This window comes from Ziziphus jujuba, chromosome 12, assembly GCF_031755915.1.
Source record: "Ziziphus jujuba cultivar Dongzao chromosome 12, ASM3175591v1".
NCBI classification, from domain to species: domain Eukaryota; kingdom Viridiplantae; phylum Streptophyta; class Magnoliopsida; order Rosales; family Rhamnaceae; genus Ziziphus; species Ziziphus jujuba.
The window spans coordinates 20,022,502-20,094,413 of NC_083390.1; the positions used below are offsets into that span (position 1 = coordinate 20,022,502).

Here is a 71,912-nt window from a genome sequence, read left to right on the forward strand (position 1 = left end):
AATATTACTCTTTTTTTTTTTTTTTTTTTGGGGGGGGGGAAGAATTTCATCACCAATTTAATTTCAAAAACTAAATTCCTCAAAAAAGGAAAAAAAAAAAAAAAAAAAAAAGAGTCGGTCACTCGGCCAGTAATCATGTCCCTTTTTAAGATTTCCATTTGAGAATTTTTTGTTTTCTTTTATCTTTTTCATGCTTCCCCCTTTTTTTTTTTTTTTTTGTAATAATAATAATAATCAGTGCGTTTCATTTGTGTTCTCTCATGCAGTCAACAAGTGTTCCTTTCATCGGTATTTATTTTTGTTTTTGATTCTTTCGTTTTTGCAAGCACGAGGCATATGGAGATAATTCAATCTAAAGAATGTTATTATTTCAACTTAAAAATTTCAAAGTTTCAAATAGCATGTGTTAGATTTATCCAAAAAAAATAGCATGTGTTAGGTGTAATATATAGTAAATGATGAGAAAAGTAGTATATATAAATAGAAGTTGAAAGAGAAATAAAGATTGGTATAATAACAGATAAAAAAAGAAATCAAATTGGCGGGTGATTTATATATAAAATGTAATCTCTAGTGTCATGTGAGAATCTTCCTACTAGCTATATTCTTATTATTGCTAACATCTTATACTTTTATTCATTTGATAAACCAAAAAAGTAAAAAAAAAAAAAAAATGGAAATATAATTAAGCAAGAAAAGTCTATAAAAAACTATTATATTGAACATCATAGAAATAATCTCATCTCAAATTTAAATAAAATATGATATGCATGCACTATCCTAAAGCCATGATCATTATTGAGAATCATGGGATAAATAATTTAATGAATAAGCATAATCTCATAATTAGTGCACTTGTTGGCATAATAGCTACAACATCCATCGTCATGCATGATGCATGCCATACAGAGACTATGTATATATATATATATATATTTGTATATATATAACACAGATTCACATACAAATCTCATGTGGATCTTTGCACTACTACTATTGTTTACAGTTTCTATAAGAAGATAATAAAATAATTCAAAAGCATTATGAATTATTTTAGTACCAAAAACACAAAATGAAAACCAATGATCATAACTAGATTAATCAATTAGCATAAGAAGATGAAGAAGAAGAAGATAAAGATAATTAAGGAGGTGGTGTGAACTTAGCAGTATATATAATTGGTAAGGTAATGAATTAAATAATTAATTAGCTAGTTAGTTTATTAGTAATAGAAGGAAAGTTGCGTGTAATATTGTAACAAGAAAAGTTCTGGAGGTTATTATGATGCCAAGTGCCAAGATCTTTGTAATTTGTTGTATATAGAAGTTGAATTCATGCACCGTCATGTTATTGATCACAAAAAAGTGTACATTTTTTGTTCCTATGTTTACTATATGCAATACAAGCTGTCGGTTACTCTAAGTTTAATATAATTATTTTCCTTCAAAACAATAAAGCATGTCCCCATTCTTTACTTTTTATGATTTGATCAGGAGGGGGGGATCCATCTAGTGGGCCAATTTAAGTGACTTTTTTAGTTTTTTCTTACTTTCTATTTGTACATAAAATAAACTAAACTTGATTACATTACTATTTAATTTCTAAAACTATATATTTGTATTTTTTTTTTTATATACAGAATAATAATATCATGAATTGGGTTTTCTTGTACCTATACTTAATGATTAGAGATTTATTGTTAAAAATCCAAAACAAGGGACAATAATTGTTTTTTGTTTTTTGTTTTTTCCTTTTTGGATAGATAACAACCCTTTTTTTGTTTTTTGTTTTTTGTTTTTTTTTTTTTTTTGGTATAAGATAGATAACTACTTGACTAGAAGAAGAAAAATATATATGTAATTTTGGATGAATTTTATCGTGATATACAAAAGAAATGTATGCATGACGCAAACAATACGTGTGCTTATATCCCTAAAATTTAAATTATGTATAAATGATTTAAACTATTGACATGGGATAATTGTTTGGCCTTGGTGGTTTTTTTTTTTTTTTTTTTAATTTTTTAATACCATGATTAGTCAAATGGGAATAGCTTCTTGGATTTATTGGATGCAAGTCGCTAATCACTTTATGAGGTCAAAACCCATTTCACTTTTGGAAAACCATTATATTTCGTGCTTTCCTTTCTTGCAATATAATATAGAAAATTCATATGTATTATTTTTTTCTTTTCTTTTTAGAAACCAAAAGGCCAGGAGATGTTTTATTGGATGTTTTGATTCACGAGAGAGATGGTGAATCCGAAACCATAAATACTTATATTTATAATTTCTTTTTTTCATTTTCATTTTAAATTAATTAATTTCTTAATTTCACCAACATCTTATTAATATATTAATGTAACTTTTGACCGGCGTTGTTTCTTTGAACATTTATTGATTTTGATCCCTGCCACAATCTGCAAAAGACTTCATATATTCATGAGTAAAGCATTTGGTTCAACAAAGGCTCATATATTTATAATTTTCTTTTGTTCTTAATTCTTTTCTTCTCTAAAAAATAAAGCTAGCCTGAGCTCAACTTGGCTTCCCTTATTAAAAATTGATATCAAACAATTACAAATAATTAATACTACCTCGTTATTATTATTATTATTATTATTATTGTGTTATTGTATTGATCTTTAATTACCAATGATAATGACTTACTAAAAGACCAATAAATTTTAAAATATAACATAGATATATACATATATCTATATATATATTATCCTTAAAATATAAATGTAACTCCTTTACTCCTACATTTTTGTAAAATTAATTATCCATTTAACAGAGAGAGGGGAAAAAAAAAAAAAAAGATCATTGAATTATGTAATGGATCTGCATTTGAGGAAGATTTCTTGACAAGTTCTCCATATTGTTAGTGATTGAATAAAACTAAAGCGTGTAATTGGGGAAAGAGGGAGAAGAGGTTGCCCTAAATTCCAAATCCAACCCCATTGGCTAATAAATGGAGATCAATGTGAACGATTTACTTTTACTTTTGGAGGGTTCATAACCTGTGGTCCAAAAACCTCTCTAGAAACTACATATTTTTGTCAGGCTAATTTTGCAAAAAAACAGCCATCGATTTTCTCCATGCTAGCTAAACAAGGCCAAGTCTTTTTCATCAAAAGCGCATGTAAGATCCTCCATACCATAAAGTTTTCATATATTTCTTTTTGATTTTCAAAAGTGTTTTTCAAATTTCATGATTCATTTAAACCAAAAGGAATAGCAGACAATTAGCACTACCCCATGCTACAACATAAATGCCTCTGGTCCAAAAAACCCATATCTCTCAAATTATGTCCTTTTTTTTTTTTTTTTCACACTCTTATGCCATTAATGCAAGGCGTTACAAGTCTCTCCCATTTGTACCTGCAAGAAAAGCAGGTTAAAAAGAGAGAGCATTAAATTCCTTATTATCCATCCTCTAACTACACGTATTTTGCATTAAATTTCCATGTCAAAAAGACATTCTTTCTCTTGTGGTTCCAAACCTCCACCAAGTAATCTTTTCAATCCCATCTCTTTCATCTCTCTCTCTATTAATACAAAATCGAACTTGACCTAAACCGTCCTTATGATAAATCGAAGATAAAAAATATAAAAAAAAAAAAGTACATGTACTATTTATGCCAGCATGGTGAAAATGATCTCGATAAGTACTGTTTATCATTACTTGCTATGTATTGTCAAAGGACAATCTGGTAATAATATTCACCGTTTATTTATTGTGAGATGTGGATGTGTAGTTTGGTTATAATTTAGGGATAATTATTGATCCCTCTTGTAACACTAACATCCTCTATCATTTAATATTGACAATAGATGTTTTGAAATGACTAAAACACCTGTGAAAGAGTACAATAATATCAAATACAGCATAAAAGAGTAAAAAAAAAAATTATATCAAATACAATAATATTGCTTAGATTTTTATCAAGTACAATAATATTGCTTAGATATTTATATTTTATTACACCTATATTTAAAAAGGCCCTTAGTTTGAGACACCAAACGAGGCAAAATGATTGTAAATAATCCCAAAAAAAAAAATGTATAATTTACAAAAGCTATTACATAAATTTCATGCATCATAGACTATATATTATCAAGTATTTTTGCATTGAATGATGGTCTTGATTGATAGTAAATTAATATGGCCAATCCCTTTCATCAACTTGCCCAAAATAAAAACAATAAAAGATGAAGAATGTCAAAAAAAAAAAATCCAATAAATAGCAATTCATGAGTAATGAGAAAAGGAGACTTAAAATGTGAAAGGTTAGAATCGAGATAAAAGAGTTTATTTTACTTAACCTACTCCATCGTTGATCAACGGAAGGAGGTCTTTATGAAATGTAATTTAAAAATTAGAGGTGGTACATATTAAGTGAAAAAAGAAATTAATAAAAAAAGTTGAAAATAAGAGGATGTGAATGCAATTCTATTAAAACGTATAAGTAATTAGAGACATGATTAAACACCCAAAAGGAAAAAAAAACGCAGAACGCAAAACAAAACAAATATGGAGTAGTTCTACGTGATGTGCACAAATAAATTAACAAATAATCCTTAATCAATACGTTAAAAAGAAGAAAAAAGAAAGACCAAATTAATAAATAAAAATAAGAAAGCGTAAGAGAGAGAGAGAGAGAGAGAGAGAGAGAGCGCTATGGTGGCTTAGGCCCCAATCATTTCAGTAGCTGACCTTTGAACCGACAACCAGACTGAGACCCTCTCTCTTTACAAACGCTTAAACAGGAAAACCTGCCGGTTATTTCCCTACACTGGGATCTTCATCAGTCAGACACGTGTCAATCATCAGATGGGTCAGATCGTTTGACTTAATGACCACAGTCAAACTGCCCCTGCCCCAACTCCAAATCCAAACACCAAAAAATTAATTTAAGTCCCAATTTAATATTTTATTATTATTAGTCCAATACTATCAAGACCAAGAAGCCAAATATTCTTCAATGCAAACATCATTAATTCCAATATTTTCTTTTCTTTCTTCTTTTTTTTTTTTTTTTTAATTTTTTTCCCACTATTTATTTGACCTTTACAATGCTAACTTTTTTTCTCCGTTTCTCCATAGAGGCTGTTTTTCCATCCTCTCTCTCTCTCTCTCTCTCCTTTTGTGTTTTTACTTTACCATTTTTTTTTTTTCCTTTCTCTTTCTCTTTCTCTTTGAAAATTCTTGCTTTCTTCTTGTTTGGGTTTCTTGGTCTGCAATTAAGTTTTAGTGAATATGGCGGTTTCACGAACTAGCTCTTCAAGCTTGGAGTTGACCATTTCTGTTCCAGGCTTCTCTCCATCCCCTTCTCTTCCTTCCTCCGGTAACCTATTTCTTCCTATTGATTTGCTCTCCTTTGTTCTTTTCTTCATCATCATCATCATCATCATCATCATCTTCTTTTTCTTGTTCTCCTTCGCGATGTAACCGAAAGTTTCAACCTTTTTTTTTTTTTTTTTTAAACAATGAATTTTATTCGTTAACATATATATAAATCTGCCATCCATTTTTTTTATTTGGAATATGAAATTTTCCATTTCAAATGTGTTTTTTTTTTTTAAATACGTAAAATTATGGTAGCAAAATTAATTTGACTATATATTAGAGGTTCCATGAATATATATAGTAGTAATAATAATAACAAACAGAAATATATGGTTTTTAATATATGATTAAATAATTTTTGTTGGGTTGGCAGGGAGGAATTTGGACATAAACCAAGTACCAACAACAGGTGGTGAAGCAGATCATGAAGAATGGATGAGAGCGGGAAGCATGGAATTAGAAGATGAAGAAATCTGCATTATTAATGGCTCCTCTGCTGCCTCTGGTGGACCTCCCCGCAAGAAACTCCGTCTGACCAAAGAACAATCTCGTCTCCTCGAAGAGAGCTTTAGACAACAACACACCTTAAACCCTGTAACTTAATTGACTCTCTCTCTCTCTCTTTTTAATCGTTTAATTAATTAATTAATGTTAATATTAATTTTATATTTTTTTTTTTTAACTTTTTCTTTTTTTGGGTTAATTTTGTTTGCAGAAACAGAAAGAGGCTTTGGCGTTGCAGTTAAAGTTGAAGCCACGCCAAGTTGAAGTTTGGTTTCAGAACCGTAGAGCCAGGTACTGTTTATGTGTACCCTATGTGTGTATATATATATAGGAAGGGAATTATTAAGTTAGTATTAAGTCATTTACCAAATTAATTGAAATTTCTAGCGACTCTTCCATTATTTTGTTGGTGGTTGGAATTTAAACCCAAAGTTCCAGATATTTAACGTTGACAGAATATATACACCAATCTTTTTCACTTTATATGAATATTATATCATCATCATCTGAATCTGATTCTACCCCCGTATTATATCGTACTACATCCTAAAAGTTGAAAACAACTATCTTCTAGGTTCTAGATTTTCTCTGATTACCTTGTCTTATTAATTATTTTTATATATACTCAACATACATACATACATACATACATATATGTATTATTAAATTATATCCCGTATGTTATAGTCGATCATCTATACATATATATATATATATATTCACGGGGTTGCTTTATAAGTTTTTCTATTAACTTTTGAGTACTGGGTTATGGCAATTTTTTCTCTTTTTTCCTTTTTATTTTTCTCAGCATGATAGAAGATAAATACACTTTGTTCGTGTACTGGGAAAACTAAATTGAAAAAGACAGCTCAACTTTGTTTTTCACTTGTATAGGAAAGATATTTTTGTGGGTTTTCACAGAATATATGTATTTTTCATACTCTTAATGGAATTGGAAAATGAAAAAAAAAAAGAAAAAAAGTTGATTAATGCAGAAAAATATTCTGCGAATTTCGCTGCAGGATGCATTGACCATATAGTCCATATAATTAAAGTTTCTAGAGATGAGAGTTTTAGAGATTTAATTAATTACTAACAAAGACAAAAACAAAAAAAAAAAAAATGAAAGAATTATTGTAGGCAGTTACTGTAGGTGAGTGAAGGCATGCAAATAGAAGAAGAAACTGAATGATGAGGGGTTAAGTTTAATGAGTTATGAGTTATGAGGATGATGAGCTTTATGAATGCAGTGTGTAATGATAGTTGTCCAAAGTATGAACACAATGATAGTTATGGCATTGATAAGAGGATCACCAGGACCATTACTACTACTACTCAATCTCTATTTGTTCTTCGTCCTCGTGTGCTTGTCAGTTTCATCACCCTCTTTTTGACCCATAATTCATTTCTCTCTTTGGACTAATTATTATTAATTCTTATCAATTTGCTTTCTTCTTCTTATTATTATTATTATTATTGCATGTAATTATAAAATTATATTATGTTTTATATATGGGTCATCATATCTGAGCAAGAGGAAAAATATTTATTTATTTATGAGAAAGTTAATTAAATGTATTTATGTGTCTGCATGTATATAATATGTGTATTTAATAATTGGAGTATACAAATACGTATGCATTTATGTAGATATGGTAATTAACTTTAAAGAAAGCTACATTTAATGCACATTTAGCATTAAAGATCACAAGTATTCATAATTCATTTATTACATTTTTCCCGAATTTTTTTTTTTTTTTTTCAATCCTAGCTAATGTTATTTTCTTAGAGCATTGATTGTTTTCAGTCGGAAGGCATTTAGGGATGTCGTAAAATCACAGAAAACAAACAGTTTCAGTTGAATTCAGAATATTAACCCATCGTTCTCTTGCATGCAACTAATATTAAATCCTTAGCCAAACTTTAATTTCTAAGTCATCATTTCGTAAAATCAGCCTAGCATCCAGATCAGACAGAGACCGGAAACATATACGTACATAATATGTTATGTAAGATATGATCTATTATGATCACATTAAAGTATTCTGTTTTTAATAAAGTGTGGATGCCTATAATATGCATCTGAACTCTATCAATACAATGTTTATTATAAATATATATATATATATATATATGAATGATTATAATGCATCTGAATTTTATTAAAATCAGGATATCTTAAATTGATAATTATATATGTTTGGTGTATAAAATTAAAGTGGCATGTAATTAATAAATATGTGTATATGTATGCAGGAGCAAGCTGAAACAGACAGAGATGGAATGCGAGTACTTAAAGAGATGGTTTGGATCGCTAAGTGAACAAAACAGGAGGCTGCAAAGGGAGGTGGAGGAGCTGAGGGCAATGAAAGTGGGGCCGCCGACGGTGATATCGCCGCACAGCTGCGAGCCACTACCAGCGTCGACCCTCACGATGTGCCCGCGTTGTGAACGTGTCACCACCACCGCCACCACCACCACCATTGACAAGGGTCCTACCAAAAACACTGCCGCAACCTTGTCCTCTAAAGTGCCAACTCCTGCCCTTTAATCCCGCCATATCTTAATTAATTCATCTCTCTCTCTCTCTCTCTCTCTCTCTATATATATATATATATATATAAGTGTAATGCTTTTAAGGAAAAATGGACCCAAAAAAAAAAATGGAAAAAACAAAAAAAAGTTGGAATCAGAAATGTTTATATTAGCAGTAAATTAATATATTCAACGTGTTTGGGTGATTCTCAAAGTAATACGTTGTACCAAATCTTCATGGATATTTGATCAAAGTGTTGGTTGATCTTTCGAAAACCCCATGCGGAAAAAGCAAATGGATTTTGACAAAATTAATTACAATTACCTAAAAGAAGCGAAAAGATTCCAATCATTAAGCCTAGAAAGGGGTTTAAATGCATGGAAGATAAAGGAGGTTAAAGTTTAAAAAAAAAAAAAAAACAAAGGATGAACTCAAAAATGGTGATTAATATTTTGTTTCTTTTCAAAAAGTTACCTTGAATTTTGGTCTTCCTTGTAGTTAATTAGACTGTACGTCCATAAATATGTTACTACTTTTAAACAACATAAGTTTCCATGGGATAATTTTATGTATAAAATATATATATATATATATATCTATACATTTTGTACTCTAATAACTTCTTTAATCAATAATTAAATTGAGAGTTTAATTAATGTGAAATTCATCACATATATTACTGCCTAATATTTATGGTACGAAAGACATTAAAGTGCTTTAAATATGATAATTTTTTTTTTTTTTATATTTTTAGATGTGGCAACGATAAGTGGCTCCTTATGCATGCATAAAGAATTTCTATATATTTATGTTGATTTTTATTATTTTTATCGGATTCAGAAGCAAATGAGAATTTCTCATTGACCATGGGGTGCATAGATCATGGATTTTCTAGTCAAATATAAAATACATTATGGGTTACGTTCTCATTAGAAAAAGGAACGAGGCAATAAGAATCAGTGGCTTCGTATCAAGAATCAGCCCAGCCCACGTTGGCCTTCTGCTGTCTACTTAGGGCCTAAAAATGCCCACCTATGAGTCCAAAAATGTAAGCCCAACTTAATAATTAACCCAATATGTATTAGAATAACCCAATTGGATGTTGTGTATGTCTACGAATTTAGGTATTTTGTTTATTTTCCACAATTGTTTTTCAAAACAAAAAAATATGCAGAATGATAGATTCAATTAATTGACATTAGCAGGGACATATTTAATTTTAACTCAGTTTTATTATTGACTATAAGAACCCAAAATCTAATAAGGAAAGCAAAAGCAAACAGAAAGTTTGTCTCACATTTTCTTTTGTAGTGGAACTTAAAATTTTCTGGGTCCTTGTTTAATCTTGCAGTTAAAATTATTCTCCAATTGAATTAGTTATTCCTGAAGTTTAGAAATTGGAGAGCTCAGATTTTGAAAATCTGGGCATGCTTTCAATTGGATAAAAGGGTGAGACAAAGTTGAGCACAATCATAAAGGCCCAGTATTGTATACACTGTTAAAAGAGCTCTAGGTTTGGGCTTTCAGTTGAGTTTTCAACAAATGTGTATTTATAAAATAATAAAAACAATAATAAAGAATTGAGACAAAAATTGCTAACACAAAATAAGGTAACATATTAAACTAGACAAAAATAAATATTTTCATTCCTATCACTAGCTAGATCAAATAAGAGATAGAAATTTATATAATATAATATCATATATATAGGGCTAGACCATAATCTTAAGTTTCTTAATAAGTTAATTAATGAAGCAAATAACTTACAAGTTCAAATGCATGCTCTTTATTTATTCTTTTTTTTTTTTTTGCGAAAGAAGAAACAGTTGTCAATTGAAAATTATATAAAATCATATTTCAATTGAATTTTCCCAGTTGAATTTCTCTTTGCTTCTGCTATATACATACACAAGGCAAAATGGTTTTAATTTATGTTTTAAAAATTAATAGTTGAATATATATGCTGGACTTCATTTTGTTGATTGAGCACCCAAAAAATGCTTGCGATTGTCCAGACTCGAGAATATGGTTTAATTTCAATTTTTCATAAAACAGCTCTAAAATCTACCATTTCTTTATAGATCATGATGGTCATAATTAATTACCCCAAAAAAAAAAAAGGGAAAAAAATCAAAATTAAGGTAATCCCAAGCATCTTTGTAGATTATGGTTTGTATATATACATATATATTGAAAGAGAAAAAAGAAAGTTAAAGAAAGAGCCAGGATCAATAACACAAAAACAAAAGTTTCTTTTCTTTTGCATTTTCTTTTTTTTTTTTTTTTCCTTAAGAAATAAAAAATTAAAATGGACCTCACAAATCTTGATGGAATTCGTCTTTGGCTAAACTACAGCTAAGAAAAGTGGAAACTCTCTTCTTCCAGAGAACCCAGAGAGAAAAAAATCTCTGATCCTGTCTCAGACAAAACACTATAACAACAACTAATTTTACTTGTGTAGGACATGCTCAAGAATATTGGCATTTTAATTTCTCATAACATATAACCCTTTATAGCATATAGTAATTAAAATGTTTTGCCTTAAATGTATAATACATACTGCAAAAACAAAAAGCAAAGACAAAAAATTATCTCCAATATTCAATATGTATATAGGAGTATATTCTGCCCAACTACTCCCCACGGGTGTTAAAGTCCAAATGATGCAGAGAGAATGCTTAATTTCCATTATTATTTTTAGAGATAAGCTAGTTGGGAAAATGGGTATTCTATGACTCTCTTCATTCTCTCCACTCCATAAAGGCAATCCTCCTTTATTGAATGTGAAGGCCATGATTTAAAACTGACATTGGTCATGATTATGGAATCTGTTTGCTCCTGACATAGTCTGATCATCTCAATTACAATTGCCACACATGTGCCCCCCATATGATCATGGAGATTTCAATGTTTTTTTTCTTTTTATTATGTTAAATTGGGAAGGAATAGAAATTAAGATAGTTATTATTATCTGAATTGAAAATTAACATTTAGGTAAAATTTAATCTTCATTGTCATTTAGCCTAAAATTGAAGTGTATAGTGTAAATTGTACTCGACCTTCTCCAAATTGATAAGAAAAGTCAGCATTTATTTCTTATCTTAGTATTTCCAAAAGATGAGTTTACAAGGAAATTAATACGAACTCCCTCCCAACCGAACACAAAGAATAAGTTGATTAAAAGCTCTTAAAAGCCACATCACATGGACCTCACACTGTTCTTGACCTTTAATCTAAATGGATATATATTTGAACATGGTCATATAAATTGATAGACAAATTGTCAGAAACTTGTCACAAAGTTATTTCTTTCCAACCTAAAATCTGTCAAAACATACACTCAACATGTCTCCAACCCCCCATTAAATATGTTCCCTTTTTATTTTTCCTCTTCATACAAAGTAGTAATACCAAAGAGATGAGATTGTTACTTAGCTGTACTTTGGAAATTGCTCCTTCTTTTTTAGAAATTTAGTGTTGGAATTTGAAAAAGAGAAAAAAATATATATATATATATATAAACAATAATATAAAAATTATTACAAAAGAAAAAAGCCAGATTTATGTTGTGGGTAATGGGTGAGGAATGAATCAAAATGAGAGTGAGAATTATATAAATATACTATTTCAAAAAGAATGTTTCCTTCACATGGTTGGCCTTGGGAAGTGAATAAACTAGGTAGCTTCATTTAGACAACCCCACGAGCACGAAATCTACATCTCGAAAAAAAAATAAAAATAAAAATTATTTTTCGATTTAAGGTTTTAAATATTTATTATTATTATTATTATTTATTTTTTGAAACGATATATTATTTTCAGTTTGTTAAGATAATCTTATTTTTAATTTGGTCACGGTCCAATTAAGATTGAGTGAACCCCTCAATATCACGTGTTGAATGGATACTGGTAGTTTAACCTTCCACATTACGATGCATGTGAACCTTGAAACTCCACCTTGATTTAATTTTTAATCAAACTTAATTACAATCTTCCACTTAAATCAGGGCCCGCCCTACCACTATTTATATAAATTCTATTTAATTTATATTTATGTTTTTGGTTAGTACTCTTTTTTTTTTTTTTTTTTAATGAATGTTTTTGGTTAGTACTCTTTTTGTTGGTAGGGATGAGCCAATTGTATACTATAATTACGGATGTTGATTTGTTTTGAAATCCTAAATATAATATATTGGGCCAATCAATGTTGACCTTGTTAGACAAAAATAAATCAATCAGGCCCAATGAAATGCAAGGCATTCCTTAACGTGAAGGTTGATTCATGCACGATTTGGGAGGAACAGACCTCAAGTGCCACGAACTACCCGTGTTGACAGGGTGTTGTTAATTAATTAATGTAACACCATCCAGAACAAATAAATTTTAAAAAAAATTAAAAATTAAAAAAATGAGGAATTGAATTTGAAATTTCATGCTACTTTCATGTTAAATCACCATACTACTTCGATGCTAAATCACCACATATCTATTTCAATAAATTTAGTTGACGAAAGAAACTGAACCATGTTAAACAACCCAAATAACAAATTCAACATAAAAACAAATTCAAATGGGGATAGCAAATATTGAATTCAAAAGCTCTTAGTCATCAAAGTTCTAAATTTTATATACCAATATTAACTCATAACTTAACATGTATTTGTTTCAAAGTTCGAACATATGAAAGATGGACCAATTAGGTTATATAATTTAACACAAAGCAAGTAAAGGTGAGCAAGGGATTTAGCAGATAACCTTACCATGCCCCATTTTCCATATACCAATTATTATCTGTATAAATCAAACGTAAATGCTGTTTGAGGATTTGGGTTTGGGTATCACAAACTTAACCACATCGTCTGGTTAAACCTCAAAAAACCACCCTCATCCGATGACCCAGCAAAAGCTATGGTCTTGCATGCATATGGTTTAAGGCGCTGAAACTCCCTTTTTTAGTACTAAAACATTGAGTGAGGTTTGAAATCGGCACTTATCCTTTTTAAAAAAAAAAGAACAGAAAAAAGAAGGAAAAAAAATCAAAAGTTGTGTTAAAAAGTTTATATATATATATATATTTCGTAGTTTTACGGTGCGGACCATCCACATGCAATACTGTGTAAGCTGTGTAGATATAGTAAAATTGATATGTTTTTTCTAAAAAGCATCGATTTTTTATACAATTTTCAAAATAGAATATTCCTATATATATATATATAATTATTATTATTTTTCCCCAGAGAGGAGAAAGTGATGCCAAGTGTGACAAATGACAATAATTACCCAGTTTAACCTATGCTTTATTAGTCTCAATTTTGCTTCTAAGTGAGTAGCTTCAGATAAATTTTGGAAGTTAAAATTACAAATTCATGGGCAAGTTAAGAGCAGCATTGTGTCCTTGGAAAGGGCAAATAGCTGGGGGGGGGGGGGGGGGGGGGGGTGGCTCTAGGGCATGGGGTGCTGTGGCAATGGTGGTGATGGTGGTGGTGGTGGTTGTGGGGAGGAGAGGCTCAAAGGGACTGACAAGCTTACCTCTTTTGACTCACACATGCCCAAAAACACTTATTACCATCTACTAACTTGCACAAAAAGAGAAGTCCCTTTGAACCACTCAAACTTGGACCATACTATGGATATTGGACCTTTCCCTTTAACTCTTATCTTTTTTTCTTTTCTTTTTTTTTTAAATTAAAACTAATAATAGTACTATGCTACTACATCAATTATTATTTTTTTCAACTTTTTGAGTTTAATGGAAGTACGAGAAGAAAAACAAAAAAAAAAAAAAAGAAACTTAAATTCACTCGACATGTGCAACATGGCTGGCCCTTACAACAACATATCAATGATTTACATATATATGTATATATATATGCTTGAGCATATACTAGTTTTTATTTCCTTCCAATTTCTTCTCTGGCTTGTAAACAGAAAAAAAAAAAAAATATATATATATATATATATATATATTCTGGATATATATCTAGAAGAGTAGTAGCTAGCTAGGCCGGCCTATGATAATAGATGCCTTGGATATGGGTCCTATGTGACAAAATAAAGTACCATGTCAGAGCTTAGATGTAAAAGGTGGAATGGGGAATGAATTGGGTTTTGGGGAATATAGTTTCTTGTAAAGAAAAAAGATGGAGAAAAGAAACTAAGTGAACTTGATGGAATAATTGGTATTGGTATTCCCATGGGTAGGATAAAGTTAATTTAGTAAGAAGTTTACGTGGCAAAATATGACATATATATTTTATAGGATTTTGCTATTAAAAAAAATGTTTGTCTATGGTCTATGGATGCTAAAAAAATTTAATTGCATATCTTCAAAAAGATATATATATATATATATATATATATACACTCAAGTGCACACATTATGGAATGGAACAAAAGCTTTTTATAGCATTACTGGTGCTTTATAAATGAAAATTTGTCTAGATAAAAAATAAAAATAAAAAACCTCATTTTCTACAATGGTAATTGCCTAATTAAGCCTATGTTAGTTTAAGATTTACCAAATATTAGAAAATTGGTTTTAAAGGTAGTTGAAAATTAAAAAGAGAATTCCGAACACTTGACATTAATTTTATAGAATGTACTAATGGAAGCAATTAAAAGATAAGTAATGGATAAAACTTGAAAGGGTCGGAGAAACTGAAAAAGGGAATTGGATATTATATGCTGGTTCCAAATGAGCAAAGAAAGGGAGTGAAGAAAGAATTTTTATGAGAAACAACAAAAGGGATAGGGGTTGCTCCTGTAATTCTAAAAAAGGTTGAAGAAATGCACGTGTGCATGTGACCCCACAAATGCTTACATGGACATTCGAATTGCCACATGTCGTTTAATTTGGGGTCCTCATGCATTTGCATTTGTGATGAGGTGCAATTGGACCCTCTCTTTGAGCCATAATTTAATACCACTTAAGTTAGTTTGAGGGATTGATGGGTTCTATGAAGTTGATGAACAAAATTTAAGGCATTTTGGCTGGGCAACCAAACAAGGTCTTGAATCAAGTATAAGGTCGCTCGAATGGATAGAATCCTAAGCTTTTGCCTTTAGTTGGCCTTTTTTTTTTTTTTTGTTTTTTCCCTCTCTTTAAGAAAAAAAAAAAAATACTACTTTAATTTTTTTTTCAAGTTATTGAGGAATTCCATGGTGGGTAAGCTTCACTGCCAAAAGGCATTACTTTTGTGTGATATGATATTGTGTTTTCAATCATGCAGGGGGCCAAAGAGACTGATTTTTTAGGTACGTGAAAGTGACTGATGGTTATTACTCAAGAGCTTCCACCTTCCATTATTCCCTTTGAATTGGATCATCCAAATCATTAGCTCCATGGTTACTCTCCCTTTGCTTTTTTCCTTCCTTTTTCTGGATTAATTTAATTTAATTTAATTTATCTTATCCCATTATTTATAATATTTCCAACTTGATTTCGTTCACATGCATGTTTTAGTCAAAATTAATTAGTCTTAATTTGCTGAAAATTAAATATAAGAAGGAAAGAATCATATCAAACGAGGATTTAGCAACATCATGAATCAAAACCCACAACTTTTTTTTATTTTTTATCCAATTTTTTGGATATAAATATGATCTTTCTCATGGAGCATCAAATTATGCTCAAAATTATAACAAATAAACTGTGAGAGTTTATTGAATTCATTATCGCTGTAAGATGTCGTTAAAAGCACAATCAAGAGCAGTCGCTGTTAAGGCAAATCACAGAGATTAATTATTACAATCAATTTTCTTCATCACAATCTTATCATTTAGCTATATTTAGTAAATGACATGATAGAAAATCGATAACTCTCTTTTAATTTGGGGAAAAAAAAAAGTTTAATTCGAAACCACAAGTAAGATAAGATTTTTGCTTCTACGCAATGTTTGAGAAATTATTTCTGTTACTGTCAATGTTGCGAAGAAGATTGGAATTGTTATTCCCCAAGGCCTAATGTGTAGAGTACTAAGTGAACAATAGTCTTTTTCAATAATCAAAAAGAGAATTCTTTAAGACTAAAAACATATGATGCATGAACATCTTGGTATAAGATCGAATTTTTTTTGAAACTTTTTCCTAACTATATGATTCCATCATGCAACTTTTTTCTTTCTGAGCTCAGTTTGACTCTCTTTTTTCTATTACATCACTATCATGGATGGGAAAACTCTTTGCCTAAGTAAGAGAGAAAATATATATAAAATGTCTAAAATTCTATTTTCAAATATTAGGAAAAAGAAAATAGAAAGAGTAGCGAAATGTGAATGGTAGGGTTGGAAGGGGAAAAGGACTCATCATTCATGGGATATATAGCTGCACTTGCAAGTGAGACCGGAGAAGGTGATGTAATAAAGGTTGGATTTTCATGTTGCATATTCCATACTTAGGTGATTGTTGTTTTTTGTGAAATAGTCGATTTGCTACTAGGCTATTCTTGAAGGGTTAGTTCAATCAGATTAATACATGGATTAGGCATGGACGAACATGATTAGAACTCAAAAATTTTACTCAAATTAACCACAAGTTCATTTTTTTTTTTTTCAAATAATATTAATAATAAACTACTCAAGTTAATCTAGATAGAGTCGTGCCATACACGAGAAAGAAAATTAATTTCAAGTTTTACCCAAAAAAATAAATAAATAAATAAAAGCGCACATGGGCAAACCTGAATTGAGGGTCGTCTTTTTAAAACATGAATTTAAATTTGTGATTTGAGGAAGCAGAAAATATTAAAACATGAACTTTATTTCATTTAAGTATGAAAAAGAAAATTAGTTAAATGTCCTTTAAAGAACCAAAGTTTTTTTTTTTTTTTTTTAATATTTAGAGAACTATTCTTCGAGTCTCTTAATTCTTACAAATGTAAGGTATAACGATTTAAGTTGGATATATCCAAGTTACCTACTTAAACATTAAATTGAAAATAATATAAACATGTCTTATACATACAGATATATCTTTCCTCAAAATTACGTATTAAAATATTAAAAAGCAAGATATTAAAAAGTGAGAAAAGACACAAACAATTTAATTTAGTTGGGTTCAATCGGCCTACATTTACAAGAAACATAAACGTATTCTGTATTCTATTTTGTATGCATAATCAAACACATCTATCAATCCCTTCAAAAAGTAAATGTAATACCAAAAAAAAAAAAAGGAAAATGTTAAGCATCCCAAATTATATATATATATATATATATATATATATAGAGAGAGAGAGAGAGAGAGATATATTTAAATATAAAAAATGTTATGGATTATGACTAATACTTAGCCAAATCGATTTCTAGTTTCTAATCATTTATTGAGTAGTCAATCCATGATTCATTTGGAAATTTTTTGAAGGACCAAAATTTCAATTAATACAACTATTCAGCTGTTTGAGGAAATAGCAGTGTTAATTTATAACAAGTAATTATGCAATTAATTGTTAAATAATTATGTTAACATTTTTTTTTTCGTTTATTATTATTATATATTTTTTGGATATTGGAATTTGGATTATTATCCGACAAAACTGAATTGTCCCACAAGGATATATTTTGTTAACAGTTAAACCATAAAATCTTCGACATAACAATTGTTCCTAATTATTGCATCTATATGTAAAATGCCTTCACATCCTGAAAAGTACAATACTAAATCATAGGAATGTAATTTATCTTCCGCATTAACTGTACAAATTAATTATCAATGTTATAAAATACAGTCAAAAATCAGATTTCCATCCCTTGTGTCCTTTTTTACATTATATACCACAAAAGCGAATTGCATATTCATATTTTGGTTTCAATTTTATTAGCATTTATCCCAGTGCGATGCATGATATATATAACAATAATAAATTATTTTAAAAATAATTTATAATAATTAATTATATTTGAAAACTTATTTAAAAGTTTTATTGTTAATAAGTGTATATAAATTTTTTTTCTTCAATATATACTATAAAAGTTTGTTAAGAATTGTAAATTTAACCTCTTTATATACTACTATTCAATTATAGAATTCAAATTCAAAAATATTTACCTATATAATTTTTTTCATCTATAAAACTTTCCTATTTAATTTTTTTCCATACGTGAAATTTAAATTCAAATTCAAATGCATTTATATAATTTAATTCAAATTCAAATGTATTTAAATAATATTTTTTATCTATAAAATTTAAATTCAAATTTAAATGTATTTTTTATTCATTGCAAATAGTTTATTTTTATATATTAAATGCTCATAATGTAATTTAATTATTTATTACTATTATTATTATTATTTATCTTATAAACATATTTTTACCTTATAAAGTAAATTATTTATGGAATTCAAATAAAAAAATATTTATCTATTTAATTTTTTCCCCCTGTAAAATTCATATTCAAATTTAAATTCAAATGTATTTATATAATTTAATTCTAATTCAAATTTATTTATCTTATATTTCTATATGTGAATTTCAAATTCAAATTCAAATGTTTTTTTTAATTCTTTGCACATAATTAATTTTTCTATGTTAAACTCTTATAATATAATATAATTATTTTATTATTATTCTTATTAGTACTATTATTATTATAACCTAATTAATAATAACTTGGATTTAAAAAGAGATACATATATACATTCCATATATATACAGTTTTACTACTATATATGTCGACTTGTATATTATGATAAAAATCAGTATTAAATTATATATAACTTATGGTGTGTAGTTAATATTACATATAATTTAATTATGACATACATTTAATATACATGGCAATATTCATTCTAGTAAATTATATATATATATATATATATATATATATATAATATTATAAATATATATTTATTATTTATTTAAATTTTAATTCAAAATAAAATTTGATTTTATATATATTTGGGTACAATCATAAAAAGTAAAAAAATTTATACGTTTTCGATCAATTATTTAATATTATAATAATAATAATAATAATAATATATTTTTGAATACAACCAATAAAGGTAAAAAATTTCATACTTTTAAATAGTTGTTCTATTTGATTCTGATTAATATTTTGATAGTTTCATAAATAATATAAAAAGAGATAATTTTTTTAACAATTATATTTTAAAAATAATATTTCATATATATTAAGGAAACAGTATATATGCAAATATATTTTATGATATATATATATATATATATAATATTACAATAATAAAAGTATATAATTTTATTCCTTCATTCCTAAAAGCAAATCTATTATATAATATATAAAAATAAATTTTATTTTACTATATTTAATATTTTTTATTTATGATATTATTTTTTTATGTCCAAATAAAAATATATTTTTATTAATTTCTATATGACAATATTTATATATGTAAAAATATTTAAAATATGTTTAATTAAGGAAACAGTAAATATACAAATACATTTTATATCATAAAAATATTACAATAATAAAAATATATATTTTTATTTCTTCATTCTTAAACCCAAATCTATTGCATATAAAAATAAAAAATATATAATACTATAAAAATATTATAATATTATAATAATAATATTTATAATAAAAGAATTAGTTTGCAATTTCGTGAGTATAATAATGTACTCTCTTTTATTGTGTTCAATATATGATTGTCGATATTTTAAAAAAAATATGTTTTTTAAAATTTATTTCAAAATAAAAAATTAATTTTATATATATTTGGATATAATTAGAAAAGGTAAAATTACAAATATAAATAAATATGATTAAAATAAAAAAAATAATTTTAAAAGATAATTAGAATGATAATATACTGACATGTAAAACTCATTCTTATTCTTTTATATATTATATAGATTCTATTAAAAATATCTAAAGTTCCAGCATAAGCTATCTAAACTTATTTACTATAGCATATAGTTTATGAAAAGATTTTATTTTATTAAAAAAAATGAAATTGAGAACCAAATTATACACAACCCAGCTTAAATAATATCATAAAAAAATAAAAAATAAAACATTACAATAATGTTTTTCTATTTCCAAAATTTTAGGATGATAAACTGTGATCTATGTAATCAATTTTGTTTTCCCGTTATCATACACAATAATTTTCTTTTTTTATTTAGGTATTTTAAATTTATAATATTTTTAAAAAATAAATAATTTACTAACTAAATCAATTTTATTTGATTATATAATTAATTAATCATATATTTTCTAACTTTTTCTATACAACTATAAAATCTTATAAAAGCGCGCATAAAAATAATTTTCCTAATAATTAAGGTCATAATTTTCCCTCAAATTCAGCAGGGGCTCCTCACGCATTTGGACTTTTTCACAATTTCAGCTTTTAATTTTTTGCAGAAAATAAAATAAAAAGCGGAAAAGAATAAAGACGTTGGACGTCATGGAGGAATATACACCACAAAGAGGTGACACGTATGCATACAAAAAAAAAATAAATAAACAATTAAAGAAGATAAGCAACCCATGTTGGGTTAAGTTAACCATATGAGGCGGTTAACATTTGGGTTAAAAAAGCCCAGCTTTGAGACTAATGCACTGGGCCTCTGGTCCCCCCACTGCCCCACCCAAAACTCCAATGACCGGCTTTTCTACTCTATCACCCACCCTCTCTCTTTCTCTCTCTTCCCCTTTCTCTTCCCTCTGTATATAAATTCTTCCCCTACTTCCAACCCCCTCGTGAAATCACTCACTCTCTCTCTCTGACTCTGATTGTTCGCTTTCTCTCTCTACAACTACTCATCAGCAAACCAGAAACCCAGACGTTGCAGCGAAAAGTTGCAGCTTCAGTTTCAGTTTCAGTTTCAGAAGTACGTACACACACACAAACATATATATATATATATATTTTATATATATATGCCTCATCATCCTTTGAGTTAGTTACCTAACGGTTTTTTTTTTCACCCTTGTACCGAATTTGGCCTTATTCTCCTATCGAATTTACATCCCAATGCCATTTACCTTGCTCAACTGCTAGATCTGAAACACAAGAGCTATTTCGAAACCCCTGAAAAAAAAAAAATGATCACTTGGAAGGACCTCTACACCGTCTTGACGGCGGTGATTCCTCTATACGTGGCTATGATCTTGGCCTACGGTTCGGTTCGCTGGTGGAAGATCTTCTCTCCCGATCAGTGTTCCGGGATAAACCGTTTCGTTGCGATTTTTGCAGTGCCTTTGCTTTCTTTCCATTTCATCTCTACCAACAATCCTTACAAAATGAACTTCCTCTTCATCGCTGCCGATACTTTGCAGAAGATCATCATGCTTGTCGTTTTGGCAATCTGGACCAACTTCACTAGGAATGGAAGCTTGGAGTGGATGATCACTATTTTCTCACTTTCTACTCTCCCAAACACTCTGGTTATGGGCATTCCTTTGTTGATTGCTATGTACAACCCCGAAGCTGGTAGTCTCATGGTTCAGGTGGTTGTGCTCCAGTGCATCATTTGGTACACTCTCCTCCTCTTCCTGTTCGAATATCGCGGTGCAAAGATGTTGATCATGGAGCAGTTTCCTGAAACCGCAGCTTCCATTGTCTCCTTTAAGGTCGATTCCGACGTCGTTTCGCTCGACGGCCGAGATTTCCTCGAAACTGACGCCGAAATCGGTGACGACGGGAAGCTTCACGTTACGGTGAGGAAATCCAACGCGTCGAGGAGGTCTTTGGGACCGTGCTCACTTCCGGCATTGACTCCCCGGCCATCGAACCTCACCGGCGCCGAGATTTACAGCTTGAGTTCTTCGAGAAACCCGACGCCGAGGGGTTCGAATTTCAACCACTCCGATTTCTACTCCATGATGGGAGTCCAAGGGTTTCCAGCCAGGCATTCGAATTTCGGCCCCGCAGACTTGTATTCCGTACAGTCTTCGAGGGGACCGACACCCAGGCCGTCGAATTTCGAAGAGAATTGTGCTCCAATGGCTCAGACCATAAACTCACCGAGGTTCGGATTCTATCCGGCGCAGACAGTACCCACATCGTACCCGGCTCCGAACCCAGAGTTCTCATCCACCGCCACTAAAACTTCGAAAAACCAACAGCAGCAACAGATTCCGGCAACGGCGCCGGCGCAGCAACCGCAACTACAGCAGCAAGTTTCAGCGGTCAGCAAAGCGAACCACGATGCTAAGGAGCTCCACATGTTCGTATGGAGCTCGAGCACTTCTCCTGTATCGGAAGGTGGAGGACTCCATGTATTCGGCGGAGCAGATTTTGGTGCTTCCGAGCAATCTGGGCGGTCCGATCAAGGTGCGAAAGAGATCAGGATGTTGGTTGCTGATCACCCCCAAAATGGAGAAAACAAAGGTAAAAAAATAAAATTCATGTCCCGGGTTTCATCTAAAATATCACCTTTTTGCTATTTGGGATTAACAAAGTACATTAGATTTTGAAATTGAAATTGTTGTTGTTGTTTTTTTTTATTTTTTATTTAATGTGTCATAGGCGTTCCTGAGAGTGAGGACTTTGGTGGGGAAGCCTTGAGCTTTGCAGGGAGGGGTGAAGGAGAGGAAGAGAGAGAAAAAGATGGACCCACTGGACTTAATAAGCTGGGGTCCAGTTCCACCGCAGAGCTGCACCCAAAGGTGGCCGGAGGTCCAGATTCAAGTGTCGGAAAACAGATGCCTCCGGCGAGTGTTATGACCCGTCTGATCTTGATCATGGTATGGCGCAAGCTCATCCGCAATCCCAACACGTATTCCAGCCTCATTGGCCTTGTTTGGTCTCTCGTCGCTTACAGGTTTTTGCCCCCAGTATCCAAATTTATACCAAAAATCCAAAAACTAAAATCATTAATGCACCCTCTATTCCCATTTTGCAATGTATATTCATTTTATTTTTTTTCTTTTGCCTTTGTAGGTGGCATGTGACGATGCCGAAAATAATAGAGAAATCAATCTCAATTCTGTCAGATGCTGGCCTTGGAATGGCTATGTTCAGTTTAGGTAAGAAAAAATTAAAACCTCCTGTAATGCTGCTTCACTTTAATTCCTACTTCAATAATTGAGTTCCTAATATCTAAATGGGAAAAGGGCTATTAAGCAACTTGTTAGATACAAATTTTTGTAGATAGTAATTTTATTAGCCTGCGGCAACAAGGACTGGGTTTTAAAAGACAAGAAAAAGAAAGGTAGTAGCCGTGGCACAATTTAGATCATGGGTATCGAGTAGCGCAAGTAGGTTGGCTGTGATGTTTACCTTTGTCGTAGCATGGGTTATGGCTAATACACAACTCATAGCCATCCATTTGGTTTTTCTAACCTTTGTTGGTGACAAAGTGATAGAAGTTCTAATCTTGGACTTATAATTTGGGATTGACCACCCGACATGTGGGGTCCGACCCCAACGTCGCTTGCGGTCCAGGGTCGGTGTGCATTGGTTATGATAGATACAATTATGGTCCAAATTAGTGACTTGGTAGTTGATAGGATTGAGAATAATATGAAGAAAAAAAGGCTTTCAATGTGCAATTTCTTTGGAAAGTCATATTGATGTTTGATTATTTATTTATTTATTTCATTAATTAGGTCTCTTTATGGCTCTTCAACCCAAGATAATTGCTTGTGGGAATTCGGTGGCCGCTTTTGCTATGGCCGTGAGGTTCCTTACCGGTCCAGCTGTAATGGCTGCGGCCTCTATTGCTGTCGGCTTGCGCGGTACCCTTCTCCATATCGCCATTGTTCAGGTATATATATTACTTAAATTTGTCATTAAAAATAAATGGACTCAACTTTTGTCATTGTCTTACTTTTTTTAGATGCTAACATTGAAAGCTACTTTGTTAAATATAGGCTGCACTTCCACAAGGAATTGTTCCTTTTGTGTTTGCAAAAGAGTACAATGTTCATCCAGCCATTCTAAGCACTGGGTGAGTAAAACTTCCCCAAGTTCCAACTATTAATTATTACTGCCCCTTTTAATGATTTGTATAGGAAACTGAAATTCGCCTTTGGATTTGCTAAAAATTGCAGGGTTATATTTGGGATGTTGATTGCGTTACCAATTACTCTTGTCTACTATATAGTTCTGGGATTGTAAATTTTTCCACAAGTACGTAGGTGAGATACAAAGCAGAATGAAGAGGCCTTTTTTTTTTTTTTTTTTTTTACCACCACTGAATGTATGTCACACTTTGGAGTATGAAGCACATCCAATTAAGTTCCTAGTATCATGAGGATTTTCCGGCAGAGATGAAGATCAGAGATAGAAGAATTCGCCAAAGATTGGTTCCAAAATTTTTGGAGCTTAGATATTTGACTTTAATGGAAGGCAAAAAAAAAAAAAAAGGGAAAAAAAAAAAAAGCCTTGTTATAAGGATCATGCTCCCTTCGAAAGGCCAAGGATTGTTTAATTTTTCTTAAGCAGCACAAAGGGAAGCAACCTAAGCCTGTGTAGTCTAATAAGAGAGAAAAGGGGGAGACAGAGAAGAGAAAAACAAGGGGAGTTAAAGGATTTGGTAAAGGTGGTCAATGATATATCTAATTGATTCTCTTCATTTTGGTTAGAAAAATGTAGTTTAGAATTTTGTTTTTCAAAAATTCCTCCTCTTACTATGAGAAATATGTGGCACAAGCTGTTGGTGAATTGAAGAAAAAGAAAAGAATATTATTTTTTACATTTTTTTTTTTTTTGGTTTTTTTTGTTTAATTTAACTTCCTTTTGTTGCTAACGTTGGGTTTGATTTGTCCGTGGATCTAGCAATTATTTGCGCTTGTCGTTTTCCTTTGGTTTTTTGTAATTTTGCTTAAGATTTGATGATTATCTTAAAAAGGGGTCGTTTAGTCATTCACCTTTTGTTAATACAAAGCGGATTGTAATTTGTCATCAAGATAAAGACATGTTGCTCTTAAAAACTTTCACGCAAAGGGAAAAAAAGCAATTTGTAGATAGAAGTTGGGTGAGAGAATAACAAAGGCATTTTTGAAAGCACATTGTCTTTCTAATAAATTTCTTCTTTTCTTTTCTTTTTTTAAATTTTTTGTTTTTGTACTTTTCCATAATGCCCTTTAGGGATGGAGGGAGGTTTCTTTTGTGGGAGCCAAGAGGAAGAAAATAAAATGTGGGATAAGAAAAAGTGGAAAGTAGCTAGAGTCAAAAGGCAATTAGCTTGGCTTAGCTTAAACTTCTTTCGTTTCTTTAGCTTTTTAGCTTTAAGCTTTTCGCTTTTGATGCGCCCACAATCCGACCCTACCATAGAGAAGAGTTGGTAAGTCTAACTTAGGCGTGATGGGCTACTTAGCAATTCAACTTTTTCACATGGAAAATGATAGCACCATTTTACGATCCCATTCACTCTAATCACCACAGAACAAGGACATTTCTTCTCAAAAAGTTTTTGTAGGCCAACCGAAAAAACCCATCAAACATGTACATATATACAAGGGTTTATATAATTGAACCTTGGGAAATATTTTATATATTTTTGAAAGCATTGGAATGGGAAAGGTTGAGATATTGTTTGGTTTTGCATTATTGAAACAGTGTATAAGGTTAGAAAAATAATTAACAAGCTAACAAAGTGTTTAATTAAGAATCTTGTTAGTAATTTCCATCATTTAAGGATGTGATTTATCATTTGGGGCACATAATCAAATCAAAAAAAAAAAATTAAATTTGGGTGTTTTAAGGGTTGACGTCAATGTTTTATTCATCATTTAGAAATCTAACACGTGTAACTGCATTTTGGAATCAAATTTCTCAGTGTTTTTTTATTTTTTTATCAGATAATTCAAAAAGCTCAGTTTAGATGGTCAAAAATTAATAATCTGGTCAAAAAGCTCAATTTAGATGGTCAAACATTAATAATCTGGTGAACCTAGCTAGCTATAAAATGTCACATTTGAGTAGGTTTGGCAAAGCATTCCACGACTATTAGCACCATTGTCACAAAACTTCCTCCTCCGGTCTTGAATTGATTCCCTATTAGTTCCTACCTAGCTTCTCCTATAGAGCCACATGTCTAGCCCACGTGCTACATTATGACATTAAATACCCACTTTTTCAAAAAGAAATTTCTTAGTCAACACGAAAAATAAAAATCCTTCACAATTATTATCAAATCAATGTATGAAAATAAATTTTAATTTGCTCTAAAAATTTCAACAGAGAGTATGACAAATTTTGAATTTATTTTTTTATTACATCCAAAAACCTAATTTTATTAGCCAGCCCAAGACCTTGAATTAGAAAGAGTGTAGTATCAGAAGGGAACACACGCAGAGCACAGTAATTTTGGGTTTTTCGGAAGAAAGAATCAAGAAAAGACCCTTTTTTTCTTTTCCCAATACTCAGAGAGAAATTAAGAAAAAAAGAAATTGAATTATAGTTTTACAAAGTTGTCCCTCCTAAAGTGCCAAAAACAAAAGGGAAATGGGAGAGCATATTTTAGGGGATTGAGATGGAGGGGAGGGTAAAAAAGTAAATAAGAGGAAATACAGAGGACAAAGCATTAAATTGAGCAAGACCAACATGCTCCGGAAGAAAGCGACGGGTCAGTGAGAAATACGACACTGAGTCGCCCCTAAACGCTACGAAATCACATGGGACTGTTGTGGGAATACTACAAAGCGTTTCAGCCCCCACGTGTGCTTAGCCTCATTTCCTATGCTAATGCTATCGCCACCCCAACTTACATAATTATTAAATACACCCAATTTTTTTTATTTTATTTTTTTCTCTTTTATGTTTTTAATTAATTAGGAGAAAAATTTTAATTTTCTGGTGGGACCGGTGTCTAATCAGACGGATCATGGATGGATGAGATGTACTCGTGGCAAACTAGCAATTTTCCTTTCTTTTGACTGAAAAATTAAACCTCAATTTGAGTTGGCTTGGCGTATAAAAAATACTTATAATGGTATTATTATTATTATTATTATATATAGTGGAAATCATTATCCGAACATATACTAATCGCAATACAAATGAAACTTGAGTCAATTTTATTTTTCTTATGTCAACTTGAGTTGAATTGGTATAATATAATGTTATATTCTCTATGAATACTATATTTTATAAGATAAATTTTTAAATTTATTATATTTCCAATAAGAAGGTTCGAACTTTTACACAAAAAAAAAAGAAAAAAAAGAAAAAAAAAAGTGTGCCTCTATATGAGTGTTTCAAAGACATATTTAAAAATTATACACGAAGACGTGTATGTTAATATGTTTATTATTTCCTTATGTCATATTCAACACCACCGGTGTACTTAACATAGTTTATCAAAAACTAGTTTGGATATCAAGTAATGTGATATGCAGTAGTTGATACTTGATTAAACTATGCTTTTAATTGGTTATTGGACAAGGGATTACTATATATATTAGTTTCAGTTTGAAAGTGATATAATGAATAAACTTGTAGTTTTAAGTTTAAAAAAAGATCAATTATTTGATTACATTCCTTGGTCAAATTAACAAGTTTTTTATTTGAACTAATTAATTTGATTCGTATAACACAATTTGTGAGATGAAAATTTGATTAAAAAAGGGAAAAATAAATGAATTCGATATTCTTTAAAAAGCCCCCTTAGTTTATATACAACAGATCTTTTTTTTTTTTTCTTTTTTGCAGTAAGTTCAGAGACTACCCATTTTGATTTCTGAGTAATTAATCAAGGATTCAAATTATTAACTACTTTGGAAACCATGTTGGCCCGTCCTCGTGGACTTGAGGACAGCAATGCCACTCTGAATCTACGGAGGCTGCTGACCATGGACGATCTTTTAGTGTCCGTGAAACATTCGATCAGAAAGTTTAGGTACGATTATTATAAAGTAACAAGTAATTGGGTCCCAGTTGATTTAAAAATAAATAAATAAATAAATAAATCATAAATCTATTTCTTTCCTTTTCTTATATTTTATACATTTATACATATTATATTGTACTTTATTCCAGATCACCAACAGGTGCATGCATGGGAATTGTTTTCTTTTAGCCAAAAAATTTTAACCCTTTTCAATTAGTTCTGTAGAGAAAGAGACACCACTACCCAAAAGCAAGAACAAAAATTAATAATAATTATTTAATTATTATTTTAATCATATTAATAATACAAATTGAAGTATAGGATAGCAATATATCACTTAAAGATACTAAAAATTCAATTAAAGATAAGAAAAGAGGAGGTCATGTGCCAATGATCTAGTACTTCTAGCATTACTAGTTACAGTAGGATGGAGCAAAAGAGAAAAATATATAGTATCAAGCCAAATGCTAAGGTACTAGTATTCAAGCTCAACGAATATATAAAGAAAATGAAATATGTTAAAGTTACCATCAAGGGTCGTCTATAAATCTTCACTTATAGCTTAACAACCAAAAACAATTAAATTTTGGCCATAATTCATCGATGACCAACTAATATATAGGTATATATATATATATATTTAGAATCATTTTCGTTGGCACGTCTCATTCATAAACGTATAAGCTTATATTAATTTCTTTTAGATCAGCCCCAAAAAAAAAAAAAAAATCATATATAAAGCTTGTAAACACATGGTGTAAAATCTGTAGTAAGAAAAAAAAGAAAAAAATCGCTTATCTATTTTTTTTTTTTGGCTTAATATCTTATTTTGCTTATCTTCCTGTTGTAGAATTGGGATATTGTATTACCTTTAATGTATATTAATGACAAGATAGAGCCTCAGTTAAAATTTTAACAAAAAATAAAATAAACCTAAATGAAAAAAAAAAATATTGTGTTTTAAAATGATATGAAATTCTGTCACTAAATCAGTCATAAATAAAAATAGTAAAAATGAGATAGAAAATTCCCATAAATGGTTTTTAATTTTTTTAATCCCTTTTTAATTACCTCAAATTAGATGTCGTTATGTTGCAAACATTTTGATCGATCGAACCTCAAGGACACTACGGTTCCTATGGAATTATATTGAAATATATATATATATATATATATACACATGCAACGATGTAAAATAGCTCTCTTATATAATCAAAAGGAAAGCCAAAGAGAACCAAACCAAAGGTTATAAAGTTGAGATGGGGTGCATAAATGATAAACAGTCATAAACTATAGGACAAACAAGACTTACACAAATCTTACATGGCAACGTACCTTGTCAAGATTAAAGATCATCGTACGGTTAATGGGGTGCACGTGGCAAAAGCAAAGGTGGGACCCTGCTCATGTGGATGCCCATGCCATGGTCATGTGAAGCAAGACTAGGGCTCAAACAGTGATTGGAGCCAAACATGCAGGGTGGTGAGTGTGTGTGTATTATTGCAAGTGGGGGAAAGAGAAGAAAAAAAGAGAAGAGGAGGTTTTTTGGAGAGTGGCGGAGAGGATAGGATCCAACTAAAAGTAGGGACTCATTTGAGAATGAAGTTTGGCAGAGAGAGGCTTTAGTTTGGCAGAGAGAGGCTCTGTGGACTTTGTACTCACTCATTTAGTATTTTTCTTTCCTTACAAAACAAAAATGGACCCCCATTGTGACATTAACCACTCTCATTTCAGGTCCTACCCATTTTCAGTCTCTGGCTCTTTCACTTTACCTATAGGCTATAGGCTAAATAGCTAGCTACAAAGTTTTATGTGTATATAATTTTGTCACAGTTAAAAATTGCATGCATATTTGTTATACAATAGCATATGCAAGTTAATTATAATGAAATTCTATGTAAATATATTGTTTGATTGGGTAATTATTTATTCTAAAAAGAAAAAGAGTATATTTTGAATCCACAACCTTATAATGTGGATATGTAAATCAATCTTATAAGGTAGATACGTAAAGCTTATCACTAAATTAACTTAACTTGACAGACTGTATGCATATATTGTGTGGATCACGAAATGCATGTTGAAGCTATATATGCCTATCGCTATGTACATATATAGCAGAGTCCCCACAAGTTGCTTGCAAAATTTGAGCACTACTATCTAACTACTCTATCTAGGACCTTCCTATGTATTCTTGTAATATCTCGGAGAAATACATAAATAAATATATATATATATATATATATATTGATAATATATGATTGGTTATTTACAGCTAAACTTTATGGTACCTACACGTACAATGCAATCCAATTTGTACTTTTATTGTATACGCACACACTGAAGGGTGCTTGACAATACAAAACAGAAGAGTCGGCGGATATTCGTTGTTGATAAAAACCTATTTGGATAATTAGGCGTTTAATTACCATGGTTTATGTGGGTTGAAGTCTTAATTAGTTGGGATTTCCATAGATTCACTCAGCCTTGATTACAGAGATTTATAGTTATAGGGAGAAATCATAGTTCTTCAAGAAAATTGTTTGATTCAAACGTAAAATCCAAGTTGATTTTTTGTGTTTAGTTGTCACTGAGTTTGACAGCAAAAAAAAATCCTATATATATAATAGGCTTTAGCATATGTATATACAAAAATTCGGACTAGGGGGGATGTGAATATATATATATATATATAATAGGTACATAAATCAAATATTTAAATTATAGAAATACTATCAAAACCGTCTTAATTAACTTAAAATTTCTATGGTTAATATTCCTACGCAGTATTCGGATGAAACTACACGTCTACACACATAGATAAGCAGATTGTCGATCTTAATCTTTTTCGTTGATTTTTGGGTCCAAAAGTCATGCATCTATAAATATGTCATTACTCCTTTTTTCAGAATTTTCTCAGCTGATGGAGATCATACTTAAATAAAATTTAATGCAGCTTATTAGATAATATATATATATATATATATATATGTATACATGTCTCTGTGTGTGTGAATGTATGAAATAGATTTGTAGGTCGAGAAAACGAACATATGGTGGTGTCCTCGTGCGCGTGGCCTCATCCTCCAGCATATGTAGGGGACCATCGATCTCTCTCTTCTCCCCAAGAAAAGAAAAGAAAAAGACATTTAGATGATCAAAATTTTCTTTCACATGCATGTTAACTTATGCCAGACCAACAGGAAATTAAAATTATTTCCCAATTCATGGAATTCTTTTTTATACATTAATAATATCAATTTACAAAACTTATTGAGGTGTGAGGAAAATCATTAATCTTTGAGTATAATTGTATATTATATATATATATATATATATATGGATCACCGATGGATATTGGCGGATATATAATTAATTTCCAAGTCTTAAAAAAAAGTTAGTGCAAGTTGAGAGAGAAAGAGAGTTGGTCCAAAAAACCATTAAAGGCCGTGGTGATCTGAGAATAAATACATGGAAACAAAAAATAATGAAGAGATTGAGAGAGAGGGAGAGAGAGGTCATGGTCAGTGTAGGGTGAACCACGGACACGAGCCAGAGAGATGGTCCAGCTTGGGGGGTGTGTGGCTGGGACCATTTTGGGGGTGTTGAGAGAGACAGTGGCTCAACAAAGTTCCATTTCACCACACCCAATCCCATCACTCCCACACCCATATATTTCTAACTTTGCCTCGTATCTTTTGAATGACCCATGTCCAACCCCCCCAACCCTACCCACTTTCATTGATATACCCTCTTTTTAATTTAATTTTATTTTATTTATTCATTCCTTTGAGGTCTTTTGGATTTTCTATCTACATACTTGGTTTGGGACCAACTTAATTAACTCAAATTGGTATTTACTCTTTGGATCTTATAAATGTTTTTCTCTCTCCTTTTTATTTATATAATAAATAAAAAAATAAAATATTACCTAATTAAGACAAGTAGTTTTTTATTGAATTAATGCATGAGTTTTTTCAATGTTTGTTACTCTCTTGGAAGCTCAAAAGGTAATCTAAATAATTTGTTATGGATTTATGAAAATAATTTTTAAAAATTTAAATTAGATATGAAAAGAAGAATGTATTGTAGATGGGCTTTAAGTTCTTTTCTCAATTTTGTTTCCTTTTTTTCATATTATTATTACTATTATTATTGTTATTATTTTTATATGCGTAGAAGGTTTTGGATTGTCCATCTTTGAACATGTGAGATGGTGTATGAGGAGTATAGGCAGTTGGTCCAATGGATATGCCACTGAGAAAAAAGATAAAATAAATAAATAATGTGACACTATATTAAGTTGTATCAATTTTCAAAATTGGTGGGTCCTCTAGCTTTCTTTTTATTTAATATATCTTTTTTCCCCTCCTCCCCTTGCCTTTGCAGTGGTCCTATATATATATATATATTGTAGTACTAGCCAATCGGCTCTCCATGTGTGCGAAGTCTCTGTTTATCATCTATTTCTAAAGGTACTACTCACAATTTAAGTCCACTTTTGGTCCCCTTGGCCTATTAATTAATATCTAAATAGCGATCGTTTACCCTTTTTCATTTATCCTTTTTTTATATTATTTAGGGGAGGAATGTACTTTTAGAATATATCTTTAATAAATTACCTTTACAATTTAGACACTTTCTGATCAAGATTTATTTAATATTGTTCATGTATTTGATAAATTATCTATTCTATTATAATCTATTCCATCAAACTCTAAAAAATATTATAGGAAAACACATGTTGAAGATTTTCCCATAACAATTGAAAAATATAACAAAGAAAAGGTAAACAATTTGCATGTCACCAAATTATATGATGTAACATGTTATGACACATTAGTCATGTTAAAATTGTAAAAACTGGAATAGGTACAATACATAAACCTTATATAATAAGCTTTTACAAACTAAAATAAAATTATCAAAAAAAGTATAATTATCCAAAGAGGCACGTGGCATACTGTAGAGGGTGATCACAAATTTCATCATAGTACTCAAAGAAGTTTCACACTCTCACGTCTTTATAATAAAGAGTCTCACATCTTTTAATAAAAGAAGTCTTAAAAATCTATTAGCTGTTCAAATATCACATGCACTTTTTAAATCTATAATAAATATATGTATATATATATATAAAAAAGTTCAAATTAATATTTTAATAATTGATAAAAATTAAAATTTTAATATCAATATTAATATTAAAGCTTTTTTTTAAATATTAAATCATATTAAAAAAATAAAATTTAAAATTATATTTATTAATAATTTGATAGAATCATTTGTTGGTTTAATTTTTCATAAATAGAATTTTATACTATTAATATATATTTAATTATTTAATTTATATTTAAATATTTTTAATTTTTAAATTTTAATTTTTTATATAATCTAAAATTTTAGAAAAAAAAATTTAATATTAAAATTATTAAATACGAGTTTTACTGTATATATATATATTGATATATATTGCATGCAGGACAGAAAGTATCTCCACCAAATAAGAGCCTTCTTTCTTTTTTGTTTTTTCTTTTTGGTAAGAGCCCACTAAATTAGCTTGGAAAATAGCCAGGGAAGTCTGCAAATTTCTGCGGGCAGTAAATTTGCTTTTTTTAACTAATAAATTATCCTTCATTAAAAATAAATAAATAAATAAAGTAGAATCAATGTTTATTCGAATAAAAGATATTTAAATAAAACAACATGAGAATTGATTGCCCAACTTTAGGAAGCGCATCATGGTCGTCAGCCAGGTACGTCATCCCTACTGCTCTTACTGAACATTTTTTTGAAAGGAAATTTGGCCTAATATTTTTTATATGAGTTTAATGATATTTGTTTTTTTATTTATTATTATTTTTTTATTTTTTAATATTTATTTTAATTTTAAAATAATAAAAAATAATTTGGATATTCATTCTTTCCACTCCACATTGATTTTGAAAAAAAAAAAAAAAAACTCAGATCTTTTTATGTTTGTTTAAACAAATAAATAATAAAAATCTATATTTTAGAAAAAAAAAACAAAGTACATCAGATAATTATTTTTAATTTTTAATGATGGGTTGAAGCAATCCATTTATCCAATTTTCAATTCCATCTCAATACATTTTCCACAACTTCCCCAACACCATATTAATCCATTCCACTGACTCTTTCCTCTGCAAATTCTTCTCCAAAAACAATGAAAAGCTTGTGGGCACCTGTGGCCAAGCTTCACGGCTATTTTCATCAACCACGGTAGTTTTCATTAACCCTTGATTTGTTCTTCTTCTTCCTAGAAGTCCAAAGCTTATCAAACGTAACTCCAACAGAGAAGAAGAAGACGAACAGTCCGACAATGTTTCGATTCAATGAAGAAGATGGGTTCTGAACTTATCAACAATGAGATCTTCTTGAACAAGGATGATGAAGGAGGAGAGAACGAGTGAAGAAAAAAAAGAAATAACAGAAAGAAAAAAAAATTAATTTGAATATAAAGATATTTTGGAATTATTAAAAATTGAAAGAGTAGAAAAAAAAAAAAAATGATACCAAAGGGGTAAAAATGTTAAGTTCATTCCCATCAGGGCATTGGGCCAAATTTTCCGTTTTCCAACCCATGCATATTTTTCTTTGTTTTGGGCTACCCTCCCACCCATAGAGAAGTGGAGACGATATTGAGCTTTCTCAACATAAATAGGCTGAGGCCCAAAGCATTTACTATAAGACAAAAACCCAACTACAGTGATGAACCACAAAGCAAGAAAATGAGGGTGAGTTCCGGCCCAATATCATAATTTTGGGCTTTAAATATAAAAATACCTCGTTTACCATATGATAAAAACTCTCCCTGTGTGTGGTTTTTTATTTTTATTTTTCTTAAAAAAAAAAAAAAACATGCGAGAGTTAAAATACCTATCATGAACCCATTTAATTTGTTCAGACTTTTCACATATTTGATAAAATATATTTTTGTTATTTCTAATTTGATATTTAATTTTGTTCAGCCAATGGTGGTTTTGTTTCCTTACCTAATTTATTATTTTATGTTTCAAAATCTATTTTATATATATAAAAAAAAGGTGAATATGAAATTAAAAATATCTTATTTGAGAATCCCTAATTTAATTAACCCAGAGATGCATACATGGAAAATAAAGTTAGGGATTCCTTGAGTACTGACAATGGAATTCTTCATAAAATTAGTATGTAAGTTTCTTTTTAAAAATAATAATAATAATAATTTATATAATCATTCATTTTATCCCCCTTAAATATATCTTATTTATTGTAATTTGTTATATGATAATAACATAAAATGGAGACAAATTTCTATGGAAATAAACATGTATATATTATTTAAATTCACAGAATCATTCAAAAACAAATACAAAACAAAGTATAATTTTCATGAGTACAATAAAAGTGGATGAAAAAAATGAATAATTTTAAAGTGCTCCTCCAAATTCTGGGCCTAGTACTTAAACCGGCCAGTAGTGGTGGTCTGTTTGATGAGAATCATCAAGAAGAAAATAATTCGTATACCTCAAGCCATTATGAATGTTGACATATCTCCAAGCCCAATTTGTTCATCAAACCATCCTTTTACTTTCCCAAATTCTAATATAATCTCCCTCATTGTTCCACTACTTTCACTTCAATCTTTCTTGGATATTATATTTTATCTTCTGTTGATTATATGCATTTTTTATATGCATTTTTAGTTAGTTTTAATAATAATAATGGTTAAAAAGTAACACAGGAGGTGGCAGTGGGCCCAACACATCAAATAAGATTAAATGAGCCATAAACTTGGCAGGTAAGGACAAATCCACACATCAAGAAAGTTTTGTTCAAGTGAAGGATGAGAGTCCAACAGGAAGCAACCCAATGAGGCATTGAAACCCATATTGAGACAAGTCATCTGCCATACTACTCTATTTGTGTGCTTCTAACATCGAATACTCATCATCATCATTATGTACAAGATAATATTATATATATATATATATTTGGTCATAATAATCATCATTCTATATATTCTGTACAAGATAATATATAGTTATATATACACAAAAATCAATGAAAAAAGCAAAAATTACTTTGAATTAAAAGTCGAGCCTACAATATGACCACTCTTCCTAATTCCTAGTGTGGAGACAAAATAATTTGAACGTGCTGAAGAGAAAAGAGGCCAAGATGACAAAATGTTTTGTTCCCTGCAGAATTTAAAAGGTACAATACAAAGACATTAGAATATCCGACACTGTTGTCCCATATGGAAAAAAAAAGTCTTCATTGATCTTCCAGGAACACGGTTAATTAGAGACATCAAAACATTCTTAATTTTATAATCTTAAATTAAGGAGAATAATCTCCTCTATCTACTTGTTCCCTTATTTACTAACTTAAAGCATCGGATCGAGGAATATTGCTTGTTAAGGTTTTATATATCGCCTATACAAAAGTCCCTTGGACCATATAATTTTTGACAATGTCTAACACTACCTAATAAGCTAAGAAATTATGGAAAAAGACAAACTACTGCTTTTTATACATCTCGTTCCTATAAGAACTATTGCCATGATTATCGTACGTATCAACCACCGGTTCAGAGTGAAATTAATTACTTTAATTTTAGAAACCTCAAATCTGGTTTTATGAAATTACATATTTATGCATTTGTTTCCACTACTGCCTCAGACATTTAATTGGTTTAAAAATATTTTGATAGCACGTCAAATATTGGAATGAATACCAAAATAAAAATCTTTAAATTTGTTTAATAAGGTAACCTTCCTAAGATTCTCCCTTCCCAGAAATGTGATCATCACGAGGGGTCTCTCCATAAAGTTCCTTTTCGTAGTATATATTTAAATATAATCTTATCATTCTTTTTATCTTCTTCTTTTTTTTTTTTCCCTTTTTTTTTCAGGTTTGGTAAATCTCTCTCTCTCTCTCTCTGTCTTCCATCATGTGTTCATGTGTTGACAAACTCATACAATTAGCTTCAAGACGGAAAGAAAGACTAAAAACACATGGAGGTCACGTGAGAGAGAGAGATGCATAAGCACAACAATTCACATGCATGTCTGCCTAATCACAAACTGTCACACTCCCATACTACCATCAAATTCTTACCCTCTGTCTTCATCAAATTCTTTCAAATTCTTGGTGTTATGAAGATAGAAGTTAATTCCCAAATCAACCTGATCAAATCTAAATTCTAAAAGTTAAATAGAGTTTAATTATTATCATCTACACTATTTTTTATGCAACGAAGCAAATTCAAAAATTTGTTCTTGATCTTAAAAACAGAATGGCATTGGGCATTTGAAATTATCTTTTGACAAACAGGACCTATTACTTGCTTGCCATGCTATTTTCACAACTACCTGAAGCCCCATATTCCTTCCTTTATCTTCTTCAAATTAATGCTTCATTCATATCTAGACATTTTTCCTCTGAAATTGCCCACTACCAAATCTTTTAATATTGGTTCATTCGGCTGCGGCACATAATTTCACATGGGTAGGGTCTCACTTTATGCCACTCTCTCTTGTTTTGTTTTTGGATTGGATAAATTGTGGCATTGTCTTTACCTATGATGTTTTGGGATTATATTTTTGTTCTTTTGGATTGGATAAATTGTGGCATTGTCTTTACCTATGATGTTTTGGGACTATATTTTTGTTCTTTTGGATCAATGTGAACAAGACCCATAAAATTAATTTTTAAATTTTTAACTTTTGAACTTTTCTCATCTTATTATTTCTATTGGAATGCAACATACAGGATTAGGTAGCAAGTCTGGATCCATCTGGTTGGCCGGAAGTCCCTTTTGTTTTTCAGGATTCCATTGACCTATTTGGTTGTTGTTCATTGTTTTTAAAAATACAATCACAAACAATAATATTTATTTCTTTAATAGCACCGACACACCTTCCATTTGTTTATCATTTTGTTCAAATTTTGGAAGCTACCATCTAAAGTTTTTTTCTTTTTCTTTTTTTGAAAAAAGAAATAATTATATATAAAAAAAAATTGTCTCAAAATTTGATAAAGATTTTCTATCTCCATTTCTATTCCACCAATGATAAAATCTTACATCATTAGTTTATTTTATTTTTTCATTAATATTTTTAAAATAACGTAACATTAGATCACTTATCTACAAAAAATGGAACATAGACACGATAGAATGTTAGAGCATCTCCAATGGTTCTTTTTATTAGAATTTATATGGTATTGATTTTGAAAAGTATTCATATTTATGTTGCATTTTTTCTATTTAATAGATAATATTTTGGACAATTTCTTTCTAATGGATTCTATTTAAAATGTCATGGAATATTAATATATAATTTTTTATTTTAAAATTATATCTAATTAAAAAATCAAAAGCCCACACAATAGTTATTTTTCTTTTAATAAAAATCAATAAAAATAAATAAAATGCTGATTCAGCTTGTCTAATAGAGTTTGTAGAAATATACAGTGTCTTTCACAGTTTTTATTTCTTTTGTTGCCACATTAGTTTGACAAAACTAATGCACAAAACTATTGGAGATGTTTTTTTGAAAATCCTATCTATTTATCTAATGTGATAAAAAAATTTTAAATGTACAGAATCAATGTATAGAACAATTGGAGATGCTCTTAGTACTTCTAACATTTACTTCTCCTAAAAATGAACAAATTCACCTTTGGGACTTTTTATCTCCCACTTTGATACATTGCTAAACTTTTATTGATCTTTTATTTAATCTGTTATCCATTTGCTTATCTTTTTGTTCAAATTTTGGAAACTAATGATCTAAAGCCCTTTTCTTCTTCTTCTTCTTTTTTTTTTTTTTAAATAAATATATAGAAAATTTCTCTTTGTGTAATTTGATGTGAAATTTTTATTTCCATTTTGACCAACCAATAATAAAATCTCATCTCATAAATTTATTTTATTTTTATTATTTTTTTAAAAAATGTAATATCATACGAGAAAGATTGAAACATGAAAAAGGCAGTAGAATATATAGACCCTTCAAATTTTAGCTCTCCTAAAAATTAACAAATTCACATTTTTGGCTTTTCATCACCCACTTTGATACATAGCTAAATTTTTATCGATTTTTTATTTATTGAAAATAAAAAAAACCAGGAAAATAGAACCTAGTAAACTAAATTGTATCACTGAATTTAGCTTCAAAAAGAAATTATGAATATTTTCCTTTTTTAATTTAATCTGTTTGGTTCTTGAGAATTTTTAGACCATCTCTATCCTCGTTTATTCTAAATTATGCAAAACATCTGAAACTCTCTAATTTGCAATAATTAAAAAAAAAAAAAAAACCATTTCTTGATGAGGTACAACTTATCTGACCGACTAGTTGGTATACCACGTGGTCATAAAAGTCTGCTCTAGTACCAAGCCGTACATCAATCAGATTGGCCCATTATGAGTGGACCTATTATGCGATCACGGTTGTGATTGCAAGTGAAAAGTCCAATAAACGGACGGACAGGATCCGCTTTTACACAGCCGTGGCCGGCCCGGAACCATCAAAATGTTTGAGAAAAGTGGGACAATGTACGGCCCATGCACATGCTTGGATGGGTTTCCTGGTCTGTCCGTACTATGAGTATCCGGCCCAATTAATTACAAACTAAGTGGATCAGAGTCAATCCCAATCAAACGGTAGATAATCATCCAATCAAATGCCAATGATTGATGAAAAGTTTTTGGGTCCTACTCAATCGGGAATTGATCAAGTGGCCCTTTAGGGAAGTAGCAATTGTCATGATAAGATGTTCCACGTACTCATTAGAGAAAGGGTTCAGATAAGGCTTTGTACATTGAATCATTTTTCTCTCTCGGTACATAGCTGGACACTTTTTTGTTTTTATTTTTTTATTTTTGCTAGTATGGCTGGGCCCCCAGGCTCCCCTTCCCCTCTAAGACTCGATCCCGAGCACAGACTGGGATGTGGAAACTCTGCCACTTGAGCTCCACGGCGAGTCCTTCGGTATATAGCTGGACACTGAGTACCGCTTGATGGTGACACATCTGATCCATTTTACCCGTCGTTTACTTTTTTAACTTGCCGTTAAGTCTTTCTGAACTATAGTTTGAAAGTCAGCCTTGCTAGACATATTTAATATAGATAGGAATATATTTTATTAGATAACCTTTATATTGTCCAATTATCATTGATTATATATAATTTAAAATAAAATATCTTATAGATTATTTGTGATTAGGTGTTAGTTAAACAACATAAAAAGTCTTATGTTCTTTACGGTGGATAACAACAATAAATATATATATATATATATTTATGTTCTATTATTTAATTTTTAATAGTTTTTGTTAACATTAAAAGCGAGTTAAAAAATTTTTTTATTAACAATTATGTAATTAAATATTATCAAGTCAAGTAATATCCTTATTCAATAAATTTTTTTATATCTTTAGTTAAAAAAATTATATATTTAAGATACCAAAACATAAGAGTGCGAGAATATTCTAAACCGATAAAAAAAATTATCATCATAACTTCTTACTATCTAATTTTCACTAAAAACATGTAAAAAAATGTTTGTTGGCTTGAAAGCCACCAAATGATTTTGAAATTAAGCTAATACTGATAAAAAAAAAAAAATGGGATAAGGATTGGTTTTGCTGCAAAAATAAGGGGAAAAAAAAAAACCATCTATAGACGAAAATTGAAGGTTATGTGATTTTTTTTTTTTTTTTAATGCTGAAATCGACCACACACACAAAAAAATGAAAAAAGAAAAGAAAAAAAGAACAGTTACATATAGCCAAAACATCCATGCTTATATATATATTAACTTATTTAATAATTAATAATTATTTTTATTTTTTTGGAGTACTTACTTATCATTCATCAAAGTTATCTTTTGGACAATCTCTAAGCCATCATTCGTGATTATCTCCTTTTTTGGCTTGATTTCAATCGCTATTCCAATCACATCTGATGATAAACAAATTCAAAAGTTAATTAAAATGTTATAGATCATTAGAAATTTGTTCACATGATGAATTAAATATAAATGAAAAGTTATAAAATATAGCTGAACAAATTGACTATATAGACAAACATACCGACATGGGATAGAGAATCAATATAAGTGTGTAGTCGTGAGAACGGAACAAAGTTGTAAACAACAGGCACAATTATCTCTGAATCTCCAGTCACTTCTTCCACAATGGTTCGACCATTTATAGTCCATTGCAAATTATTTTGAACAATCTGATATTGTGCACCAATTTCTTTAACCCAAGCATTAGAAATATAATAATTTTTCCCAATTATGAGTGTGTCTCGGAAGATGTGGATGTCTCCACCATATATTGTGGCCTGGATCTTATTACCCTGTATAAGAAAAACAAGAGACTTAAAATTGAGTTATATATGAAACAAATTATACAAAATAAATATATTATCAAAACAAACTTACTTCTTCATCAGCTAAGATTAACCTTTGATATTTGTTTGGACTTGATTTAGAAACTCGTGGCATTGCTTTCTCAATAACCACCACTTTTACTGTCCAACCTCTTTGTTGAGCTTGAATATCCTTGATTAGCTTTACTTCTCTAATCATTTTGCTATATTATATTTTAGAAAAACATAAAATGAAATCACTATGAATCAAATAAACCAAATTATAGATGACATAATCATTGACTATTCATTTATTTTTTAGACTGAGAGAAAAAAAACAATGACCATCACGATCTCTTGTGGGATTGCATGCTCTTCTACTACTTTTTCTTTTTTCTGTTTTTTTTTTTTTACTGTTTTTTTTTCCCCAACATAAATACATGTTGGTTTTTCATATATCAATATGTGATATTGGGTGAAGAACTGAAATATAAATCATATGCATGTGCACACAAAAGCAATGAAAAATGCAAAGATCCATGGACAATGAAATTCATGAACTCACAAAAGAATTGAAATGCACGAGGAAATTAAGTAATAAGACAAAGGAATGGAAAAAATTAAAGTTACCAATTTTGTAGTGAATAACACAATTCTCAGGTTCTTTGTCGTCACTGATAAAGAGAGTAGGGGGAGAGAAAAGCTGAAAACAAAAAAAAAAAAAATAGAAAAGAAAAAAAGCCAATGGCATTTAAATACTGAAAACCAAGGAAATAAGCTTTGACTAAAGGATATAAATCAAAATTTTTACTTAGATTGTAAGGCAAAATCTTTTCTAAAGTACAATAATGAAGTCCAGAATTTTGTATAAAGTACACCAACTCTATCCTTACCATACTGTAAGTCATCATAACCATAATACATGCCATACCACAACCCCTGATGACACCTGTATGGCAAAATAAAAAAAGAAGCATAAAATGTGGAAGGAAAAGAAAAGCCAAAACGCACGAAAAATAATCGTTTTGGAACCATTTTGAACAGTAAAACATGACCAAAATTTGGGAGCTCTTCTCACTTATAGTATAGACTAAAGGATATATCTATGTAGAAATGGGATCAAATTATTAACTATTTCTTTTGCTAATCTTAAATCACAAGTTTAGTAATACATTTCACTTTTGTTTTTTGTTTTTTTTTTTTTTGGGAAAAGATTTCACTTTTATATTTTCAATTATATAATTTATAAGGAAAAAGGGTGGTCTGAAAATGATATCACGTGCATAGAAAATATAAAAATTCAACCAGATCAAAAACTGGATTCTCAAACCCCCACCACAGGAAAAGGTTGTGGAAAAAAAAGATAACGGCAGATAAACGACGTAAAATGCAAATGCAAAAGGAAGACGGGGACAAAAAGACAACAATCACATGATGATGGGGGGTTGATTTGCAGAAAACCTTTTTAAGCATTTGGTTTTTAACATTTTTAATGAGTACACTAAAAAGTAAAACCTCACTCACCATTAAATTCCACGAGCGCTCTCTCTCCCTCTCTCTCTCTCTCTCTCTCCTCTCACACTCTCTCCCTCTTTTCTCTACAACAAAGATCTGAAAAAGCAAAGCCAAAGACACATTGGGTTTTTTCCTTTTTTTTTTTTTGTTTTTTTGTTTTTTTTGTTTTTCTGTTGTGGGTAGAAGTGTGTTCTTTGTGTTGTTGTTGATCCGAACACGTTTGCTTCAGATTCCCAACCATTTTTCCTTTTTTGTACAACCCAAAGAACCTGCTTCATCCTCACATATTGGGATTCGGGTTCTTTCTAGATTTGCTTGCTTCTTCACCACTCAAGATTTGTGCGGATTCAATATGCCAAAATGCGTTTCTTCTGAGGTAAAACCACCTCTCTTACATTTAAAGTTGTTTCCTTTTTTGTTCTTTTTTCCTTAAGGTTTTTTTTTTTGGTTTTTGTTAGTGAGGTTTTCCTAATTTGGTTGTTGGTTTTGATGTTTTGTGTTTCTGATAGATTGCCTAATCAGAATTTTCATGGCTGGGGAGATTGAAGAACCCTTTAGCATTAACTTTCGGGTATTACCTCTGCGTTTTCAATCTTTACCTTTGAAGGATCTAAATTTGTGTGTGTGTGTGGGGGGCGGCGAAGTGCTTGAAAAAATTCATAATTCTTGTTTGTGCTTTATTTGGGTAAAGTTACAGTTACACTAACCCAAAGATTCATGGATTTGAACACTAGATTATTACAAATTTTCATTTACATTGCAAAGTTGAATTTGTGTATTAAAATGATGGAAGAACAATAATCCGCATTTATAACTGGTATTTTTTTAGTTCTTTTACTAATTTCTAAATAGATAAGTCTGAGTATATCAGTCTTAGATCGCAAGAAAGGAAGCATTGGTAAAAGTATGTAATCCAAAATTTTCTTGGGCATCCCTACTGGAATGGACGTTAACTTACTTTTTGATTCTAGCAAGAGTATTGATTTGAGGTTGGTTATTCTTGGTTTATAGTTTTTACTTTCGTGAAGGAACGTGCCTTCGATATTCACTACAGTATGTCATTTGAATTTACTTCACCATAATATTTTTCTATGTTTGTTTGTTGTTTTTTCAATAAAATTTATTTATTTATTTTTTTTCAATTTGTTCTCTTAGACTACCAATGTTATAAACAGTTTACCGCTTGGATGGATACAAATGGACACATACCAACCTTAAATCTACATCTGGATCGGGAAAGGACATAAAGTGTTAAATGGCATTTAGAAATTTAGCAGAATTGTGGATATGTGCCAAACCACGATGAAAAAAAATTAACCTTGATCCCCAAAATATTCATCTGTTTGTACTTAATTTCACATATTGGTGCACAACATTCTTATGGTTGCCCAAACCAGTGACATTAGCCAGGGATTTAATTGTTAAATACAACTTGAACGGGCTAAACTGGAAATATATTTCTTTTTTCCTCTGGTAATAAATATGCTTTTTCGTTCTAATAGCCCCTTCATTGATGTTGACAGGCAGATTCTTTACACTCTGGCTCTGTATCATTTGGAAGGTTTGAAAATGAGCCTTTATCTTGGGAAAGGAGGTCATCTTTCTCACACAATAGATATCTTGAAGAAGTGGAGAAATGCTCCACACCAGGTTTGGTTGTAGAGAAGAAAGCTTATTTTGAGGCTCATTTCAAGAAAAAAGGTCATTTACAACCAGGTTTGTCCGTCTGCCACTATGGGACAAGATGTCAAGTTAGTGAAAATGATGGCTTGGAGAACAACAGTGACAGGGAAGAATTTGAGCATGTCGATGAGGATGGTCATTATGCTCACTTTGATGAAAACCCTCAAGGTTCAGAGTATCCTGGAGACTATGAAGTGACAAAATGTGAAAGAGCTGACCCCGATGGTTCAGAATATCATCAAGAGTGTGAAGGGGCGGAATGCGAAATAGAAGATTCCAGTGTTTTGTTTTCTTATCCTAAGATGGAACCTTCATTGACTGTTGATGATGTTTTGTGGGATAATGTTGTTGACTGCATTAAATCTGAGACTATACATCAAACTGAAACTGGTTGTGACAAGTTTTCTTTGAGTAATGATGAATCAGGGATAGAAATAAATAAGAACCATGATGGTAATGCAGTAAATGCTGATAAATCATCTCGCTCCATTGATTTATCCCCCAAGACTGAACAAGAAGAAAAAATTGACAAACCTAATTTGGAAAGATTGCGAACGTCTTCTCCCAAGGTTTGTATTCCCAACAACATATTTCAGTGCTAAAACTGATACTTCCTTGTGCTGTAGTTCCTTTTACTTCCTTATAAGTCAAACACTCATTGTCTACTAAGGTATTCAAAGTTGAAAATGTAAAGATATGCTGTTAGAAGCTAGAAGTGTACTTTTATACTCTTCCTACTTTAAAATAATTTGTTTTACTCTCTCTTTCTCTCTTGTTCTTCCTTTTATTTTATTTTATTAATTTTGTAATTACAAGTATTGTATCTTATGACTGTAATCTTTGATGTACTATTTTTCTAGTTGAAGCATGTTACGGAATTTAAACCTTCCAAAGCCAAAATGATTTGCAAGTCCACCATTGCTCATGGACAAAGAAACATTCCTGGTGGTGTATCTAAAAGTCCTGCTAAAAACCTTGGCAGAAGGGACAGAGAGGCTCCACGGAGAATTGATTCAGCAAAGCAGTCATCAAATGCAGCCATTCCAAGCGTACCTTCTGTTCGCAGCACTCCGAAAATAGAGGTTGGTGTTGATTTATGATGTATTTGGAATTTACATGGAAATGGATTTAGACTACAATTTAGGTAGTTTCTTTAAAGTGTGCTTCATGCTTTAACTAGTGTATTCTATGATATATGGAAAAAAAAAATGTTTCCTATCAAAAGAGTGGTGTCCAGTGTCCACTAATAATGTCCTGGGTGCTGAACAGTCTATTTTTTCTGGGGTAATGAGGGTACTGAATAATCTTGTTATGTTTTTTATTGATTTTTTTTTTTTTTAAAGTTTATTATTATTGATTTTTTATTTTCCATTTGTGTGTGGTCCTTTGTTCACAGGATTCTCGAGGTATGAAGGGAAAATTAGTTCATGAAAATAAAAGGTACTTTTTGTTTGTTGTAAGTAGCAATCCTCTATCATAGTGAATGGAACCTCAAATATGTCTCCTGTTCTTACAGTGGTGAAAAAGAACTGAAGGGAAAGAAATTTGGTGATTCTCTACTTTCTTCATTGAATGCTGGACCTAGAGGAAGAAAGACGGCTAGCAGGTTTAATAGCAACTGCATAAAAATGCTACTAAGATGTCAATTTTTTGAATCTCTGAAATTTAATGCAGATTTCTCTTTATAGGACTAACCGGGCTGTCAGTTGTACTAAGCCTGCTGCAAAGTCAAGTGCTGCATCTTTCAGTTTTAAAAGTGATGAACGAGCAGAAAGGAGAAAAGAGGTTAAGCAGCATGCTTTTGTTTGTTTGAAAATTGAATTTTTATTTAATATTTGGTAAAGACTCAAAAATACTGCTTTCTTCTGGTGACTTGTCTGATCCAGTTCTATCAGAAGTTGGAGGAAAAAATGCATGCTAAGGAAGCTGAGATGAATAAGATACAAGCAAGAACACAGGTATATATTGTTATTTGAGTCATTGGATTTTTTATTTTTTTTCTTTTTTTGTTTTTGCTTTTTGTTTTTAATATAGGTGACTAAATGTGCAGCTTTTACCATGGACTAAGTCATTACATTGGAAACTCATAGGTCTTTATAACTATTATGATAATATTTGAGCTTGGGGCAATAATGTAGCTACTGAGTTTGCGCTCAATTGCTGGTTGAGAAATATTGGAATCTTGACATATAGTAAATTACTCTTGATTAGCAGGAAATTTTATGTACCATTAAAATCTGGTAGCTAACTGAAGTGGGTTCAATTGCTGTTATTGCAGGAAAAGACAGAAGCTGAGATCAAAAAATTGCGGAAAAGCCTCAACTTCAAAGCTACACCAATGCCATCTTTCTATCACGTAGCTGTTCCACCAGGATCTGATGGGGGCAAGGTACATAGATTTTCATTCTTTGTATTGTATTGCTTTTGTAAATCCACTTGTTAAAAGTGAGTATTGGGAATTTGAAGTTTCTTCCATAGTCAGAGTCGGCCCTGTTCTAAAGCTGATGTGATTTAATAGCTCTTGATAAAATACTTTCCATAAAACCATGAATTGTAATCTATGTGTTATTTAGATTAAATAGTCATCATAATATTTCCTAATAATATTGTGAATATAAATCAACTCAATTTATTTGGGAAGCAAGTGCGCTGAAAACTCGATCTATTGATGAAAACCTCAAAAATACATGCCTATTTAAACGTGTAAGGAAAGCTAATGAAGTCCCTGTATGACCAGAGGAAAAAGTTCATTAAAGTAAAACCTAATAAGCATCTGGATTTGCCCATTTACAAATCTGGTTTCATGGTTATTAACCATATGGTTTTTCTACTCCAGTTTATATGTATTGAACTTCTTAGCTTTACCATGGTGGCACCTTCTTGGTGGAAAATGGTTCTTTGCTTTTGCATGATTTACACCTTGTTGCGTTCATTTCTAGTTATTTTTGTGTTGTTGCTCATCTCTAATTTACTGTTTAAAAATTTGTAAAGAGCGTACTTCTGAAATAAAAGATCATCTTTAACACTAAAAAGTGATATTGATGAATTTTTTTTTTTCATATCAGGCTGTATATAATAAGACCAAAGTCACCAAACTAAGAAGTAAGACAAGCAGTTCTGGAAATGGAGATTCTTCTGGCCTTTCTTTACATTTGGAGGCAGGAAATGATCAAGATCCCACTGCCAGTGCTTCTGTAAATACGATCGAGTCACTCGACCTATCAGGAGAAACTGACTGTGCAACATCTAAGCTATCTGAAGCTCCAAATCCATTGACCAACAAAGTCTGCTCCCCAGAAGCATCGGCAAGAAATAATGTCTCCAAGAAGAAAGAAAAAGAGAGAGATGCTAGTCAGCTCAAGCATCGAGTATCAGAGAGTAATAAGGTGGCAAAATGCCAGGGAGTTGATGGAAAGCAGAGAAGTGGTGTCCAAAGAAGTAGCAACAACATGGCAAGGAAAGGTGTAAAAGGAATTGGGATTGGAAGCAATGCTGGAATGGGTCATCTCACAGTTCGTGTTTCGTCCTGAAGAAATGTACCCCTTTTCACCTGCAATCCACGATCTCCTTCCCTCAAGTGATCATCATTGCCATCACTTATTTCTGGAAAGCTTGTATCACACAACAATTTCCACCATGTGAAAGTGAATAATAGAGATATGGAGGAAGTAGGTAAGGTCTACATTTCCTTCAATTTATAGTAATGGTAAGAAATGGTTTGGTCGGTATTCCATTTCATCACCATGAATGTTATAGTCTCACATTGTCTATGTAAGCAGAAGGTAAGGAAACATTTAGATGGATAGATAATAATAATAATAATGCTGTTTGAGAGAGTTCTTGAACTTTACAAAACCTACTTGCTACCCTTTCGCATGAAACATCACTGAGAAGTTAGTTTTAACTTAATTAATTTTTGCAAGCCAATAAAAAGCACCTTATAACTGGAAGTATGTATATGTACCAAGATTTTTCCCTTTTGTTTTTTTAATTTTATATTTTGTTAATAATTCTTTGATCGGAACTTGAATTGGAAGAACTATGATTGGAAGGGGACTGTCCCTTTGAGCTGCCCTGTTCTTCAACCTTTTTAACGTTTCCAAACCATGAACTTTGTGGAGGAAGAAAGCAAGCTGCTTTCATGAATAATGATAGTAATGGGTCACATTTCATTCAAGCTCGTTTTTTCCTTTTCTAACTTTGATTCTCAGTTTTTCAATTTCTCAAAAAAGCAAAATATATATATATATATATATGTGTGTGTGTGTGTGTGTGTGTGTGTGTAAATTTTATGGGAATATTACAATCTTCTATTTGCAGTCAGCAGAATTGGCATGAAATCAGTTTGTTACCCTTTCATGCAATAAATATTACTTTTTGATGGGTAATTTCTCATGCAAAAAACATAAACAGAAAAAATGCTGATTATCAATTTCATTTTATTGAAGGTAATTAAGAAAGAAAGTAGAAAACAAAATGAAAACAGAGAAATTGTCATTTCTTTTGAACACTGAATGCTAGAAGCTAGTATATAAAACAAACTGAACCCAGAATATTTATCCTGCTGCAACTTGCTGTCTTTGATTGTCATTTTTCAACCACCCTATTTGAACGTCATTTTGAAATATCATATGTGGGAAAATTATTATTTAAAAATAAGACAAAAATGTATAAATATTTGTAAACTTTCTCTTTCATAAAATGGTTGAGAAATTATTATTCATATCTACTTCAATAAACTCAAGGGTGAATAAACTGAAAAGGACCATTTTCATTTGAGAAAAAACAAAAAAAAGAAAGATAAAAAAGACGATAAATAAAGTAAAAAGGACCATAAATAAAGGCAAAGGAAAGAATAGTTTTTTGGGATCACGAAGGTTCAATGAGCTCCCTCTGCTTCTTACCGATTGCGGTCCTTGATGTCCTCAATCCTCAGTCCAAAAAAGGTGATGCAATCAAGCGGTTACAATTTCATAATCAAAAAGCATTACCTCCACTACTACCAAACGAAAAAGTCAAGTTTTTTTTCTTTCTTTTTATTTTTAAAATTTTTTTATTACCATCATCTTCTTTTTCTCTCACTTTCAATTTCCATGGCTAACCAGGCCTCTCTGCGGAACACCGGAACCATTCACATACATAGCAAAATCTCTTCCAAACCCATAACCAATAATTTCATCACAGTACCAACATATTCCATAACATAAAATTTATTCCTAAGTAAAAATTTGATTCTCATTTCATTGAAAACATTTTAAATTTACAATAACATAATTTTTTTCACTAATAATTAATAATCAAGTTACATAGAATGAAAAAAGTAGCAAATGAGCAACAAAATAAGATTAGTCAGCGCAACCATGAGAGTTGATCTTCCAAGATTTCCTGCCGAAGAAGCATTTGTTCCATGAAGACCCGCCTTGTAGTAGAATGGAAAGTAAGGTAGGATAGGGTCAGGAGGGGGAGGTGAAGATCCAAATGAAGTACCATAAGGTGGAGGAGGGTTGTACGGATAATAAGACCCTGGAGGTGGGTTATAAAATCCTGTTTGTGACGACGGCGGCGGAGGCGGTGTCGTTGTTGTCGTCGGAGTTGTTGGTGTTGTTCCTGTCCCTGTCGGTGGCGGATAACATGGATACGGGCACGGTTCGTCGGAGACTGTTTCTCTAGGAAGATTGAGAACCATCAAGGCAAACAGAAGACTAGTGGAAAGAAGATGATTGAAGATTTTAGCCATGGTGTGCTTTGGAGTGGTGAAGGAGAAAAATGGAAGAGAAGGGTGAGGGAAAAAAAAATAAGTGGGTAGAGCAGTTAAGTGGTGGTGGTGTAACCTATAGCTATTAGAAGACCTTTGAGAATTTTGTCATGATTTGGAGAAAAGAAAAAGGGGGGAAAAAAAAGAGGATAGAAAAGATTGAAAAGCAAGTTCTATCTACTTCTCAATCTCATATATAAGTTTTTTCATGTAAAAAGTCATAATTGTACACACCAAGTATTTAGACACATGGACCCCATGAGTGCTTTGGAATATACTTAGGGTTTTTGTTTTGAAGAGATTATGCTCTTGTTTCTTCATTTTTCAATATAAATTATATAAGTCATGATCATATTCTGTATCGGTGAATTCAGTAAATTGCTGTTATAAGATTGATGTACATATCATATCATTTTATAAGTATAAAATGGAAACTGAATCTTTTTTTTTTTTTTTTCAAGCTAATTTGATTGTGACTAAGTGACTGATTAGCTAGGCATGGCATTGAATGATCAGGATGTGTTTGGTACAAATATAACCCTACAACAATGCAATAGGCATGAAATTCATGCATGATTAAGTAGGGAAAAAAAAAAAAAATTGAAGTTTTGGAATTGTCTTAAATGACTTGTAATCGAAACCATATGCTCATGATTCCTACAAATAATAAAGACTTCTGCTTAATTTGGTCCACACTCTCATTTTCACAAGGTGATTTTTGGTCTGCTTTCACCCGAACAAACTACAATTTTGATGCACTCCGACGAAAATATAATATTATTATAAATGTTTTGGTACTGATCTTGATGGATTAATGTTTTGTAGGGTCATCAAAAGGCCAAGCACATGTATATAATTATGGGTTGTAACTCTGTTTGTATATACGTATGTAAAAGTGCGCTTATAATATGTATGTATGTAAAAGTGTGCTAATAATCTTTTCCAGCTTATTGGCAGCATCAATATTAACTATTTGTTTCAAATTTGCATTTGATGTATTTCTTGGATCATTCATCAAAAAGATGTATATCTTGGATCTTGCCTAACAATTCTCCGAGTATTCATTTCTTTATTGGAAAAGCAAAAGCACTCATTGCATAACAAAAAAAAAAGTTAATTCATCTATATTATATAATATAATAAAGCTTATTTATATTATAGTATAGATTTTTTTTTTAATTGTTTTTCAAACAAAAATTTGCAAATACTTTGCACATATTTGCTAAATGGTAAAAGTTTAAGCAAGTACTTTATGGACTATGGTCGTACATAGCTTTGTTATTTTATTTGTTATTAATTATTATCTGTCCCAAAAAGTTGACTTTAATTACTTAATCACTAGGAGAAAAGTTTAGATAAGTATTAAATCTCATTTAATTTCTACTTCTGAGAAAAGACCTTCTGACGAGGAACTCCCTTCAAGACTTGAATATTTTTAGGTTCCCCAACATAATATATATATATATATATATATATAATTTATCTAAACAAAAGGGTATTAATTAATAACAAATCAAAAAGTCCTCTTTGGTGACAAGTATCTACCAGGCTTTAGCGAAAAAAAAAAAAAAACAGTGTCTACCAGTACCTTATATATAATCTCTATGTTTTCTACCAAACCCCCCTCAAAGGTTCCCAATATATAAGCCATGTGGATGTAGTTAAGTATTGTCAAGGTAGTAACTTAAATTCCACACCTAACCATGTTTCTTTATAATTTCGTGAGCAATCATGGAGAGAGACAGGTGGAAAAAGGACCAAATTTGAAACGTCCATTTTGGCGACTTATTATTAATTTTGGCTGATTTTGAAAGTGTGTTTTCATTTTTCAATTTCTTGATCAAGACCCCATATCTCATGCCATTGGAGAAATATTTCAAGTGAACAGCTGGATGTATAAAGCAGGTTGAGTGACTTTGACGCGAAGACCAAAACCCAACACAAACTCTCCACATACACCACTACCCACTTTATTGATTTTTAATTTTAAAAAAAAATATATATTACTTTTGTTTAACTTTTCTTTTTTTGGGAACTGATTTTGATCTAAAAACATTTAATTATTTATTTTTGAATTTATTTCAAAATATGACCGTTTGCCTTGAATTATTAATTAAGGCTCAATAATTGATAACTTAGTTTGATATATTTTCTAATTTTTCAAACCCAATGAGTTTGAGCCACATCAAAAGCCTAGAAGGATAAAATAGACAGGGAATCTCTTTTTAACCAATTAAGCCAAAGGGTTTAATTAATTTCCAGTGTCGGTGGGAAATTAAAAGCCACCTAATCGGTTTGTGGTTTTTCCACTTTGGACGTGTATGTGGTAGTTGCTATGGCTACTAATGATTCCAAATAAAAACCCATTAAACATATAAACGCCTTTCTTCTTTCTTGTTTCTTTTTCTTGTTCCTTTTGGTTCATGAACCTTAATCATGATTAAATATTGTACCTTTTTAAGATCTCATAGATATATAAGAAATTGTTTTTTAAAACCTTAATGCAAACACCGTATAGAGTAATACCTCAGCAAGCTAGCTAGCTCCGTTTGATGTGCTACAATTGTAAACAACAATTATTGTAATCTCAACCAAAAAAGTAGGATTAATGGTATTCCAAAAGTGCAAGCTTTCATAATAATCTCCTTTTTCTAGGTTCTCTAGTTTATTTTCCTTTTCAGAACATTGAAATCCTAATCTTTTAGCTATCTTTTTATTTTGATAAGAAAAAGAAAATTCTAGATAGTTGTCATGTAAAAGGGAAAAGCTTGCTAAGCAAGAGATACTGATATATCATTGATGGTATATCCAGAATTTCCTAGAATCTTCCATGGATGAAGAATTGTGGAGCTTTTTTTTTTTTTTGGTTCATTTTAATTCTGTAATATAGATGCCTTTTGCAGTTTGCAACCTCCATTTTAATTTTTGAAGGGCCAGTTCATCATTTCTCTTTCACCTTTATGATTGCTTTTCTTCTTGGTCCAACACACTACAGGCTGGTATGCTCTATAATTGTCAACCAAACAGATTGTTTTCTGAGTATTGAACTCGAGCTATACACATTTTTATACCAAATTTCACCGACTAGAATCACAAAAAAGAAAAAAAAAAAAGAAAAAAAAAGTTCACAAATTCTTTCTTTCTTTTTCTTTCAAAAGGAGCATATATATATATATATATATACATTATTTCAATTTTAGTCCTTTAGAAGATGGCCTTATTGTGGTGGTTGATTTGAAATTTTCGAAATTGATCGAAAGCCAAATTAAAGTTAATTATTATAGGCTGATTTTAGTATCATAACTTTGATAGAATTGTCACATATATAGTTTGCCTTTATGAGATAGTATTATTACAAAAATAAAATAAAAATGAATATAGTATTTCACTGTTTTTGCTTTATCTGGTTTTCCATTTCAATTTGTAGTTAAGTGGTCCTTGTAGTCTTTTACGATTAAAGTAAGAAAAAGTTAATGAAAGATGCCCCAACTCACTCTAGAACTTTTTAATTTTCGTTGTCTTGCAAAAAAGTCAAGATAAACCGGATTGCAATTTTGAAGCTAATTGAGACAGTGGTACAGGATTTGGCTATTAAAACGATCCACTACATTAATACCAACACCAAGATAAGGTATAAGTTATATAGAGAAAACTGGGATTTTGACGCATAGAAAAACATTCTCCGATTCAATAATTGTGAATCAATTTTATAACAAACATTCTAATCCCTGTAACTAAAAAGAGCCTACAAGTTTCTAACCAACCACAAGTTTTCTAAGTTTTGATAATTGAAACCCATCCTCTAAATAATTATACAATATGGATGATTTGAGCCTTGAACAACTTTGGTTATGTCCCGCAATCAAACAATATTATAAAATGGAATTCCTTACCCAAATTTAATCAATATATATATATATATATGATTTTTTCTTTGGGACTGGACTTTAATCCAAAATTAATTACCCTGAGACATAACTAATTTTGCATCACATCGATTGGCATGTTCCTCTTCACTCAATAATAATGATATATTTTTTTTCTTTATCGATTGGCGTGTTCCTCTTCACTCAATAAGAATGATATATATATTTTTTTTCTTTCTTTTTTTCAGGTCGACCATCCGCTTGGTGGAAGTTGGCTCAATCAACTTGGTTTATCCTCATTCTGCTGCAGGCAAAATATATATTTTGGAGAGAGAACAATTTTTTTTTATTTTAATTTTTTTCAGAAAATATGCAGAGACGGATGGAAAAGCCAACCAATTTCAGTTGAGTAAAAGTCAAGTACAAGCTAAGGGGTTGTGACCCACTTTAATAACATGTGTAAAACCCAAGAATGATAATGTGAAAAATATATATATATATTTTTCTAAAAAGTAACATTTTGGTTAAATCAATTTGTGGGACCTAATAGTTTCACCAAACCGAAGTTGATCTTCTGGAACTGACATCTGACACATGATCAGAATGGAATGAGCTCTGAATTCAAGATCAGGTTGGGATCTTCAACTTTCTCAAATTCTGAGTTAAACAACACGTGTCATGTGGAAATAGTTTAATCCCATTTTCATATTCAACCATAAAAAAAATAAAAAAATCTTACTGGAAATGGAGCAGAAACTGGAACTCTCTCTCCTTTTTAGAACTCCTCTGTTTTATTTATTTATTTTCCTCTGTTTTTTTGTTTTTTTTTTTTATTTGTTGTCAAATATTTGAAAAGTATTTGAATGGTTCCGATGTTAGATAGGTGATGTTATATTTACCATTTAAATATGTAAATTGTGGAAAGCACATTGAAAAATGGAATGTGATTCAAGAGAGGGGGATGGGGGGAGGGGGGTGAAAAAAAAATTGAAAATTGAAATAGTATTTTTCTTATTATGAATCATGATATAGATAAATAATAGAATATTTGATAAGTTTGATTTGTTCACGTATTTTCCGACTTATCTAATGTCCACATCTCAATGACAAATTATAATTTCTTGTTATTTTTGTTTTGTTCCTCGTTAAAGAATCTAATGGTTTATGGCTAATGATATTATGGACTTCGAGCTATTATTTTGTTGACTTGATAACGAAATGCATCATCTAAAATCTTCAATTATATAATAATAAGACTTCTTTTCTTTTCAAGCAAAAATTGGGATAGAGAAAGAAGCAACACTAATAACACTAATTAAGTGTATGACTGTTTTTCTTTTTGGAACAACCCGATAATAAAGTCCACTGTTTTTTAGACATAAAATGTAATTTTGAATTTTTCACCTTCAACATCAAAAACAAAGTAAAATATATAAAATTAATAGGATGATTGAAAATACTGGGTTTTTTGTGTGGTTTCTTTTTGGTCTTTTATGGTGGAATTAAGAACTAAATAGGTTTTGCCCTATAATATGTGCGAAAATTCAATAACAAGATCATCCCCCCAGTGCTTGAAACGTGTAAAGATTAGGTTGATTCTTAACAACATCACCAACTAAGAAATGGCCCACGTTGAAAGGAAATTTTTAATTAAGACTTTAGTGGAAACGCGAGCTGGTGAGTAGTCAATGGCTCCATTAGAGCTCAACCTCTAGTAGTTTATCATCAATAATGAACTACATCATTTTTTTCCTGTCAAAATTTTAATATTCTTTATAATTAAATACCAAGAAGAAAACTCAATTTTGAATAACCAATTGTATTGCTCCAAACATTTAACACCAAAAATCATGAAGATAACAAAAAAACAAAAAAAAAAGTCGCTAGATCATCAACATCTTTTTGTTATACAAGATGAAAACAAAAGAAGTTCATTACAATTTCTCGATGAGATGATAAAAACAAATTGAAAACAGGAAAATCTTGTTATTTCAAAGTTATTGAACAATTGAGAGAAAGTAGTGCTTCCAAACTAAGATACTAAAACACTTTTCCTTGTTTAGGTACAAAACTCCCCTGCTTTCCCTTTTTTTTTTTTTATATCTTACCCCTGTCCATGAAAAATTTCCATACGCTTAAAATCTTAAAATCTTACCGTATAAAAAAGGTCATCAAAAAGCTACAAGACCCAGCAACAATCCAAAGCCAACCAAAAAAGGCAACCCCATGACCAAATTCTTCTTAGTGGCTCCATTGAAATCCCCATCAACAGGGTACAAGTTCCCCGGTGGACCAGTTATGTACAGAAATGATGATGGCGGTGGAGGGCAGTACTGGGTTGGCGGCTTTTTCGGAGAAGGTGGAGATGGCGGTGGTGATGCCGGAGGTGGTGGTGGTGATGGCGGCGGCGGAGATGGCGATGGTGGTGGGTATTGGGTGCATGGAGCGCACTTTTCACCCCCAGGCGCTGGAACTTCATCTAGCTTCCTTGAATCCAAGCCATTGATTGGAGTAGAGGCAATAGCAATCAGAACAACAAATAGATTTACAACCATCGGAACTTTGAAACCCTGCATTTTAAATCCGAAATTGGATTTAATTTTGATCACCAAGATGCTTAATTTTTTCTTTGGGTTTGATCTAGTTGAGAAAGAGAAAAGAAAAAAACAAAAGGTTCAAGTTTTGAGAAAAAGTGTAAAGATAGTGCGGTTTCGTTACGTTAATAGGTGCATGGGAACTGTAAAAGTGGTCTAAAACAGGGTGTTTTGGGGGTGGGTTTGGATGGTTTGGTATTTTAGAGGCCAAATTGGAGTGAACGAGTTGTGTTCTTAAGGGGATTTTCTAAGAGACTCTAGCTTTTTCAACAAGGGAATCGCATTTGCATGTGGGATGGTCCAAAAATTATGGACCCCACCATGTACAATTTCAGCCCCTTTGATGCAACATGATGTAATATGTTTTTTTATATATTATAAAATTATTAATTTGCAGACCATATTAGATTACTTTTGATGATCTATGAAATCTTATAGGTGCCATTCTATGTATCTTGAGGTTGTAATCAATTCGGACCATTAATTGGGTGGAAATTTTGAGTAAAATAAGTACTCCATACCTACTAACAAAATATGGTATGGAGTATTGCAAAGACAAATCTAAAGGTTTATACGTATTTGTGGAATCCTATACCTTGCATACATAACAAAGCTATACCTTTCTTACAAAAAATGCGATTTTTGTGATTTTGGACAGCCTATTGATGATGAACCTAAATCCAGCTTCCTATGAAATGAAAGCTTTCGTTGTCCACATGATTCACTCATCTTTTAAGGGGATTTTGCATGTTAAGCACATGATTAATGCACAATATATATAGATCGCCTAATAATTATTGAAGCTTATCCGTATTCTTCAATTATTGATATTATATGATCTGTACATATAAATAAGGAACCAAACCATGGTCACGTATTATCGCAAAAAATAAAAATATTAAATAAAATATAAGGACTCTTACTCATTAATCCAATGCTATCAAGAACATGAACATTGTAAGTTCTTATTGCCAATAATTTTTCGTTAAATATTAATATAAACATATTCTATTAGGCAAAAGAAAAGAAAAATTATGATTTTCTCTGCCATTAATGGACTAAAGTAGATTTGCAAGAAGGGAAAAAGAGAGAGAGAGAGAGAGAGAGAGAGAGAGAGAGAGAGAGAGAGAGATTTAAACTTGAATAATAGATGTACTATTAAGAAACTTACATAGTGAAATAGTTTAATAATAAAATGTAAAGACCTTACCTATATTAAAGCAGAAAACGAAATGAAGTCAACCTTGTTCCAGGAAAAATTTCTGTAGTGAAAGATTTTTTGAGATGCATATAGTTATCAAAGAAAGAGGCTTGTAGGTATACATAATACATAAACCCTAAAGTATTTATATTTTATACAACATCTATTGAAAGTAACAAAATTCGATAAATAAAAAACAGGTAACAAAATCTGACTTGGAGGGGGCACAATAACAGCTTTACATGGTAAATAATTAAAGTAAAAATAAAAATTTGAGAAATCCGCCCCTGATCATACTATAAAAATAATGATTTGATACACAATACTTGTATTTTATAGGGTATATGTGCTATAAATACAATGTGACTTTACATGGATAAAAGAAGTCCATTTTTCAGAAAAAAGAAGAAGAAAAGTCTAAAGAGATAAAGAATATGAATAACTTGCCCCCTTCCTCTCAGGCCGCCACGTACCCATATTTTGGCGTTGCCCTCAAAAGTCTCTTCATCCAAAAAGTAAAATTACATTCCATTTAATAAATTATTTTTATTTTGCCCTTTTCGTAGAAACATTTCATTTAATTGATAGCTATAGCTAGTTGTGGCGCCATCCTCCCATTTTTAGGCCTGCTTTCAAGGGCAGTGACTCAACCAACTTGGACCATTGCACTTCATATGAATCATAAACTCGTATATTTCTTGATACCTAGCTACATATACCCATTATCTGACTCTACATATATATACATGCTATACATGTTTTTAAGTTTTTTTTTTATTTTTTATTTTTTTAGCATAAAAAGTAAAATTATTCAAATTTGGTATTATAACCCAAGCAATAATAATTTTTTTACTAGGCTATTAATGAAGAATAGAGACAGATTTAAAAAATTCAATTCTCATCTCTCCATGTATCTATATGTATATGCATATACATTTTTTAATTTTTTTTTTTGATAAAAGATAAAAAAAGTCAAATTCAGTATTATTATCTAAGCTAATAGTGACTTTTTCATTAGGCTATCTATTAGTAATATATATATATATATATATGTAGAAAACTTCCTATTCATAGTTAGAATTTATTGTATAAGGAGTTGATATTTTATACAAAAGGGGGGACAATTCAGAGAAAAAAAAAAAAAAAAAAAAGCTAAAATGGGTGACAAACGTGGTGTGCAATTATATGAACTAGTTTAAAATAATGAGACAAAAAGGAGATCAGTAGCGATTGTATTATACTTTAATTCAGACGACTAAAGAGGATGAAGAAGAGGAAGGGGACAAAACGTAAGGAATATGGAATCCATAAGCATATATAATTGAGTGAAATGAAAGATAATTAGTTAGAGAAACCAAGCTACCGTCCCATTTTCTTAAAGCAAAATTATATTTAACACCTCCCCCTTTCCTTTTGCTTCGTTGGCCTTCTTTCAATGCTGGTCAACTTCCTCAATTATGCACCTTCTTTTTTCATTTTTTGATTTTAATAATCAAAACTAATATGCTTATTACAAAAATAAATCCCAGAATATAAGACCAAATTGGGCTGCCTAGGGTTGAAGGCCAAGACAAGCTTGGCGGTCCATGTCCGATAGTACTAACTAGTTGCATGGAAGAGCCATAGAGTCGGTGACAAAGACTAGTTCAATACGGCAATCAATAATAAGTTAGAGTCCCTTTTGGTGATTGATTTTTGCTTAGTCATGTTGACCAAGACTAGTAGAAAATGTTTCGGGCCAATGATATTCAAACACGCAAAATGAACTTAAAAGGATAAAGGTGTTACCGGGAAAATTCATGAAGTGTCTTGTACAATTCCATTTGGTTTAAAGGCGTAAGGATTGAAATTTGGAACACATCACAAACAGTGATGCAAGTGACTACTTGTTTAACACGACACTGAAATTGCAGCCCCATGTAGGTAAAGAAGGTGACCATAAAAATGTCCTAATCAAAGTAGGTCATAATCAATCAGGGACTCTTAATTTTCATCCTTTAAAAAAAAAAAAAAAAGTATGGGGCTCTTAGAAATTTGGGACCAAACAACAAAAAAACCCAATTTATTTTTCTTCTTGCTAAGAAATTTTGGACATGTTTTTAAACGTCATTATACTTGCCATCATTTTTATTATACTTTCCGTAGAAATACCTTGACACATTTACTTTAATTTTTCGTAAAAAACTCTCCAATAAGTTCGCTAGGTTGAAGATCGGGTTGAGGATCCGTCTTTGGACAAAAACGACACCTTTCCCCTCTTCCTTCCTAACTTTGTTTGTTATTTCCAATTAAAAAAATAAAAGAAAAAAAAAACAAAAAACAAAAACAAAGAGGCAATAAAAATAAATTTAGAACGAAACTAAGCGAGGAGATAGTCTTTAAATATTTTGAAAATTTTTTAAGTGCATCATCTATTGAATTTTTTGGTCTAGCGGATAAGAGCGAGCTTTTTGAGATAAAACCTACGAATCCATGACAAGGCCCCCCCAAAAGCAACAAAGTCGAGAAAGGTAATGCAATGTCGGCCCAAATGGTCACATGCTCTGTTTCCTTTTTTTTTTTTTTTTTTTTAACAAAACATGGTCCAGTGAATATACAAAAACAAAACCATCAAACTAAACCCCAAAGTTGTTTTTCATCCAATAGTAATCTCCATATACACAAAAAGGTGACACATTCGGTGCTATATCACCCTCATCATTTTCATACACAACTTTTCCATGTGACAACCCACCAAACATTTCATTTCAGGGTGACAAATTTTTGTTCCTTTTTCTTGGTGAGAAACAACTAGTGAGAGGGACATTTGGGAAGGCTATTAACATCTTCATAACTGGGTTACAAGAAAAAAATCACATTCCCAAAGTGAATGTAAGTCCCAGAAACCAAAAAAAAAAAGTCTCAGCCAGCAAAAATTGCTCCCTGGTCGTTCCCTTGGTTCACAATTTTTGAATGGTATGTATAAAGTTGACCGCTCAGTTGCAGAAACCACTCGTTCCGTACAATCCAAAGCTTGACATGTGGAAACGTGAGCCTCTATCCACCATAGGATTAGCTTCAAAACGCGTCCTCTTTGAGCATCTGGAATCTTCAAAAACCGACTGTCCGCTAAACAACGAAGGAGAATCGAATCCTTCAGCCATCTCCATCAGCATCGCCTGCAAGTCCTCCAACGTGTAATTCTTTTCCTATATTTCAAAATTCAATATTAATTAGAAACGAAGGATTTTATTATTAAATAAAAATTATTAGTTGAATTTAATTATTGCTTCACATAAGCTTATTTTCATTCTTAAAAGTGATTTAAGGAAAACCATTTATCATAAGGTATTTTACAAAACTAATAACAATCGAAATTTAAAATCCAAACTAAAAAAATAATAATTAAAAAAAAAATGTACAAGTATTGCTCCAATACTAGTCTAGAAGACAAGAGTAAGATCTACTTGATTCCAATTTCTTCTTCCCCCACATAGCAACTTCTTTATCCTTCCCTATGCGTTAAAATTTTCACTTCCCCCCCCCCCCCCCCCCTTTCCCTCTTTGGGCCAATAAGTAGTCTTCACAGTTTCAAATCTTCAATGCGAACTCGATCATCGCCACTTGTCATAAAGACAACAAATGATTGTTACTCATTTTAATCATAATATTCATTTCACTTTGGTTTTATTATTTTTTAGTCTATGTTATTCCGTAATAGATATTATAATACTAAAAACTCTAAAAACTACATGATCATGAATCACTTACCCTTTTCATAAAACACCTCTTTTCCCGGATGTATGCCAATGTAAAATTCCATATACATGTAACTGAGATTAACAAAATTAATTAATAAGATTTAATTACTTGACACTGATAGTCATGTATCTTCATTTCTATATCATCTTTCTACAGTGTAGTGTTTAGCAGCATGCATGAAATGAAATGTTCACCAGCTTCTCTTTCTCTTTTTATATTTTCTAATGTTTGAATTCGTAATTCATGACAACTTAATTGTTGAATTAGTTTAGTAATAACTAAGCTTATTCAATACAGAAAAGCTGCAAAAGGGAACGTGAAAGCTCTCTTATACATACCTCATTTCTAGCTTGGGCCATGAGAGAGACCATTTCTTGCAAAAAATCAGAAAAGCCCTGTGACACGGAGTCAATTTACATATTACTCTCCTGGTGCACTATAAAAGACACACGACGAACTAAAACTAAAAGTTCAAAAAGGTGATGATATGGGAATTATTTCTTCAAACATTTCCATACATGTATATATATATATATATACATAGAGAGAGAGAGAGAGAGAGAGAGAGAGAGAACGAGGTAAAAATTGAAATATAAAAAAGATATGTTAATGATATATATATATATATACCCACCTCGTCATCTCCATCTTTAGGGTCGTATAAGCCTGCATCATACGCAGTTCGCTTCCTCTGATCCGATAGAACTGTATTCCAATGAAACGCATAAGAGGCATTGATTAATTATTACTATTAGAGAGCTGGCAAGGAATAGAGAATAGTCATACTACGAATAAATTTTTCTATTAAACACCTTACCTGAATAAGCTTCTTGTATTTGCTGGAATTTTCGCTTTGCTTCACCCAACAGAGAAGGAGCTCTTGTCCACCTGTCTGGATGCCATTGCTGTACCAGAGCAACCCAAAAGGATCATAATTTTTCGATTCCCATTTGAATTAATAAACTCCCAAGAAATGAAAGAAAATCAAAAAAGACAGATATAGAAAGAAATTAGAGCAACATCGTTGCTTACCATAGCAAGCTTGCGATAAGCCCGCCTTATATCTTCGCTAGAAGAATCAGAATTAACTCCAAGAACAGAGTAATATGATGGTGACCCCTTATAATTATAAGCTTCCATCTCCTTCAACAATTAATAATCTCACTCAATGCAGCAAATTGGCAACTACCCACTACTCCCAAATTCCCAAAAGCCAAAATGCGTTTCGAGTCCTACCTCCACTTAAAGCATCAAAACCCACTACTTCTTTTGCTTCAAAGAATCCAATTCCAAGCTACAAATATTGCTGAGAGGACATTGGAGTGAAAATGAGAGTTGGGTTAATGATGCATTTATATAATATTCCCACAAGGCAATGGCGGTTTCTGATAACTATAAAAGTAGAAAGAATGTTATAAAGAAAGAGCAAAAATATCTCTCTTTCTCTCTATCTCGGTGTGTTCCGGAATGTTCCCGAAGGTGCTTTCTCGGTGAGTCAGACGTGGAAATTTCTATGGCTCTCGTGGACAGTAGCAGATATTTTGTTGGGTTTGAGATATTTTTGAAGAGGCTTCTGGCTTCTTAGTTCTCATTCTTTTTGTTAGTACAAATTTCTCAATTTATTCAAAAAAGTAAGCAGTGGGGCCCATTTCATTTACTTACCATGGGCAGCGATCCTTATGCCTTTCACATCTCTGATTGGCATCACCGTGGGTGTGACACGTGTATACATATTCCTTTTAGGATTTTGAAATCTGGCAATTTCGACGTACTGTTGCATATGTCTTGCGTAAACCAATGGTAGATTCCATTCAAATTTACATGTTTTAAGTGGTACGTTGAAGACACTAAAAATAGAGAGGCAAAATTATTATAAATATGAAAGTGCATAATTGTAAATGATATAAAAAATTTATAGATTTTTCTAGACTTAAAATGTGATACCGTTCCACTTCTTTTTCTTCCACTATCATTCTTTTTTTATATATTTTTTAAAATAAATTTAGAATGATTAATTTTTTTATTAAATTTATTTATAAGTTAATAATTTTTTAATAATTTATCTATATATATATAAAAGACAATATCAATTTAATATTATTAAAAAATTATCACATAATTAATTATTAAATTTTTGATAAAAATATTTGATACATATAATATTGTTCTTTTTTTTTTTCTTGCTTTTTGATTTAAACTATTTATATATTTTTCACTTAAACCAATGGCTAAGAAACTTCACCTTCTCTTATGTATTTGATTCAGGTTTGTTTTTTATGTAAAAATTCAAAAATTTATAGCTACTTTGTCTTTTTAGTCGTAGTTTTTTTTTGCATTACAATACGATTTTTTTTTAGATAATTAATCTTGCTCTAACATTACAATTTTATTTATTTGCTCAAGAACTTTATTTCATTTTATGCAAAAATACTCGAGCAAATGGAGCTCAATTATCAATAAAATATAAAATAAGTGTAACGTATCTGTCTGTTTTTTCATTAATTTCGGTGCAAATTAGTGAAAACACCTCGTGCCTTATTAGACTTGGAATGAATTAAATATTTACGAACAATAGTTGAAGCAATTTTTCATATGCTTCCCTACTTTGTCCACATAAGGCAAAATACAAAACAGCATAGGAAACTTATAATTGGTAACAACGAATTTTTTTGGAAACTTACAGTTGTAGCCCATCCAACAATTCTTTTTTTTTTTTTTTTTTTTCTGTGGTTTGAGTATAGCAAAAGCTTTAGAACCTAATGCAGCTAATAAGGATTTATTAGCCTATAAGTAAAAAAAAAATAACTGCATTATATATATATATATATATATATATTTTGTATGTATATATAGCTGCTATTGTAAAATTCTTCATTTTGCCCCAAAAAAAAACAAAATCCTAACATATATCCCATTTAGAAAAAAAATATGTGGCTTCACATATATTTAATTAAAACCCTAAATTTTAATTAGGTTCTCAAGCTATTACTAGGGAGAAAGTATGTATGTATATGTGATATCTAATTTCTAAATATGTTTTATTTGTATTATATATATAACAATGTGAAACATGAATTTTAATTTGTTGAAAACATAGTTACCATCTTAATGATGTATTTAATGCCTACACTGTGAAACATGACTGGAAACATGTAAGTCATAAAATATATTACTTGAAATTATATGCAATTGGACAAGTCAGAGCACATGTATGTACTGAATACAAGCGCCAAAGTGCGCATCTATCCTTGCACACATGGAAGAGTCGTTTTCTGGTGGTAGAGTCGTTTTCTGGACTTTTTAAGTGGTCTAAATGTCTTAAAGACGCAAATATAATAATTGGCACGGTTTTTAATTTAGATAAATATTTTTCAAAAGAGCATGTATTGAAGGAAGTGAATAAGAGAGTCATGAGAGAGACGAAGATAAAGGACAAGATAATGATGAAGAAGAAGAAAGAAGGTAGATTTATTGCTTCTATTGCCATTGGTATTGTTATGAATTTATCAAGAACTAATCCTAAATTCTAACACAAAACACCACAAGATTTATCGAGGTTCGGCAAGTTGCCTATGCCCTAGTTGCTCCAGTGAGACCCTTTGTTCTATCATTGATCTTGCTGTGTTTACAAGCCTAAATCACAGAACTACAATGGTGGAATCACAAATATACCCAAAACCAACACAATTGCCTTTACACCCACTCTCTTTTTGTTTCCCACAAAGCACTCACACTAAACTCTCACAAAGAAAGAAATCTAAGTGAAACTATGAGAGAGGATAAGGAAATTCTCTTTGAAACTAGCTCTGCAATCTGACGTGAAAAATCCACTCGAGGTAGAAGACAATGATACTTATATGTAGCCTGATCTGACCTGTCTAAATATTAGACACAAAATGACAATTTTGTCCTTCTTTACTAATGTGGCATTAAGGTGCACTGTTTTGTCCACCTAGAACATCAGCTTCGGTTTCTTTTTCTCCTTCGATCTCAAGCCTTTGAAAAACCTTCGAGCTGTGAGGATTAATTCTCACATATTGATACCACTTCCTCTCTCTTCTATACATATATATGTATCATTGTCTTCTACCTCGAGTGGATTTTTATGGTGTGAGAATCAGATTGCAGAGCTAGTTTCAGAGAGAATTTCCTTGTCCTCTCTGAGTTTCATATAAATCTCTTTCTTTGTGAGAGTTTAATGTGAGTTCTTTGTGGGAAACAAAAGGAGAGTGGGCGTAAAGGAAATTGAGTTGGTTTTGGGTATCTGTGTGATTTCACCATTGTAGCTCTGTGATTTAGATTTGTAAAACACAGCAAGATTAATAATAAAACAAAGGCTCTCACTGGAACAACAAAGACTGCTGAATCTCTATAAATTTCGTAATGTTTTGTGTTACAATTTAGGATTAGTTCTTGATAAATTCATAAAAAGTATAAGAATTATGAATACCATCATCATAACCATAAATTTCCCTCATATGAATTTGATCCATAGACATCCTTGCACTGAAGATTTGCTAATTTTGAAAGTGAATGGAAAGTATTTGATTTAAGATTTATTTGGTATAACTTATATAAAAAAAAGCTTTTATTTGTATAATTTTTTAAATAGAGTTTATATAAAAAATGTTTTTATTGAAAAATTATTAAATGTTTAATTGTCATTTTTTTTTATACAAATTATCTAATTTATAAAACTATTCAAAAAAATTTTATATTTTGTATGATTCAAATATATGAACACAATTAGAAGTTTTTAACTACTGAAACTATCATAGTTAAAATGAATTTTTATAAAAAGTCAAAAAATTTTATTTTTTCTTTGGATTAGAAAAATATTTTTTACATGGTTTAACCTTTTATATATTTTTTATTATTATTAAAATGATTCAATTAAATGAAAGTAGCCTCCTCAAAAGTTGTGTATGTTTTATGAAAAGCATTTTCTTTTAACAAAAGCAATTTAGACACTATTTTTGTTAATATATACATTAGTATGATGTCTTTTGGATGGAGTTATAGTTTGTAAGAGAGTTTTATAATTGGCTTTTCAATGCTAATTTAACACGTAGCATCTTCATGTCTGGATAGAAATTTAATATAACTTCATTTTTACAACGTCTCATATAATAACAAATCATTATTATTAAAATCTTCACAATTTCTTACAAGCCGAGTGAATTTCATTTGTTTCTAAAATTAATGTTAAGTTTGAATCCTCCGATAATCCCAATGTAACAATATAACAAAAAATATATACATACATAAGAAAGAGAGACAGAGAGAGAGAGGACTTTAATAATTTGGTCTTCTCCGGATTAGTTATTCTAATGTTATTTATTTATATATTTCATTTCGTGCTATAGGGTGGAAAGAATAATAAAATAATAGGTCTTTTTTCTGGAGAAGATAAGTGCGTGGAATTCATCGTCCAATCTGATAGAAGCAAAAACCATTTGACAAGAAATCATTGAATGAATTCTTGGACAAAGAAAAAAAGAAGAATCATTTCAAAAACTTTTTGTGTAATCTCTCTTAACTTCTTGTGTTACAAAAGTTTCTGCTACTGCTACACTTGCTTACCCCAGTGACTAGTACTACCATGTCTCCAATTCAATCTCAACCATCCACTTCCTCCTTCATCATCACCATCCTCATCATCTTTTTGCTGGGTCCACTTCCACACCAAGCCCAAGCTCGGAAGCCTCATGTCATCCATTTCCGATCCCCAAATCTCTACCCGGAGGGCATCACCTGGGATCCCTCCGCCAAACACTTCATCCTCGGCTCCTTCTGGAACCGTATTCTCGTCTCCGTCTCCGATTCCGGCACTGTCGAAACCATAATCTCCGACCACTCTCTACCGGAGAACGTTACCTTCTTGGGCCTCGCCGTCGATTCCGTCAACGACCGTCTACTCGCCGTCGTCCAGGCCATGGAACCACTCCCTCACTTCCAGGCCCTCGCAGCCTATGACCTCCGTTCTCACCGCCGCGTCTTCCTATCTCCCCTCCCGTCAGACACCGACGACGGCACGCGGCGGGAGATCGCAAACGACGTCGCGGTGGACTCCAAGGGCAACGCTTACGTTACCAATTCGGCCGGGAACTTCATCTGGAAAGTCAACGACCGAGGAGAAGCTTCTATTTTCTCCAAGTCGGCGATATTCAATTTCCATCCAGTGGACAAAGACTCGCCGTTCAGCTTCTGCGGTCTAAACGGCATCGTTTACGTCGGCGAGGGTTACTTCCTTGTTGTCCAAAGCAATACGGGGAAGATGTACAAGGTGGACGCCGACGACGGCACGGCACAGCAGGTGGTGCTGCCCCAGGACTTGCCACTGGCCGACGGGATCGCGATGCGCAAAGACGGCGTCGTTGTGGTGGTGTCGCAGCATAAGATGTGGCTTTTGAAGAGCGAGGACACGTGGGGGGAAGCGGTAGTTTTTGACGAAATTGACCTTGATCGGGAGGCTTTTCCAACCACCGTTGTTATCGGGGCTGAGGAGAGGATATATGTGGTATATAGTCAATTGTTGGATACAATGAGGGGAAACGTAGGGCGGGATAAGTTTAGGATAGAGGAAGTGAGGTCCGAGAAGGAAAGTGGGCTAGATCATTTTTGGATGTTTGTACTAATCGGGTTGGGCTTGGCCTGTTTCCTCTTTTGGAGATTCCAGAGGCGCCGGTTTGTTAACAACTTCGATAAAAAGACCACTTAGTTTTTTCTTTTTCTTTTTTTTTTTTTTTTGGGTAACACTTGTTGTATTGTTTCTTTTGTTTATGATAATGAATGGTTTGATGTGATTAATATTTTACGTGTAAATGTATATATACATGTATATATTTCTTTTGGCATGTCAAAACTCAAAATTGGATATGGCTTTTTATATTTTAGATAAATCCCAAAATCTGAAATTATCGTCAATCATGGCTGATTATTGCTATCTACATTGTTGGAAGTAGACGACGGACATGGTTTTTGTTATGTTAATGCGGGTTGGGTTATTGATGTTTATAACATGGTTTATATGCATGCTTAAGAAAAGGATGGACTTTTTTCGAAACAAAAATAAATTAATTAATTAAAAAATTAAAAAAAAAGACAGACCATGTAATAATTATCTCATAATTTTTCAATATTATATAGAATTTTGATCTTGAATTTCCAAACAATTTTCAGATTAAAAAATAATAATAATACTGCCATAGTATCAAATAATTTACAAATGATATGAATAAGTGAACATAATTAAACAATTTCACATTGTTGTCTTATCATTTAAAAAGAAAAAACAACAACAACAACAAAAGAAAAAAAGGTCAGAGGTAAAACCCAAAGGGTTTTTTAAGGTTGTTAAACAATATAGGAACCCGTATCACTGTAAACACTGTCTAAATTATGTATTAGTTTATAAACATGGTTTTTGTTAAATTTTTACGTGTCTGGGACGAATAATAGTTTGCGAGAGAGTTTCTTAAATGGCTTTTCAATGCTATAGCACCTAGTATCCTCGTATCTGGACGGCGATTAATGTTAACTTATTTTTAATCGCGTCTCTTGATTATTAACATGCCATTATGGTTTTCTTTTTTTCTTTTTCTTTTTTTTTTCAATTTGGGCTAGTGCTCTTACCATCTATATATATATATACAAACATCAATAATCCCCCTTACTGCTTTAAGCAAAAAAATAAATAAATAATTCACCTTACTACAAGTTGTTGTGTATATTCCAAAAGAAGAAAATAAAAAAATTGTTGTCGCCCTCCACCTTATTTTTAACATTATTTATTGAAAAATCTCGTGCACATCTGAAAATCGTATAAATGTACTGATTTTGTGATTAGTATTGTACACTAACTAAAAGATATATGAAAGTATTATATATATATATATATATATATAAGTAGTACAATTATTTTTCAAAAATATAAATTTTTTTAAAAGTAATAAATATTCATTTATTGATAAACAATTGCTGTATCAAAATCTTCACATTTCCTAGCAAGCCAAGTGAATCTTAATATAACGAAAAATATATAATAATAATGACAAATTTATAATAGAAAAAATAATAACAATAATAATAAGGGAAAGGGTGAAACCCGTTAAATTATTATTATTATTTATAATAATGTTAACTTTAATTTGGTCTACTTTAGATTGCTTTTAGGATAATTATATCTTCAATCCTATAGTAGGAATGTTTGCATGATAATGTTTTAAAAATATTATTACTAATATTATCATACAAAAATGATAATTTATTCAAAAATGGTTATTTTGTATGTGCGAAATGTATCTTGTTTGATTATCATTTTGTGAAAATAAAATAAAATAAATTTGATTTTTATAAAATTAAAAAAAAAAAATCAATCTTTTACGAGGGAAAAATATAGGGGGCAAAATAGTGCGTCGAAATCATCAACCAATCCGATCGGTGGAAAACCCATTTGACAAGAAATCATCGAATGAATTCTTGGACAAGAAAAAGAAGTCATAACTTTTGTGCAGTCTCTATGTTATAAATTCCTGCTACTTCCAGGCACACACCTTACACCAATACTACCATGTCTCTGATACAATCTCAAGATTCTCAACCATCCATTAGCTCCATCATCATCATCATCATCATACTTATCCTCTTCTTTCTTGGCCCACTTCCACACCAAGCCCAAGCTCGGAAGCCCCATGTCATCCATTTCCGATCCCAAGATCTCTACCCGGAGGGCATCACCTGGGACCCAACGGCCCAACGCTTCATCGTCGGGTCCTTCCGTGACCGTACTCTTCTCTCCGTCTCCTATTCCGGAGCCGTCGAAACCCTAATCTCCGACCATTCCCTCCCGGAGAACGTCTCCTTCTTGGGCCTCGCCATCGATTCCGTCCACAACCGTCTACTCGCCGCCGTCCAGGCCATGGAACCACTCCCACACTTCCACGCCCTCGCCGCCTATGACCTCCGTTCCCGCCGCCGCGTCTTCCTATCTCCCCTCCCTTCCAACACCGACAACAACGACGGCACACGGCAGATCGCAAACGATGTCACGGTGGACTCCGAGGGAAACGCTTACGTCACCAATTCGGCCGGGAACTTCATTTGGAAAGTGGACGATCGAGGCTCAGCTTCCATTTTCTCCAAGTCGGCGATCTACAATTCCCATCCAGTGGACAAAGATGCACCGGCCAGCTTCTGCGGCCTAAACGGCATCGTTTACGCAAGCGAAGGTTACTTCTTGGTGGTCCAAACCAACACGGGGAAGATGTACAAGGTGGACGCCGGCCACGGGACTGCACGGCAGGTGGTGCTGCGGGAGGATTTGGAACTGGCCGACGGGATCGCGATGCGCAAAGACGGCGTCGTTGTGGTGGTTTCGCAGCACAAGGCATGGCTGTTGAACTTGAAGAGCGAGGATAATTGGGGTGAAGCGGTGGTTTATGACAAAATTGACCTTGAACAAGAGGGGTTTCCGACTTCGGTTGTTGTGGGAGTTGAGGAGAGGATATATGTGGTATACAGTTATTTGTTGGAGGTTATGAGGGGAAATGTAGGGAGGGATGAGTTTAGGATAGTGGAAGTGAGGTCGGAGAAGGAAAGCAGGGAAGAAGATCATGTTTGGATGTTTGTACTAATCGGGTTGGGGTTGGCCTGCTTCCTCTTTTGGGGATTTCATATGCGCCGGTTTGCTAACAACTCGGATAAAAAGGCCACTTAGATTTATATATATATATATATATATATATAAATATATATATATATATATATATAGAAGTTTATTTTTTGTAACACATACTAGCTTTATTATCTTGAATAAAATAACAAATTACTGTTTACTTATATATTTTTTCCTTTGGTGAATTACTATTTTCTTATGTGATTGTTTTGAATTTGAATACGCGCTGATCTTGAATTGGTATTCCATAATTTACATCATGTAATGTGAGAGTGAGATAAGCTAGTGTTACATCCTAGATCCAAAATCGCCCAACTTATGACCCAAAAATGCCA

At 31.4% G+C, this 71,912-nt stretch overlaps 8 protein-coding genes across 8 annotated transcripts; 5 read left to right on the plus strand and 3 right to left on the minus strand.

The window, feature by feature from the left end:
* Positions 1-5,109: 5,109 nt before the first annotated feature.
* LOC107429332 (homeobox-leucine zipper protein HOX3) lies at positions 5,110-8,609 on the plus strand. Its single transcript, XM_016040002.4, has 4 exons — positions 5,110-5,350; positions 5,726-5,946; positions 6,068-6,147; positions 8,113-8,609. The coding sequence occupies exons 1-4, from the start codon at positions 5,263-5,265 to the stop codon at positions 8,405-8,407; spliced, it is 684 nt and encodes a 227-aa protein (XP_015895488.2). The 5' UTR covers positions 5,110-5,262; the 3' UTR covers positions 8,408-8,609.
* Positions 8,610-20,988: 12,379 nt separating this feature from the next.
* On the plus strand, positions 20,989-25,020 carry LOC107429333 (auxin efflux carrier component 3). The gene is made up of 6 exons (XM_016040003.4): positions 20,989-22,712; positions 22,851-23,145; positions 23,265-23,350; positions 23,933-24,090; positions 24,197-24,273; positions 24,377-25,020. Exons 1-6 carry the CDS (start codon positions 21,425-21,427, stop codon positions 24,441-24,443), a joined length of 1,971 nt encoding a protein of 656 aa, XP_015895489.2. The 5' UTR covers positions 20,989-21,424; the 3' UTR covers positions 24,444-25,020.
* A 17,930-nt stretch (positions 25,021-42,950) lies between these two features.
* On the plus strand, positions 42,951-48,580 carry LOC107429342 (protein WVD2-like 7). Its single transcript, XM_016040018.4, has 10 exons — positions 42,951-43,437; positions 43,571-43,632; positions 44,585-45,313; positions 45,605-45,826; positions 46,141-46,184; positions 46,261-46,350; positions 46,433-46,529; positions 46,631-46,702; positions 47,023-47,133; positions 47,810-48,580. The coding sequence occupies exons 2-10, from the start codon at positions 43,591-43,593 to the stop codon at positions 48,272-48,274; spliced, it is 1,872 nt and encodes a 623-aa protein (XP_015895504.3). The 5' UTR covers positions 42,951-43,437; positions 43,571-43,590; the 3' UTR covers positions 48,275-48,580.
* Positions 48,581-49,938: 1,358 nt separating this feature from the next.
* On the minus strand, positions 49,939-50,666 carry LOC107429329 (extensin). Its single transcript, XM_016039998.4, has one exon. The coding sequence runs from the start codon at positions 50,479-50,481 to the stop codon at positions 50,047-50,049; it is 435 nt and encodes a 144-aa protein (XP_015895484.1). The 5' UTR covers positions 50,482-50,666; the 3' UTR covers positions 49,939-50,046.
* Positions 50,667-56,249: 5,583 nt separating this feature from the next.
* Positions 56,250-57,205, minus strand: LOC107429315 (leucine-rich repeat extensin-like protein 3). Its single transcript, XM_016039982.4, has one exon. The coding sequence runs from the start codon at positions 56,939-56,941 to the stop codon at positions 56,537-56,539; it is 405 nt and encodes a 134-aa protein (XP_015895468.3). The 5' UTR covers positions 56,942-57,205; the 3' UTR covers positions 56,250-56,536.
* Positions 57,206-60,754: 3,549 nt separating this feature from the next.
* LOC107429319 (uncharacterized) lies at positions 60,755-63,393 on the minus strand. The gene is made up of 5 exons (XM_016039985.4): positions 62,934-63,393; positions 62,719-62,806; positions 62,536-62,606; positions 62,240-62,296; positions 60,755-61,348 (listed from the first exon to the last, which is right to left on the minus strand). The coding sequence occupies exons 1-5, from the start codon at positions 63,039-63,041 to the stop codon at positions 61,136-61,138; spliced, it is 537 nt and encodes a 178-aa protein (XP_015895471.2). The 5' UTR covers positions 63,042-63,393; the 3' UTR covers positions 60,755-61,135.
* A 3,773-nt stretch (positions 63,394-67,166) lies between these two features.
* Positions 67,167-68,758, plus strand: LOC107429320 (uncharacterized). Its single transcript, XM_016039987.4, has one exon. It carries the CDS (start codon positions 67,504-67,506, stop codon positions 68,620-68,622), a length of 1,119 nt encoding a protein of 372 aa, XP_015895473.3. The 5' UTR covers positions 67,167-67,503; the 3' UTR covers positions 68,623-68,758.
* A 1,512-nt stretch (positions 68,759-70,270) lies between these two features.
* LOC107429313 (uncharacterized) lies at positions 70,271-71,743 on the plus strand. The gene has a single exon (XM_016039980.4). It carries the CDS (start codon positions 70,474-70,476, stop codon positions 71,617-71,619), a length of 1,146 nt encoding a protein of 381 aa, XP_015895466.3. The 5' UTR covers positions 70,271-70,473; the 3' UTR covers positions 71,620-71,743.
* Positions 71,744-71,912: the final 169 nt, after the last annotated feature.

Bases quoted from the DNA above. Each gene is read 5' to 3' on its own strand.
- LOC107429332 (XM_016040002.4), top strand. From the start codon at position 5,263: ATGGCGGTTTCACGAACTAGCTCTTCAAGCTTGGAGTTGACCATTTCT. The intron at 5,947-6,067 runs GTAACTTAATTG...TTTTGTTTGCAG, and splicing joins AACAACACACCTTAAACCCT to AAACAGAAAGAGGCTTTGGC. The intron at 6,148-8,112 runs GTACTGTTTATG...ATATGTATGCAG, and splicing joins TTTCAGAACCGTAGAGCCAG to GAGCAAGCTGAAACAGACAG.
- LOC107429333 (XM_016040003.4), top strand. From the start codon at position 21,425: ATGATCACTTGGAAGGACCTCTACACCGTCTTGACGGCGGTGATTCCT. The intron at 22,713-22,850 runs GTAAAAAAATAA...AATGTGTCATAG, and splicing joins CCAAAATGGAGAAAACAAAG to GCGTTCCTGAGAGTGAGGAC. The intron at 23,351-23,932 runs GTAAGAAAAAAT...TTCATTAATTAG, and splicing joins AATGGCTATGTTCAGTTTAG to GTCTCTTTATGGCTCTTCAA.
- LOC107429342 (XM_016040018.4), top strand. From the start codon at position 43,591: ATGGCTGGGGAGATTGAAGAACCCTTTAGCATTAACTTTCGG. The intron at 46,530-46,630 runs GTTAAGCAGCAT...TGTCTGATCCAG, and splicing joins GAGCAGAAAGGAGAAAAGAG to TTCTATCAGAAGTTGGAGGA. The intron at 46,703-47,022 runs GTATATATTGTT...CTGTTATTGCAG, and splicing joins AGATACAAGCAAGAACACAG to GAAAAGACAGAAGCTGAGAT.
- LOC107429329 (XM_016039998.4), bottom strand. From the start codon at position 50,481: ATGGCTAAAATCTTCAATCATCTTCTTTCCACTAGTCTTCTGTTTGCC.
- LOC107429315 (XM_016039982.4), bottom strand. From the start codon at position 56,941: ATGCAGGGTTTCAAAGTTCCGATGGTTGTAAATCTATTTGTTGTTCTG.
- LOC107429319 (XM_016039985.4), bottom strand. From the start codon at position 63,041: ATGGAAGCTTATAATTATAAGGGGTCACCATCATATTACTCTGTTCTT. The intron at 62,807-62,933 runs GTAAGCAACGAT...GCTCTGGTACAG, and splicing joins CTTATCGCAAGCTTGCTATG to CAATGGCATCCAGACAGGTG. The intron at 62,607-62,718 runs GTAAGGTGTTTA...ATTGGAATACAG, and splicing joins AATACAAGAAGCTTATTCAG to TTCTATCGGATCAGAGGAAG.
- LOC107429320 (XM_016039987.4), top strand. From the start codon at position 67,504: ATGTCTCCAATTCAATCTCAACCATCCACTTCCTCCTTCATCATCACC.
- LOC107429313 (XM_016039980.4), top strand. From the start codon at position 70,474: ATGTCTCTGATACAATCTCAAGATTCTCAACCATCCATTAGCTCCATC.